At 40.9% G+C, this 69260-nt stretch overlaps 9 protein-coding genes and 1 pseudogene across 9 annotated transcripts in view; 9 read left to right on the top strand and 1 right to left on the bottom strand.

Moving 5' to 3' along the window:
• Positions 1-1481, top strand: part of LOC115663098 (rust resistance kinase Lr10-like) — a 2270-nt gene extending 789 nt beyond the window's left edge. The window contains exon 3 of the mRNA XM_056307039.1: positions 1-1481. This exon is cut by the window's left edge and continues 78 nt beyond it. Coding sequence (XP_056163014.1) covers positions 1-1097 — 1097 coding nt within the window. The 3' untranslated portion in view covers positions 1098-1481.
• A 1374-nt stretch (positions 1482-2855) lies between these two features.
• On the top strand, positions 2856-4774 carry LOC115661608 (GLABRA2 expression modulator-like). Its single transcript, XM_056306998.1, has 4 exons — positions 2856-3085; positions 3176-3277; positions 4058-4332; positions 4730-4774. The coding sequence occupies exons 1-4, from the start codon at positions 2857-2859 to the stop codon at positions 4772-4774; spliced, it is 651 nt and encodes a 216-aa protein (XP_056162973.1). The 5' UTR covers position 2856.
• Positions 4775-15566: 10792 nt separating this feature from the next.
• LOC115663329 (uncharacterized) lies at positions 15567-21471 on the top strand. Its single transcript, XM_056306997.1, has 3 exons — positions 15567-15656; positions 20338-20998; positions 21350-21471. The coding sequence occupies exons 1-3, from the start codon at positions 15567-15569 to the stop codon at positions 21469-21471; spliced, it is 873 nt and encodes a 290-aa protein (XP_056162972.1).
• A 400-nt stretch (positions 21472-21871) lies between these two features.
• On the top strand, positions 21872-23740 carry LOC115663330 (rust resistance kinase Lr10-like; annotated as a pseudogene).
• Positions 23741-24488: 748 nt separating this feature from the next.
• LOC115667905 (GEM-like protein 2) lies at positions 24489-27009 on the top strand. Its single transcript, XM_056307044.1, has 4 exons — positions 24489-24957; positions 25065-25166; positions 25955-26229; positions 26627-27009. The coding sequence occupies exons 1-4, from the start codon at positions 24687-24689 to the stop codon at positions 26834-26836; spliced, it is 858 nt and encodes a 285-aa protein (XP_056163019.1). The 5' UTR covers positions 24489-24686; the 3' UTR covers positions 26837-27009.
• A 12584-nt stretch (positions 27010-39593) lies between these two features.
• Positions 39594-40237, top strand: LOC115663328 (uncharacterized). The gene is made up of 2 exons (XM_056307050.1): positions 39594-39967; positions 40074-40237. Exons 1-2 carry the CDS (start codon positions 39754-39756, stop codon positions 40220-40222), a joined length of 363 nt encoding a protein of 120 aa, XP_056163025.1. The 5' UTR covers positions 39594-39753; the 3' UTR covers positions 40223-40237.
• Positions 40238-41028: 791 nt separating this feature from the next.
• On the top strand, positions 41029-41849 carry LOC115664767 (GEM-like protein 1). The gene is made up of 2 exons (XM_056306996.1): positions 41029-41271; positions 41631-41849. The coding sequence occupies exons 1-2, from the start codon at positions 41029-41031 to the stop codon at positions 41847-41849; spliced, it is 462 nt and encodes a 153-aa protein (XP_056162971.1).
• A 5067-nt stretch (positions 41850-46916) lies between these two features.
• LOC115689552 (uncharacterized) lies at positions 46917-58185 on the top strand. The gene is made up of 19 exons (XM_030615628.2): positions 46917-47324; positions 47928-48059; positions 48669-48740; positions 49124-49194; positions 49316-49415; positions 49505-49603; positions 50313-50439; positions 50972-51105; positions 51186-51245; positions 51399-51634; positions 52310-52739; positions 53264-53587; positions 53701-54303; positions 54408-54578; positions 55551-55778; positions 55862-56145; positions 56673-56954; positions 57235-57357; positions 57756-58185. Exons 1-19 carry the CDS (start codon positions 47175-47177, stop codon positions 57883-57885), a joined length of 3756 nt encoding a protein of 1251 aa, XP_030471488.2. The 5' UTR covers positions 46917-47174; the 3' UTR covers positions 57886-58185.
• A 770-nt stretch (positions 58186-58955) lies between these two features.
• LOC115689553 (glucose-1-phosphate adenylyltransferase large subunit 1-like) lies at positions 58956-63575 on the top strand. Its single transcript, XM_056306972.1, has 16 exons — positions 58956-59329; positions 59667-59980; positions 60368-60490; positions 60590-60763; positions 60935-61027; positions 61118-61201; positions 61291-61346; positions 61457-61550; positions 61657-61769; positions 62110-62182; positions 62333-62413; positions 62500-62586; positions 62665-62769; positions 62893-62999; positions 63070-63130; positions 63246-63575. Exons 2-16 carry the CDS (start codon positions 59756-59758, stop codon positions 63345-63347), a joined length of 1578 nt encoding a protein of 525 aa, XP_056162947.1. The 5' UTR covers positions 58956-59329; positions 59667-59755; the 3' UTR covers positions 63348-63575.
• Positions 63576-68058: 4483 nt separating this feature from the next.
• LOC115689521 (mannan endo-1,4-beta-mannosidase 4-like) overlaps positions 68059-69260 on the bottom strand; it is a 2759-nt gene continuing 1557 nt past the window's right edge. Inside the window, exons 4-5 of the mRNA XM_030615584.2 lie at positions 68659-68864; positions 68059-68538 (exon numbers count right to left, since the gene is read on the bottom strand). Of these exons, the coding sequence (XP_030471444.2) occupies positions 68184-68538; positions 68659-68864 (561 nt within the window). The 3' untranslated portion in view covers positions 68059-68183. The remainder of the gene's footprint in view (positions 68539-68658; positions 68865-69260) is intronic.

The raw sequence follows: 69260 nt of genomic DNA, 5'->3' as shown, positions 1-69260 counted from the left end.
GACACTTAGCAATGGATCAAAACGTTGAGGATTTTTTGCAATCTAATAACAACTTCTTGCCGATAAGGTATCGTTACTCAGACATCAAGAAGATCACGGGCGGCCATAAGGTCAAACTAGGCAAGGGAGGGTATGGTTCTATGTTTAAAGGAAAACTCCGGAGCGGCGGCGAGGTGGCAATCAAGATTCTGAAGAAGGGGAAAGCGAATGGGCAGGACTTCATTAGCGAAGTGGCCACCATCGGAAGAATTCATCATGTTAATGTGGTCGAACTCATCGGCTTTTGCTTCGAGGGCTCGAAACAAGCTCTTGTCTACGATTTCATGCACAATGGATCTTTGGATAAGCACATTTTCTCACGAGGAGAGGGGACTTCTCGTGATGGCAAGGAAGTGTACGAGATTGCTCTCGGAGTGGCTAGAGGGATCGAGTATCTTCATCGAGAATGCGACGTGCAAATTCTACACTTTGATATTAAGCCTCATAACATTCTTCTCGATAGGGATTTTACTCCAAAAGTTTCCGACTTTGGGCTCGCAAGATTGTATTCCCCGGACCACAACACCGTGTCTCTAACTACTGCAAGAGGAACCTTGGGATACATGGCTCCGGAGCTGGTCTACAAGAACATTGGGGGAATCTCTAACAAAGCCGATGTCTATAGTTTCGGCAAATTGTTGATGGAAATGGCTAGTGGGAGGAAGAATGCGGACGAGGTTACAGAGTGTTCCGGTTATACTTACTTTCCTTTATGGGTTCATGACCAACTAAGTGAAGGATTGGACGTTCCAGTGGAAGAAATAAGCGAGGAGGATAAGAGAATAGTAAAGAAGATGATGATAGTTGCTCTTTGGTGCATACAATTGAATCCTAGCGAACGGCCTTCGATGCACAAAGTCTTGCAAATGCTCGAAGGAGAAGTAGATGATCTACAAATACCTCCCAAGCCACTCTTTTATCCAACAGAAATATCAACAAGGGAAGATGGAACTTGGACTAACAATGACAAAGATACAATTTCCACTTCATCGACTAGTGAAATAACTTATGAAGATTATCATTTTGAGCATACTAGCACTAGTATTACACAGGTCTAGTCACATATCAAAACCAGTGATCCCGTCACATTTGTGGCAAATTGAAACGTGGTATTGGTGTTGTTTCATGGGTAGCTTCCCTTTCTTGTCTTGGCCATCATCATATTGTAGATATGTATGACTATATTTATGGATCTTAATTACGCCGGTATCATCCTTTAGCATCATCAATTAAAGATGTTCATTAGTTATAATGTGGACTTTCCAATCCAATAGAAAATCTAGTGACGACTTTCACCATAGTGTTATGAGGTGCGAGTTTGAGTTCCGAAGTCTTTGCTTAAAATTCCAGCTAGCACACAACCCGCTTTACGCGTGGCTTCACAGCGGTCCACCGATCGCTATGTATAAGTTGCTTCACGGTGCACCAATTGCCGTCGTGGTTTAAAGGAAAGGGAGAACAAGACAGCTACCTTCACAATAAATAGTGGAGACTTTTATTGATTACGTAAACATCGAATAGAAAATAGTGGAAGACATCGAAAGATGATCTCTCTCTAAAAAACAATAATACGTGAGATTAATTAAATTCTTATTCTAATTACTAGGTTGCTAAAGTTATTATAGTGGCAAAAGTGCACTTACAAAATGAAATCAGTTTCTCTTTTAAGATTCGTTGTGCAAGGCTATTACATCATAGGAGGAAATTTTATTCGAGGGGAGAGATATATGTCATCTTTATTAAAACTAGGTTTGAGTATTCTACTCGAGTTTAAATTTATTTCAAAGCAAATGAGTATCGTCATATTTAGATTTCAAGATCTTGTTAACTGGATGCTTCCTACTATCATTTTTAAGCAGTACATCACCCTTCATATCAAATCGAACGAACTAAAAATAGACGAGGGCAAGCAAAATCTCATTTTGAGAATGGATGCGAAATTTTGCAATTTCTGTGAATTTAATCTCGCCATTTTCAAGATTTGACTTTCATATAACTTCATTTGCATTTTTTTATTAAGAAGTGAGGAAAAGAGAATCAAACAGAGCATTGCATCATTTGTAATTTCACTGCTTTTTTTCTTCGCTGGATACAATATTTCTGTTTCTGGCCTCCAAAGTAGGGGTGTGCAACGGGAACCGCCTGGACTGGCCAGTTCTGGCGGTTCCACAAGTCACCCGGTTTGGATCCTGATTTCATAAAATTGGAACCGGTGATTTTCAATCCGGTTCTCAGTTCCACATGAAATCGGACTAGACCGGACCGGACCGAACGGATTATTTTTCAAAATTTTTATTTTTTTAAAACAATTTTAAAAATAATCATTTGAACTCTTAATTATTAGGGATTTTCTCAAAGTCCAAAGATTCCAAAGAAACACTTTTTCGATAACAGGTTCCTTAATTTGGGATACTGGGCGAAAATAAACAAAAAGTTCAGGGCACCAAATCCGCAATAACAGAAAGGTCGCGTCCTCGGATGCAAAGAATCATCGCCACGCTATTTTGCTTCCTTCTTGTAGTCTCTTTGCTTTAGCGAGGCAGGTCGCTTCTTCTAGGCTCAAAACGCATCGAACCGTTAAATTCAAAAATTAAGCAAAAAAAAAGAGAGAAAGAAAGCTCATTCGGATTCCGATTCTCGTGATCTTATCGAGATTTCTGCTCTTTTCTAGGTTCCATCTCCACTGTCTTTTCTTGTGCGATTGTTCCCTTCGAATCGCAGTCCCAATCCACACTTGCCTGACGGTGACGAAGACGGAGAAGAAGAAGAAGAAAGCGATGAGCGACGGCGACGCGGTGCGGCACTTGCCTGGTGGGGATGCCGGTGGAGCCCCGGGCACACCCCACGAGCCAGCATGCCGCCACGTGGGTCGCCAGCGAGGCCCGCCCCGCGAGCTTCCACTCCAGCTACATGATCGCCACCCCGAGCGGCTCGGCCTCTGGCTTTGCCAGCCTCAACCAGAGCGGCGGTGGCGGCCAGAACCCGTACATCCACGTAGCTCCACTGAATGCTTCTGTGCCACCTGGCAGGAGTGAGTACCATCAAGGCGTATTCTCGAGTCGGAAGTTATGGTTGATGATTAGGCTGTTGAGGATGGTGTTGATGAGGCTGACGCTTTCCTGGTGTTTGTTTGCAGGTCCGATGAACAAGATATGCGACACGTTGAACCGGTGTGGGAAGAAGTTCAAAGATGCTTCGCGAAAAGCAGAGGCGCTCGCGGACAATGTCTGGCATCACCGTGAGTATTCTCTACAATTTGGATTTATTCGTGGAGACGTATCTGATCGCTTGCTTGCATATGTTATTTCTCTGTTTCTGAAATATAAGCGAATGCTATGGAAGTAAATATTCAATGCAAAGAGTCTGGTACTTTGTTCATCATTGACGTCGTTTGTCCGGCATGGTGGTCTCGTACCATTGCGGTCCTGTGGTTTTAGGAATCAGTTCAAACGATCAGTCATCGGCTTCTTTTGGAATTACCACCAAGGAACTAGCATACATGCTTCATAATCTGTGTATTCAATCCGCCAATTAGATGTTGAGTGGATCAAGTCCATTGATTATTTATCTAAGAGGAGCTTCAACTTTGATGAGCGGTGCTATCTTCGGCGCTTATTCTTTTGGCAATCTATTTCGATTCCTACTTATAGCAAATTGCCAAATGCATAACAAGGCACTTCCGTCGAGGACATGGTTTGTTTTCCATAATTTTCTGAAGCCATCCGGACCCACTGGGCTCTTTGCTTGACTGAACGTTGGGCTAGATGAATGATCGTCTCTTGGCTCTCCATCTTTTTCCCTGTGAAGAAGAAGAATTAGCTTTGTCCTGTAAGAGCAAGCACTGCAGCTGGCTTGTTGTCCGTTCTTTAGTTTATTTGTGACTTGTAAGAGACAAAGCCCGTAATTTCTTTGATTCTTGTCTCCTCATGGTTTCTAATCGATTGAAGTGTGATGTTCAGAAATCGATTCTTGCCTGACCTTGACTAATTGGTAATTGTGCTATTCTTGTGTGAAACAGTTAGAACCAGCCCTAACATCACAGATGCAGCGATGGCTCGACTTGCTCAGGGGACAAAAGTGCTCACCGAGGGGGGACAGGATAAGGTATTTCAACATACGTTTGAGATTCAGCCAGGAGAGAAGCTCCTGAAGGCATATGCTTGCTATATATCCATTTCCACTGGGCCTGTCATTGGGACATTGTATTTGTCAAACAAGAGATTGGCCTTCTGTAGTGATAACCCTCTTTGCCAATACTCTCCCTCAGGGCAGCAACAGTGGATGCATTACAAGGTAACCTTTTCCATTCTTCCTGTAATTGCATTTACTCTAGGATTGCGGTTTCAAATTGGAAAGCGCTGACCTTTTGTCTGAATCATGATAAGTTTTTGATGCATGACAAATTCCTAGCCTGAGTTATTATTTTCGTTTCCCCTCTTGTGACTGGCCTGAGTTATCATTATCGTTTCCCCTCTTCGGAGAACCTTCACTGGAAAGGACCTTCATTTTACTCATTGTCTGTATTACTTCACTGTGCCTTGGATCATTTTTCCATCATTTTGTTCTTATCTAAGCATGAAGCATCTGAATATAGTGAAACATACCCTGGAAAAAGTTTGCTCCAGCTCTGCTGAGCTTCCCTCTCCAACCATCAGTTTTTAAAGTGCTTTCTTCCTGATTGACTGTCTAGGTGGTTCTGCTGCTCGATCAGTTGAGCACTGTTAGTCCTTCTTGAAGGAAACAAATTCCTAAATATAATACAAAAAAATTGCGGAAAAACGTGTCCATTTTCATACTTGAATCACCGATCGTTTGAAGTATATTACATGAACGAACATACCTCTTTTGCCACAGATTAAATGCACTTATCGCAGCCTCGAGAGAAAGAACAATCCTTAGATCGTTGAACAAAATCCATTCTCCTTTGTCCTTTTGTGAGAATAAGTTTCTGATAATGAAAAAAATGCAACACGCACCCACTCATACGTGTGTTCTCACTTTTTGTGTCTAGACAATAACTGCCAAGTGCAGTTATTTCCTTTCATGGGCTGGGTTAGCCCATCATGAGCGGCCCATCATTCACAAATAAAACCCATCATCTCCCACTCGCACATGGTGGGCTAAACATTAACTCTCTCTTCTGTGCAATATTCATACTAGCAAATAATCCGTGCGACCAATGTCACGCCCCGCACTCCTCGGCGCGCCACATCCCTCGCAAAGGTCGATTCGTGTGTGACGTCCCAGGACGCGTCGCCGACCCAACACCCAACACAGAGATTTAAAGCGCATGCGGAAGTAATTAAAACCACCCGTACATTAAAATACACATAATCAAGGATAGCCATACAACAACCAGCACGGATAAATATACACTTGTTTTGACATCGGGGAACATATACAATATTCATATACAGCCCACGCTCAAAAGTCAAAAGCGGGTACGTGGCTCGGCGATCAAACACTATATCTAGCCGGGGCTCCTCCCAAAACGTTTCAATACGCCCGCCATCCTCGAGTTGGGGTCCGAAAAATTGGGTTTCAACAACAGGAGAATAAATCTCGTGAGTAATTCCCTAAACCTAAATTAGGCTAAAGTGCACCTCCTGACGAGTACTAAATCAACACACCAAGCAAATCATAATTGACTTAGGCCGTCGGGCCCAAATCCAACACTCACCTTGCCCTGCAGGTTAGGCACTTACAGTTCAAGCATAAAACATAGAACCCAATCGCAGCACACGTACACATCATTTGGTCACAACGCATATCATGCTTATGCTCGTGCTCATACGCGTGCTCACGCCTCATCAATGCATTTTCGCACGCTTGCACTCAGCACACTTGCCATTTATCAATTTCTCCTCCGACCCGCGTTAAACGCATCAGGTCCGACCCGCGTAAAACGCATCAGGTCCATCACTTCGAGATCGATCTCTAGCTCGCGTAAAACGCATCAGGCTCATGGCACAACACCCGCGTAAAACGCATCAGGTTTGGCCATCTTCCGGTAGTCCGGGCATCGTCCCGCGTAACACGCCTCAGGACGGGTTCACTACCCCGCGTAAAACGCATCAGGGTTTATTGTGATCACACATTCACAAACACCCATTTTCATCTGAACCCCGCGTTAAACGCATCAGGGCATTTTAGGTGATCACAATGCACATGTCACTCGAGCACACTTGTAAATGCACATGCCGTGCCAATGCTCGTGATGCAAACTCATGGCCATAAACTTCACACTCGGGCATTCACGATTTCACAATGGACATTCAATAGCACAACGCCAATTAATTAGTTCACAGTGCACCATGTCCAATCAACATTTCAATATGCCCAACCCACATATTAGCACGACCATGAAATTCAATTCAAGCACTCATGCACGGTACACAATTCACGCGTATAAATCACACAATCAGTTCAGCATGAATCCACAGAAATTGAGGCCCATCACATTACTCCCTTCCTGATAGCATTAGGCACATGTCATGGCACTACAAAATCACTCGCATTTAGGGACAATTCAACCACTAGTTCGGTCAATCCATCATTTCCGGCACTTACACTCCAAACCTCAATTCAATCGCGCCTTGTCCGACTAATTTCCAAAGTGGACAGCCACTAAATCAATTGCGCCGGGCCATTTAATGACCTCAAAATGTTCCACTAGACTCCCCAAGACACCATTTTAATCAGCCACCATAATGCCAAATAAGGTGCGCACTAGAATCCACATTTTAAACCCGAAACTTCCCAAACTTGGGCTAATCCGATCCAAATCTGTCCAGCCAATACTTGGCGCTTCTCAGGCTACTAAACCTCCATTTATTTATCGAACTAAGCCCGTAGAACAGCCACCAAAACAGCCACCACCCGGTCTATCAATTTCATCCACTAAGTTTGCCATTTTGTCTAAATCTCGGCACCCATGCTTCGCCACATCACAGCACTATACGGGCCGCTAAACCTCGACTAAATAATCATCCTTGGTCACCAAAAACACCACCGAACCAGCCCATATCACCCTCCACCATTTAGCCCCTAATTACCCAAATTAACCCCTAAAACCCATCTAGAAATGCAAATTGTCCTAATTAGGGCTTAGGGTCAAACTCACCGGATGTCCTAAGCTTGAAACGAGCCGAACACACGACGAAAAGGGGCTGGGCAGCGGCAGTCCCTCGCCGGAACAGTAACGGCTGTGGCGGCTCCGGCGAACGACGCGAGCGGCGGCGACGGTCTAAGCTAATCCACGACCTAGAGAGGGAGAGAGAGGCACGGTCAGAGAGAGAGAGAGAGAAATGGAACGGCTGGTCGGCTGGGCGAGGCGACGGATCCGCGCCGGAACAGTGACGGTGGCAACGGAGCTCCTCCGGCTCAAGGCCTCTCACGATCAAACCGAGAGAGAGAGAGAGAGAGAGAGAGAGAGAGAGAGAGAGAGAGGGAGGAGAGGGGACTTGCCGGCTACTTGGGGTGAGAGGGATGGCGGCCCACGGCGACGGCACCGGCGAACAGCGGCGGCCGGGCGCGACGGGCAGCAGCGGCGGGAAGAAGTCCAGAACAGGGGAAGGCTTCGGGGGAGAGAAAAACAGGGGAAAGGGGGAACCGGGGGTCTCGCCGGAGCAGCAACAGCAACGGCGGCGACGGGCAAGATGGATAGGCAGACGACGCACGGCGGAAGGACGAGCTGCGGCGTCCGCTGGTTCGGGCGGAGACGGCACCTGCGCACAGCTCGGGCGAAGCTGCCGCGCGGCGCGGCGGCGCGGCGACGGTGCAAGGAGGACGGCGGCGTCGGCGGCTGGTAGGGTGGCGTCGGGCGGAGCTGGATGGGCGGTCGAGCAGCAGCCGGCGAGCAGAGCAGGAACGAAGCAGAACCAGGCGAGTTCGGGAAGGAAGAAGGAAGAAAAAGAAGAGAAAGAAAGAAGAAAAGAAAAAGAAAGAAAGAAAAGAAAAGAAGAGAGAGAGAGAGCAGGTGGGAGTTGGTGAGCTGAGGGGACGTCTGCCAAGGGGAAACGTGCGCGCAGAGGAGAGAGAGAGAGTAATAATAATAAAAAAACATTAACTTCATTCAAATATTAAATGCGATCCGATGGCCCAAATTCAAAATCGAAAGCGATCTACCAGTCCAAAATAAGCCTCGCATATAAAAAGGGACAAAGGCCGAATTAATTAAGTCAAACTATAGCGAGGGAGGTCTACTAGTCCAAATTTGCACCTGGTCAAAAACTCCCCTTTTTCCATCATTCCTGACAATCTCAACGTTGGCTACCATAATATTGACACCGTCCAATTTATTTCGCCCCGACACTCCCGAAAATCGATTGCCAAGTCCGGGGTCTAAATAACGGCCAAATTCGATCGAGTGCAATTCTAGCAAAATCTCTATTTTAAAAAAAAAAACAAGAACCCGAGAGTGATCAGTTCCCGGGCGAGATTCTATTATAAGTGCACTGACGAATTACACGTTTTATAAATCCCAAAAATGGGCCGAAATTCGGGATGTCACAACCAACATACTTCGAGAGCTCGTTGCGATGCATCTGTTAGGAATCCATAGCAGCTCAAAATTGGGCATTACGTTATCGAGTAGATATAGTATGCAATACCCTAGATCAATCAGTCACATTTATATCTCTCTTGATCTCTTTTAGTATCTCGTATATTGTATTCACAACTATGATTTACTTAAAATCATAATTGGTCGACCTGTGAATACAAAAATAGAATGTGACATCATAAATAAATTGATCTTCCTCTTTTCTTAAACCTCTCTATTTCAGTCCAGCACGCTTTTCTAGAAATGCCCCATTAGATCGAATCATTCATGACCATTGGCAACACCCTAAGATAGCGAACACTGAATAAAAACTTTGAGAATAAGTCAGAGTCGTGAGGGTACTAAATGAGGAACTCTGTATCCTCAAGAGTCTCACACGGCATAAAGTTGAGATCAAGAACTTTTGCCACTCTTATCGGTCGTCTCATGCATACGTAGTATGAAATACGTATTACAGTATTAACTCCTTTCCCATTGAGCGTATGTCTTTACATTCAATACCGTACAGATGATAGTTCAGACATACTCAATGTCTAAACTTGAGTTCACGTATCTACTCTTCTAAAGAATCCATTAGAACTCATATCTGGCATCAAAGACAGATAAAGTAAAATATGTGGACTATTTTACTTTCGGACATAGTAAATGTTATGTCCTCATCTTAGCATTTAGCTAAGGCGACATTTATATTTTAAGCTTGAGCTCTCGATTATCACCTAGATAATAATAAGCTTAAAAATTGTCTCATCTCTATTTATCACATAGTAAATAGAGGCGATTACTCGTGTGAGTAGGTTAATCTTATCTGTCCGACATACTTTCTTGACATAATACACTAAGTATTAAGATGCATAAATAAAAAAAAATCATAGGCATTAACAATGATATAACAATTTCATTTAAATGTGAACATTCAGGGAAATTACAATATTCAGTACATCAGCATCTACGCAGTCCTAGAGATTTTACATGACCATTGAAAACATCTCTAGGAATTGGCTTCGTCATAGGATCTGCTATCATTCTATGCGTAGATATGTACTGCAAGTTCACATCCTTTCGTGCTACCATATCTTTAACAAAATTGTACTTGATATCTATATGTTTGGTCTTGCCATGATATTTCAGATCCTTGGTGTATGCTATCGCTGCTTGACTATCACTATTGACTAACAATGAGTTTTCAGCATTCTTAGCAACACCTAAATGATCCAAAAATCTCTTAAGCCAAACACCTTCTTGTACTGCTCCTGACAACGCCACGAACTCAGCTTCCATCGTGGACAATGCTATACATGTTTGTTTCTTACTGCTCCAAGATATGGCGCCATTATTAAGTAAATAAACAAAACCAGAGGTAGATTTCCTTTCATCTAAATCTCCTCCCCAATCAGCATCTGAGTAGCCTTCAAGTCGCAGATCCTTGCCTTGATAACTCAGTGAATAATTAGCAGTACCATTTAGATACCTCATGATTCTTTTTACGGCTTTCCAATGTGCTTGACCTGGATTGGATTGATACCTACTTACCATCCCAACTGCAAAACATATGTCAGGTCTTGTACACATCATAGCGTACATTAAACTTCCAATAGCACTAGCATAAGGAACACGTTTCATTTGTTCCTTCTCTTGTGGAGTTTTAGGACACAACCTATAGCTCAATCCTTCACCTTTTGCAATAGGAGTATCCATGGGTTTACAGTCTTGCATACAAAATCGTTCAAGAACTTTATTTATATAAGTCTCTTGGGAAAGAGACAATAATCTCTTGGAACGATCTCTTGAAATCTTAACTCCAAGAATATATGCAGCCTCACCCATACCTTTCATCTCAAAATTGGACGATAACCAACTCTTAATAGTATTAACCAACTCCATATTGCTTCCGGTAATCAGTATATCATCAACATATAATGATAAAATCACAAATTGATCTTTGGATCTTTTGATATACACGCAATGATCTTCATCAATCATTGTAAAATCAAACGTCACTATGGCATTATGAAAACGTATATACCATTGTCTCGAAGACTACTTAAGGCCATATATCGATCTTAGAAGTCGACATACCTTTTGTTCTTGGCCTTTCACAACGAAGCCTACTGGCTGCTCCATGTAAATTTCTTCTTCTAATTCTCCATTTAGAAAAGCAATCTTTACATCCATTTGATGTAATTCAAGATCCATGCTTGTCACTATTGCCAGAATAAGGCGAATTGAGGTAAATCTCACTACAGGAGAGAAAGTTTCTTCATAATCAATTCCTTCCTGTTGATTATACTCTTTCGCCACTATGCGAGCCTTATATCTTTCTATTGAGCCATCGGATTTGCGTTTTATTTTGAGAACCCAATTATTCCCAATAGCTTTGCGTCCTTCTGGAAGATTAACCAATTCCCAAACATGGTTTGACTTTATTGACTCAATTTCTTCTTTCATTGCAATCATCCATTTTTCTTTGTTAGGGCAATTTAGAGCCTCATTTACATTCCTTGGCTCGTCTTCATCTTGTGGAGCGATCATGAAAGTTTCCCCTTCAATGTCAAAACGTCGTCGGGGAATACTTTTGCGACTTGTTCGCCGTATGGGAGATTGTACACGTGGTATATCATTCTCCATTATGCTCCCACTTGGATTAGATAATGACGGAATCGTCTCATCAAAAGGTTGCAATTGAGATTGAGTCGAATTCAATTCCTCACTTCTCACATTGCTTCCACTTGGATGAACTTTATCGATTTCACTATCAGGATCCAAGGTTTCAAATAGTGAGTAGTTATCACCTATTTCGCCCTTCTTAGGAAACTCATTCTTTAAGAATGTGACATCTCGTGATTCAAATTCAGTTATACTCCCACTTTCTTGCTCACCTATAAATACATATCCTTTTGAGGTTTCCGAATACCTTATGAAGATACTCTTCTTACCTCTAGGACCTAATTTCCCGTACTTATGAGAAGATTCATGTGTATAAGCGGCACAACCCCAAGGTTTCAGAAAACTCAAAACGGGTTTTCTACTTGTCCATAACTCATACGGAGTGGAAATAACTGATTTAGAAGGCACACGGTTAAGTATGTAGGCAGCAGTTAATAAAGCGTCACCCCAAAAGGTGATAGGTAAGTTAGCCTGCGCCATCATGGACCTAACCATTTCTAGTATGGTTCTGTTTCTCCTTTCCGCAACACCATTTTGTTGAGGAGTATAGGGAATAGACAACTGTCTTTCTATTCCTTTTTCATCACACAAATTTCTGAACTCATCGGATAGATATTCTCGACCTCGATCGGATCTCAATGCTTTTATTTTCTTATCTAATTGATTTTCCACCAAGTTCATAAATATCTTGAAGCAACTAAAAGTCTCAGATTTATGAGAAATCAAATAGACATCCGAATCGAGTATAATCATCAATAAATGTGATAAAATAAACAGCCCCATGTCTAGCCCTCACATTCATTGGACCACAAATGTCAGAATGGATTAACTGCAAAGGAAATTTAGCTCTTGTTCCTTTTCCAAATGGTTTCCTTGTTGTTTTCCCAGCTATGCAGTGTTCACAAGTGGGCAAATCGACTTTTTCAATATTGCCCATTAAGCCTTCTTTGGCTAATCTATTCATTCGTTGTTGGCCTATATGACCAAGCCTAGCATGCCAAACGTTCACATCATTATCACACGAAGTAGAAGACGTGAAGTGGGAATAACAAACATTGACATTTACAGAATCAACATCCAGTACAATAAAACCATCTAGAAAATAACCACAACCATAATAACTCGTACCTAAATACAAGTCTACACCATTGTTATGGAAGTTCAAATTAAAACCAAGTCGAATCAACACTAAAACAGACACTAAGTTCTGACGAATTTTCGGAGCATATAATACATCATGTAGGAACAAAGTGTGTCCACCACGCATAATTAACTGGCAGGTGCCAATTCCTTTAACCTCAGCTTTGGAGTTGTTCCCTACATAAATCCATTTAATTCCCGTTGGAACTCGTCGGAATTCTACGAAGGCTTCTCTATCCTTCGTTACATGGTCTGTTGCTCCCGAATCTACAGTCCACAAAGGATTTGATTCAGTTAGAAATATAGAACTTGATACATAAACAAAGTTCTCAATAATACAAGATGAGTTAACCTTCTTTGGCTCACGACAATCGCGAGCAAAGTGGCCTTTCTTGCTATAGTTGTAGCACTTCACTCTTGACATCTTTTTCTCATGAGGACGCTTTCCTCTTTGGTGTTGTTCATCTCTTGGTTTCTTCCCCGAAGAACTCGCTCTCTTACCTCTCCACCTTCTGAACGAATCAGGACGCTTGCCCTTAGAGCTCGAAGGCCCTTGTGAGTTAAAACCTGCATAGTAAATGTCAATTACCGGCTTATCCGCCAGGAGACGGTCCTCCTCTAGCTCTAAGTGGCGCACTGCATCCTCAAAGGTTTTGATGTTCCATTGTGAGTTAGATGCAACTTCATATGCTCCCAACTTTGAGGCAAAGAACGAATCACTGCTTGCACTTGCTGCTCATCAGTCAGAATATGGCCAGCATCCTTCAGCTCATTAATCATGTTTGACATTTTCCTTAAATGTTGTTTCATGGACTGACCATGTGGCTTCTTATATAAGTCAAATCTTATAGTGAGCTGTCTAAACTTGGTTACAGATGTATGACCAAACCTTGCTGCCAATGCTCCCCACATCTCCTTAGCATTTTCAAAATGCCTAAACTCTCGCATGACATCATTTTCCATGCTACTCAGCAACGTGATGCGAGCAAGGGAGTTCTTCCTTTTCCATACAGCAAATGCATCCTTATCTCTCTTATGTTGTGCAGTGTTTCCGTCTTCAGGCTCTACCATAACCAGGTTAAGAGCTTCAAGAGCCTCTTGCTCTTCCAGCACATATTGGATTTTCATATGTCAAATTTCATAATTATCACCGTTAAGCTTCTCTCTTTTGTTCAGTTCAGCAACTATATTCTTTGATGCTGAAGCCATGGTATCTGAACATTTCAGATATATACGCACGAATTATTAATGCCACTCATTTATGCATCAATTTTACACAAACTGATTATATTAATGAATAATTTCACATAGGCTTTAGATTCGAAAGTTCACTATGTTCCCAATCATCATAAAAAAAAACTAATGTGAAATTACCGTTAATGTAATCATTAAGGTAAAATTACGTTCTTTAAAGTTACTAAAACTTTTAGAACTCCCACTCAACTCCATATGATACTAATAAGATAAATATTAAAACAGAATAGTACTATAAACTATTCACAACATGAATATCCATCAACATTCATTTACCTAACACTATGTACATAAGAAATGAATCCATCAAAGGAAATAAACATAAACACCAACATAAAAAGAACTATCCACCCAAGATATTTAACACCAACCTATAGTGAACATATCCATAAAAGCTTACAAAAAATAGATAAACACAATCAGGTGGTGATCTTCTTTCTATAAACCGGAAATGACTCATGAAAATCCTCAGGAAATTCTATTTTCTTTGGCATCCAAATGGAGGCACCCGGAAAACCCCTAGATTCGAGCAACGTATTGCGCCGAGACCGATTCAATGCAAGGGTTGACGTCCATCTTGCCCCGACCCGTATGTACTCTATCATGAATTGCTCCACAATCATCTTATAGCTCGGACCTTCTAAGGTGTCCCAAACCCTATCAATCATTCTTCCCAACTCATCAGGAATGGTGCATTTGAGGGCTCCGACCATCACATACTCTGGCAATACGAAACCATTCCAAATGATATCTTGTATCATTTGGTTGACCTTGATGATGTGTGTCATCATGTCATCATCAGCATCCCACCGGTAAAGAGCCAGCTTGATTCTTAGTTTCTCAAGCTTCTTCTTTTGAGCCGCCGTTCTAGGGATACTAGGGGTTCTATATCTTCGTACCATTATTCCTGCAACAAATGCAGAAAAATAAAAGGATTACTCATAATCCAAGGTACAATTTTTTTTTGTTCGCCGGTCAACGCCGGTCAATGGTCAACGGGTCAAGTCTACGGGTCAGGTGGACTATCGGGTCAAGTCGGATCCGGGTCGGGTCGGGTCTGAAAAACCCGGTTGAGCAACCGCATGGCTGACGTCAACCACGCCGCACATGCCCTCATGGTGCGTGCGGTGCACGCGCGCTGGGAGGAACCGCCACGCACGTGCCACGCACGTGCCACGCACGTGCCGGCAAGACCGCCACTTGCGGCGGCGCGTGTGGGCACGTGCGGCTCCTCCCTGAGGCGTGCCACCCATCAAAATTCTCGTTTCGACGAGTACTACGACCCTACAGTTTTAAAAATTAATATTACCGCACGGAATTTCGAAAAACAATGCGGACCAGTACAGTCGGGTGTCGGTATTTCGTACCCGAGCGTTCGTCGACGCCGTTTCACGAATTCCGGCCAATATTCCGTGTTATGCACACTTGCAACGATCAGGAAACAAGAACACTTGCTCTGATACCAATGAAGGAAACAAATTCCTAAATATAATACAAAAAAATTGCGGAAAAACGTGCCCATTTTCATATTTGAATCACCGATCGTTTGAAGTATATTACATGAACGAACATACCTCTTTTGCCACAGATTAAATGCACTTATCGCAGCCTCGAGAGAGAGAACAATTCTTAGATCATTGAACAAAATCCCTTCTGCTTTGTCCTTTTGTGAGAATAAGTTTCTGATAATGAAAAAAATGCAACACGCACCCACTCATACGTGTGTTCTCACTTTTTGTGTCTAGACAATAACTGCCAAGTACAGTTATTTCCTTTCATGGGCTGGGTTAGCCCATCATGAGCAGCCCATCATTCACAAAGAAAACCCATCACTTCTTCAAACAGGTTGAATCCTTCTGAAAAGTACATCCTGGTTGTTACGAGAGATGTCTATGAATTCTGGTTCATGGGTTTCATATCGTACGACAAGGCTCTCAAGAACATAAATGAGGCTTTGCAGCACCACTGGGGCAATAACATGGCCGGGAGGATACGAGTACAATAACTCGCCTCATTGGGGGAGAGATATCCGACTGTACTTGAATAACTTGGATATGTGTCTAACTGCTGTGGATACTCGATGTCTAATGTTTTACTTCGTAATGTAAAATAAAAGAATATAAAGCTTTCATAGTCCCACAAAGGATCACCAGAGCTTTCTTCAATATTGCTCTGATTAGATATGCCTGAATGACTGTGGCCAGTCATTTCAGATACCCATATTTGCCAATGGGCTGAGATTTGTGGTGAGTGACCAATGCATGATGCATTGGAAGCTTCTTGTTCTAGTGTTATTTTCGCATTGATCTGTAGATAGTCACATGTATCACTGGCCACTGTATGCAATCTTTCTTGGCCTGTAGAAGTGGGACATCGACAGCAATATTTCCTTTTGCAGCAGGTAATTATGCTCTGTGAAGCAGCTGTTGGAAATTTTTTTCTTCTTCTTCCCTTTGATAATTGGGTTGTTCAGTTATGGAAGCTGGCTTATGATCGCACTATAGCTGATAACGACAATTATAATCTAAATCACGTTTTGCTCCAAATGCTTAACCCCACATGATCTAATTGTCGGAAGGGAAGTATTTTATTGCAGCAAACTTCTATATGCAAGATCGTCGAAACGACACGTCCCTTGATCACAAAGTCGCTCGGGAAACTATTTTCTATGCAGGAGACTAAGAATCCACAAACCTGTTCCAATCATTTTGCCAGCAAACCAAACTAGCAATCAAAATGTTGAAAGCTTTTGAGTCTTAAACCTATGATAGGACTGTCTATTCAGTTCTAGACTTTCTAATTTTTACAATATAGTCCTCAACCTTTTGACAATTTCTCAATGTAGATTTATGAATGCTAAAAGAGAATAGATAAACGGAGGAGAATGCTCGATGCTCATCCCATCAATGATTGTGTAACATGTGATATAATGTGCTAATAGTTTAGCCAAAAATTTTATAAAAAAGACAAAATAGAAAAGATGGCATGTGCTTATGGTTATCATTTTATATAAGAACCTACCTCTCTCTATGTCTATGTTTTTCTCTTGGCGTGTTCCACATGCTCTGAGCCCTGTTCAATGTAGAATTGTACCTACGTGCTCGTTAAATGTCGGGTCGGCTCATACGCTTTGTCATGAGACAGGGATTGATGTTCACGTTTCTTACTTTTTTTAATCTTGATAGGATTAGGATGTGTAGGGTCATGGTGCAGATGCATTCGAACTGCATAAAAAGAATATTAGTTTCGTATACCCCATTTGCCTTTCATATAATGGTGCGTCATATAATATAGTTTTTTTGCCTGACAATTCGTGTTAGTAGGGCAGAATCATGTTCTCAATATACGCCGTGTCATTTAAATAATCGTGGCTCACCCTTTCTTCACGTGCCAAAGAATTTGATTTTTACCCCGGCGAATGTGTTGATCCATGACGACCTGACCCGTCCTGTCGTGTCCGCGCCTTCGCTCTGTATTTCCACTGTTCCTTCCCGTGCCTCATCCGTTGTTGCCGGTCACATCAATCGCCCCTCATAGGAAATAGAACTTTTGCATTCCTTTTTTGACTTTTCACGCGCCGAAATCACGACCCATGTGTAGTCATCTCATGAAGTCTACCGATGAAGAAAACGAGAGTCGCTTCAGTTTTCCTTTCGGGCCAACGAATCTCTCCCCTAGTAAGTGACCCTTTTGGAAAAGTGATCAGGGTCAATCCATTGGACGCTCAACCCCTCTTTTCATACCCTTTCTATGGAAAGACCTGGCGACGCAAAAGATGCACTAATCAGAACCCCCACCATCATCTCTTAAAGTAAGCGTGGACGTAGATTGATTTGGGGGGTGGCGCTTGTGATGTCAACTCGAGAGACCCACCAAAGAGATAGAAGCCGAGGCCAACTCAGTCAAGGACTAAGATGTCATCACCAATTATGGCTAAAGGAATCATGCAGCGGCATCAATTGCAAATCCCAGCCTTTTTGACTCGTTTAGGTCAATAAATGTAATAACATCTCGCCCGATTCACGTGAATCGGTCAAGGCTCCGTCTACAAAGTAAGAACGCCGGGCTCTAAAGTCGCTTTGACTATTGCTTTTCACCACACGGTGGCTCATGTGCGAGGAAAACGTGAGTTATTTTTCTAATGGGAATTATGTGGTTTTCTTTTCTTTCTTCTTTTTTTTTTGTTGGGAATTGGAATCATTTGAATCGATGAGGGAAAACAGAAAAAAAATAATTAATATCACGAAGAACTCTAAATTAGTACGCACATGACAAATTTACCTTCAGTTAGTTTCCGTTAAATTTAATCGTCAAATTGCTGAATTGAATGATACGTGGCAATTGACGGGTGTACCAGTTTTGGATTTTACCATCCGTTTTGTCACAGGTGTACTAATTTGTGATTTTTCATTATATGAATATAATTTAATGAAAAATAATATAGGGTAAATTTATCACAAATGTACCAATTTAAGGTTTTTGGTGGTTAGGAGTGAGTGGTTTCAGGTTCTGTACAGGTTCTACCTAAAACCTACCTATGGGAATTTTTTGGAACATGGAACGTATCATACATGCCTTGGAACCTTGAACCTTCCATGTCACAAATTTTAGAGTCAATTCCAAGATCCACCCAATTCCACTTGTATTATTAATTACCTTTAATAACCACCACCTGCTACGATATACTGACAACAACTTATATTTAGATACACGGAAAATATGAAAGATTAACAAGTCATAAAATGAAAATTTAGACTAGTGGTTCCAAATTATACACTCATCATCTAACGCTAAGAATCACCACAGGATCACACGAAGACATAGACCAAGAAAAAACACAAAATACTTGTTTAAGGTTCCAAGTTATAGGCGAACCTAGAACCTGGAACGTACCCATCGAAACAAGTTCCCTAATTTTTGTAACATGGACCTTGCATACCTTGGAACCTGGAACTTACAGGTTTCTACCGGTTTCAGGTTGCTCAACCCTAGTGGCTATAGAATTTTTCGCGGTATTAACCCAGGAAAAAATGGTCGGAATTGAAAGTTTTTTTTTATCTGGACAAGCACGTTTCTGGCGTGGGGGTATTTGGTAAAAAAAATGGAAATTTGGATATTACCTCTGAAATGAGAGAGTGTGTGTGCGTGCACGCGGGGGGGAGCGAAGTTATCCGACTCCGAGGGCGGAGGGGGGTAGGTGGTGGCTTGTGATGGGCGGTTGGGTATATCATCCCATCCAGGCTTCCTGCAGAGAATATCCGCCGCTCTCCCCCTCCCCCTCCTTTCTTCTTCTAAAATTATAAAAATAAAAACAAAAATTAGAAAAAAAAAAGAAGAATAAGAAGAAAAAACGAATATTCTTTCCTCTCACCCTTTTTATTTTTTATAAATAAAATATTAAGTATGCCAGTTGTGTTAGACAAATATATATAGCTCGAGCCATATCTCTTTCTCTACTATATACACATATGTGATGTAAAATCGGAGAAAGATTTCAACCTCAAACCCAATTTTTTATGTGGATTTTTTTTTTTTATCAAAGGTAATAGTTTTTGTCCCTAAATAAAGGACGGCATCATAATGACAATGATCAAGGAAAATGTCTCGCATTTTCTGAAATTCTATCCCTCTAGATGTATGAGATCCAACTTATGCTTTTTCCTTCAAAGAGCTCGGTTGTTCGAGAGCCGTTTCTTTCTTTTACTTATTTAAGATTTTTTGCTTTCACCTGCTTACATTAAGGACAACAACAAGTACAGTCTCATGCTAGTTAAGGAAACAAGGGAAAAGAGGTCGAGGCGGATTTTATTTACTAGGCACGCCCGGTTTGAAAAGACCGTGGGACTCTTAAAATTTGTACGGCAAAACAAAAAAAAACAAAAAAAGAGAGAGTAAAGAAAGACTCGGTACCGTCTCGTTACTTATTCTTCAAGTTTTTGAATCTCCCTAGCGAAAAAGAAAAGAAAAGGGCAACACGATCCATCTTTGAAGAAGTCACCAGGATGGAAACTCGCACAATGTCTACTCGTGTAAACGGGCCTCCTTAAAATGTGTACACATGAATACCGATAAAATCGTTCCGTGCACATTTTATACAATCTCGAACATTTTTAATCGCTCCTAAGAGATTATCGCAATAACTCTCCGGAGGCACTCGTGAACATTCCCGATCATACATGTATATAATATATAATATATAATATAGATGTATGTAAATATATATGTATGTAAAAATGATTAGAATGTGAGTATTTCATCTTTTTCCATATGTCCGTTTCTTTAGTCATTTCCACACGCAATTCACGTTCTCACGCTTTCACTCTCAGCACTGATGGAACTCCAGCCATGCGCGAATCATAAAAGCAAACCAAAACCCCACCCCCAAAAAAAAAACAAAAAACAAATCACTCACCTCCACACAAGTAGCTGTCGTCGGAGATTTTATTTTTCCCTATCTCCGTTGATAAATCCACTCCTCATTATTTCCAAGAAAGAAGCAGAGCACCTCAAAATATTCCTCTCATCTTTTATCCATCTTTCTCTTCCATCTCCACACTAAACACTCGGATTTTGCCTTGTTGATTCGTGCTCTCTCCTATTGCATGAGCTATGCACAAAGATCCACTCCTCGTTGTTGTTGCTGTTCTTCTTCTTCCTCTCCATCTGTCTTTTAGCAGTGCACCACCTCTTGCGGCGAGGTCAACATAGGCTCCCCGTTTCGGCTGAGGGGAGACTCGACGATCTGCGGCGACCTTAACTTTGAGCTAGCCTGCATCGATAACCGCACCGTTCTCGATCCGTACTCGGGCAATTACTCCGTACGGTACATCAACTATACCAACTACACGATCGGGGTTGCTGATATGGGGCTGCAAAAGGGTAATTGCTCGTCTCTTCCTCACCGCTCTTCGCCGTGCCGCAACTTCTTCATATCAGATTCGTATACTTGTTGGGATGCCAGGTACTCTGTTCCAGATTTATCCAAGACCGTTTCGATCGTGGGCTGCAGGAAGGTTGTCGATTCTCACCTTTACATTGACACTTCCTCGTGCCTCGATGGGGCCAAATTTTCGAATTCTTTTGGTACAAGAAGGCGATTGTATGCCATGGTGGATGCGAATGTCTCGAATGTGGAAACCGGATGCACTATAGAGCATATGGCAATGATACCATGGTGGGTTGATGGCAATCATCTTCGTTCCTATGCGCAAATTCATGAACAGATGGTTTATGGGTTTGAGCTTTCATGGCTTCAAAAAGCCTGTAAGTTGTACTTCAAAGGTTGTGCTTGGTGCGGCATCGACGCTGAGCACCAGATTTATTGCGGGGCCAACACAGGTAAGGACCTTTGACTTGTTTAGTTTTCTCAACATAAAGAAAATTGTGAGGATATCTTTCGATATTTCATCTAAACGTGAAATCGAGCTCGGTCATTTGTATATCTTTTCATAGCTCACGTGATTTCAAAACGGCCATTAAGACCTAGTAGCTAGTTAAATGCTGTCGAGGTATTTTACAAGTATAATAATGAATACAGTTTTATTTATTTGTTTATTAATTTTATGCGAATTCCGCCTACAGATCTTAGTGGATTGAACTAGTATACTCATTGCTTGATTACGGTGTAAATCAGTGTCCTTTAAATTTTCTTCTGCTTTCATTTGTCACATATTGTTTTCTTTTTTGCAGATGTCCTCGATTACCTCTCCGATATTCGCAGGACTATTAAATTGATCTCGCTCCATGGCATCGGTAACATTAAATCTTCTCGTTGTGGAATTAATTTTGTGTTTCTAAATGCAAACATTTAGTACACCCGCAAATTAGTTATACGTATAAGAATAAATAAATAATTTATTCATTTTTTTATACTGAATGCTTGATTGTGGTCTAAATAAGTATCTTTCAAATTTTCTTCAGCTTTCACTTGTCACATAGTCTATCTTTTCCGCAGATGAAAATATCACCGTTCACCTCTTTAATATCATCTCCGATAATATCAGGATTATTAAAATGATCTCGCTCCACGGCATTGGTAATGTTTATACAATCTTCTCATTGTGGAATTAATTTAATGTCTCTAAATGCAAACTTTCAACACACCCACAAATTAGTTATAGGTATAAGAATAAATACATCATTTTATTCATTTTTTATACTCAGTGCTTGATTATGGTCTAAATAAGTGTCTTTTAAATTTCTTCAGATTTCACTTGTGACAAATTCAATCTCTTTTGAGGAATAGGGACCAAACGTTACCAAGATGCGATGCCCTTGCTCTTTGGCATCGGTAACATTACTACCGCCTTCTCATTGTGAAATTGATTTAATATTTCTAAATGCAAACGTTTAACACACCCACAAATCAGTTATTGGAAATACAGCATTTGCGTTCATGGTTGGGAAATTCATCTTGGGAGCCCCATCCGTGATGATGTTGCTATTACGCAAATGGAGGAAAAGACACTTAGCAATGGATTAAAACGTTGAAGATTTTTTACAATCTAATAACAACTTCTTGCCGATAAGGTACTCTTACTCAGACATCAAGAAGATCACAGGTGGCCATAAGGTCAAACTAGGAGAGGGAGGGTATGGTTCTGTGTTTAAAGGAAAACTCCAGAGCGGCCGCGAGGTGGCAGTCAAGATTTTGAATAAGGGGAAAGCGAACGGGCAGGACTTCATTAGCGAAGTGGCCACCATCAGAAGAATTCATCATGTTAATGTGGTCGGACTCATTGGTTTTTGCTTCAAGCGCTCGAAACAAGCTCTTGTCTACGATTTTATGCACAATGGATCTTTGGATAAGCACATTTTCTCACGAGGAGAGGGGACTTCTCATAATGGCAAGGAAGTGTACGAGACTGCTCTTGGAGTGGCTAGAGGGATTGAGTATCTTCATCGAGGGTGCGACATGCAAATTTTACACTTTGATATTAAGCCTCATAACATTATTCTCGATAGGGATTTTACTCCAAAAGTTTCCGACTTTGGGCTCGCTAAATTGTATCCGACGGACTACAACATCGTGTCTCTGACTGCCGCAAGAAGAACCTTGGGATACATGGCTCCGGAGCTTGTCTTTAAGAACCTTGGGAGCGTATCTTACAAAGCCGAAGTCTCTAGTTTCGGAAAATTGTTGATGGAAATGGCCAATGGGAGGAAGAATGCGGACATGATTGCAGAGTGTTCCAGTCAGATTTACTTTCCTTTATGGGTTCATGACCAACTTAGTGAAGGATTGGACGTTCCGGTGGAAAAAGCAAGTGAGGAGGATCGGAAAGTAATAAAGAAGATGATAATAGTTGCTCTTTGGTGTATACAATTGAATCCTAGCGAACGGCCTTCGATGCACAAAGTCTTGCAAATGCTCGAAGGAAAAGTAGATGATCTACAAATACCTCTCAAGCCACTCTTTTATCCAACAGAAATGTCAACAAGGGATGATGGAACTTGGACTGACAATGGCACAGATACTATATCCACTTCATCAACTAGTGAAATAACTTATGAAGATTATCATTTTGAGCATACTAGCACTAGTATCACACAAGTATAGTCACATATCAAAACCATTGATCCCGTCACATATGTGGCAAATTGAAATGTGGTATTGATGATGTTTCCTGTGTAGCTCCCCATTCTTGGCCATCATCATATTGTAGATATTTATGACTATACTTATGGACTTTGGGGTCAATAGAAAATCTAGTGACGATTTTCAACATAGTGCTATGACGAGGGAGTTTGGGTTTCGAAGCATTTTAAAGGATATTGAGTCAAAGAATAGTGGGAGATATCAAAAGATGATCTCTCCCTTAATAACAATAATACATGACATTATCTATTTACTAGGTTTGTTAAAGTTATTTAGTGGTAATTGTGCACTTTAAAAAATGATATTAGTTTTCCTTTCAAGATTCATCGTCTAATGCTATTACTTCAGGAGGAAACTCTACTCGAGATTCTTTATTAAATTATGTTTGAGTATTCTACTCGAGTTTAAATTCATTTCAAATGCTAATGAGTATTGTCATGTTCAGATTTCAAGATCGTGTTAACTATTCCAAATGCTTCCTACTATCATTTTTCAGCACTACATCACCCTTCATATCAAATCGAACGAACTAGAAATAGGTGAGGGCAAACAAAATCCCGCTTTGAGAATGGCTGTAAAATTTTGCAATTTTTGTAAATTTCATTTCGCCATTTTCAAGATTGAATTTCATATAATTTCATTTGCATTTTTTGATTAAGAAATGAGGAAAAGAGAATCGAACGTAGCGTGGCATCATTTTTTTTTCTTGGCCGGATACAATATTTCTATTTTTGGCCTCCAAAGTAGGGGTGTGCGACAGGAATCACCTAGACCGGACCAGTCAGTTCTGGATGGCTCAAAAGGGCACCCGGCCCAGTTCTTGGTTCCATGAAATCGGAACCGGTGATTTTCAATCCGGTTCTCAGTTCCACAAGAAACCGGATTGGACCAATTATTTTTAAAAATCTAATTTTTTTAAAACAATTTGAAAAACAATCATTTGAACTAGGGTGCATTCGTTTCGTGGAAAATAAACGATTTGGAATTTCCAAAAAATAATCACTTATATCACTTACAAAAATTTTCGAAAAAATTTTCATTACCTACGAAAATAGTTCGATATAGGTTGTTATCCATGATGAAAATATTTTTCATTAATTAATTTTTCTAAACGGCATAAGTAATTATTTTTTGTAAAATATTTCCCAAGTCACTATTGCTTCCTTCCGGTAGTCTCTTTGCTTTAGCGATGCAGGTCGCTTCTTCTAGACTCAAAACGCATCGAACCATTAAATTCAAAAATTAAGCAAAAAAGAGAGAGAGAGAGAAAGAAAGCTCATTCGGGTTCTGATTCTCGTGATCTTATCGAGATTTCTGCTCTTTTCTAGGTTCCATCTCCACTGTCTTTTCTTGTGCGATTGTTCCCTTCGGATCGCAGTCCCAATCCACACTTGCGTGACGGTGACGAGGACGAAGAAGACGAAGGCGATGAGCGGCGGAGGTGAACCGGTGGTGACGCGTTGCAGCACGTACGTGGTGGGGACGCCGGTGGAGCCCCAGGCGCACCCTGCGAGCCAGCATGCTGCCACGTGGATCGCCGGTGAGGCTCGCCCTGCGAGCTTCCGCTCCAGCTACATGAACGCCACCCCGAGCGGCTCGGCCTCCGGCTTCGCCAACCCGAACCAGAGCAGCGGCGGCGGCGGTGAGAACCCGTACGTCCACGTCGCTCCGCTGAATGCTTCTGCGCCGCCTGGCAGGAGTGAGTTGCCGTCGAGGCGTGCTCTCTGCGTCGGAATTTATGGTTGATGATTAGGCTTTTGAGGATGGTGTTGATGAGGCCGACGCTTTGCTGGTGTTTGTTTGCAGGTCCGATGAACAAGATATGCGACGCGTTGAACCGGTGTGGGAAGAGGTTCGAAGATGCTTCGCGAAAAGCAGAGGTGCTCGCAGACAATGTCTGGCATCACCGTGAGTATTCTCTACATTTTGGATTTATTCGTGGAGACGTATCTGATCGCTTGCTTGCATATGTTATTTCTCTGTTTCTGAAATATAAGCGAATGCTATGGAAGTAAATATTCAATAGAAAGAGTTTGGCACTTTGTTCATCATTGACGTCGTTTGTCCGGCATGGTGGTCTCGTACCATTGCGGTCCTGTGGTTTTAGGAATCAGTTCAAACGATCAGTCATCGGCTCAACGGCTTCTTTTGGAATCACCACCAAGGAACTAGCATACATGCCTTCATAATCTGTGTATTCAATCCGCCAATTAGCTGTTGAGTGGATCAAGTCCCTTGATTATTTATCTAAGAGGAGCTTCTACTTTGATGAGCGGTGCTATCTTCGGCGCTTATTCTTTTGGCAATCTATTTCGATTCCTACTTATAGCAAATTGCCAAATGCATAACATGGCACTTCCGTCGAGGACATGGTTTGTTTCCATAATTTTCTGAAGCCATGCGGACCCATTGGGCTCTTTGCGTGACTGAACGTTGGACCAGATGAATGATCGTCTCTTGGTTCTTCATCTTTTTCCCTGTGAGGAAGAAGAATTAGCTTTGTCCTGTAAGAGCAAGCACTGCAGCTGGCCCGTTGTCCGTTCTTTAGTTTATTTGTGACTTGTAAGAGACAAAGCCCGTAATTTCTTTGATTCTTGTCTCCTCATGGTTTCTAATCGATTGAAGTGTGATGTTCAGAACTCGATTCTTGCCTGACCTTGACTAATTGGTAATTGTGCTATTCTTGTGTGAAACAGTTAGAACCAGCCCTAACATCACAGACGCAGCAATGGCTCGACTTGCTCAGGGGACAAAAGTGCTCACCGAGGGGGGACAGGATAAGGTATTTCAACATAAGTTTGAGATTCTGCCAGGGGAGAAGCTCCTGAAGGCATATGCTTGCTATCTATCCACTTCCACTGGGCCTGTAATTGGGACACTGTATTTGTCAAACAAGAGATTGGCCTTCTGTAGTGATAACCCTCTTTGCCAATACTCTCCCACAGGGCAGCAACAGTGGATGTATTACAAGGTAACCTTTTCCAATCTTCCTGTAATTGCATTTACTCTAGGATTGCGGTTTCAAATTGGTAAGCGCTGACCTTTTGTCTGAATCATGCTAAGTTTTTGATGCATGACAAATTCCTAGCCTGAGTTATTATTTTCGTTTCCTCTCTTGTGACTAGCCTGAGTTATCATTATCGTTTCCCCTCTTGGGAGATCCTTCACTGGAAAGGACCTTCATTTTACTCATTGTCTGTATTACTTCAGTGTGCCTTGGATCATTTTTCCATCATTTGATTCTTATCTAAGCATGAAGCATCTGAATGTAGTAAAACACACCCTGGAAAAAGTTTGTTCAAGCTTTGCTGAGCTTCCCTCTCCAACCATCAGTTTTTAAAGTGCTTCCATCCTGATTGATTGTCTAGGTGGTTCTGCTGCTCGATCAGTTGAGCACTGTTAGTCCTTCTTCAAACAGGTTGAATCCTTCTGAAAAGTACATCCTGGTTGTTACGAGAGATGGTTATGAATTCTGGTTCATGGGTTTCATATCGTACAATAAGGCTCTCAAGAACATAAACGAGGCTTTGCAGCACCATTGGGACAATCACATGGCCGGGAGGATACAAGTACAATAACTCGCCAGATTGGGGAAGAGATATCCGACTGTATTTGAATAACTTGGATGTGTGTCTGACTGCTATGGATACTCAATGTCTAATGTTTTACTTTGTAATGTAAAATACAAGAAGATAAAGCTTTCACAGTCCCACAAAGGATCACCAGAGCTTTCTTCAATATTTCTCTTTAACGACTATGGCCAGTCATTTCAGAATTTCAGATGCCCATAATTGCCAATGGACTGAGATATGTGGTGAGTGACCAACGCATGATGCATTGGAAACTTCTTGTTCGAGTGTTATTTTCGCTATGATCCGTAGATAGTCACATGTTGTATCACTGGCTACTGTATGCAATCTTTCTTGGCCTGTAGAAGTGGGACTTCGACGGCAACATTTCCTTTTGCAGCGGGTAATTATATTCTTTGAAGCGGCTGTCGGAGCTTGTTTCTTCTTTTTCCCTTTGATAATTGAGTTGTTCAGTTATCGAAGCTGGCTTCTGATAGCACTATAGCTGATGACGACCATTATAATCTGAATCACGTTTTGCTACAAATGCTTAACCCCACGTAATCTAAATTGTCGAAAGGGAAGAAGTATTTTATTGCAGCAAACTTCTATATGCAAGATCGCCGGAACGACAAGTCCCTTGATCACAAAGTCGCCCGGGAAACTATTTTATATGCAGGAGACGAGAATCCACAGACGCACTCCAATCATTTTGCCAGCAAACTAAGATGGGAATGTGTACTCAGTTTGTGCTTTTCCTATGTTCATAGCTTTCCAAGGAATAACTACCCAAAAAGTCCTAAATCAATTTTGAGGCAGTCAATTTAGTCTTAAACATTTTAATTTGGCCAATCTAGTTCTAACTCTCTCGATAATTTGTCAATTTAGTCATAGATCTTTTGACGATATCTCAATGTAGGCTCGTGAACGCTAAAAGAGAATAGATCAATGGAGGAGAATGCGCAATGCTCGTCCCGTCAACGATTGTGTAACATGTGATATCATGTGCTAATGGTTTAGCCAAAAAATTTATAAAACAAACAGAATAGAAAAGATGTCATGTGCTTGTGGTTATCATTTTATATAAGAACCTACCTCGCTCTATGTCTATGCTTTTCTTTTGGCGCGTTCCACATGCTCTGGGCTCTGTTCAATTGGAGGCTTGTACCTACGTGCTCGTTAAGCGTCGGGTCGGCTCATACGCTTTGTCATGAGACAGGGATTGATGTTCACGTTTCTTACATATTTTAATTTTGCTAGGATTAGGACATGTAGGGTCATGGTACAGATGCATTGGAATTGCACAAAAGAATATTACTTTTATGTAGCCTGTCTGCTTTCCATATAATGGTGCGCCATATAATTTAGTTTTCTCGCTTGGCAGTTCGTGTTAGCAAAGCAGAATCGTGTTCTCAATGTACGCCGTGTCATTTAAATAATAATCACCATTTTTTCATGTCACGACCTACCCTCGGGTGCGTCACCTAGGGGTTCGACTGATAGATTGTTAAGTCTAGACCTAACTCAGGCTTTCCCAAACCCTTACCAATTCATGACTTAATGTTTAAGTTCTTAACATGCAAATCGTTTCAATCAGGAGTTGTCACTAATCTATTTTTTGGTGAGTCGATTATAAACCCAAGTAAAGTATCTGGAGAATTACTTTACTGGATTCGGGGACTTGATTACGATAAATTACTCTAACGCCCTTCTGGTACCTTTCTCTTTTATTTCAAAAAAAAATTTGCATACAGCTTGGATTGATTTTAAACATATCCACTAACATGCGAGGTGATCATGCGGGTGCGCAACCAATAATAAAACACTCAATAATGCAAAGCAATAAATAAATTGCAAGATAGGAACTTACCTCAAAGTAATGAAAGCATCTGCAATGTTAGTTAGAAAATCACATCAACACCCTAATATGATTTCTAATTAACACGCAATTCACACGATATTTTTTTTTGGAGTTTTCGCTTATTTAATGAAAAAAATAAACTATATGCAATGCATGATGCTAGTCTAACATGACACACGACTAGTCATGGCCACGGGCCGGTTTTGGCCCGGAACCGGCCCGGTCAAACCGGGCCCACGGTTGGAACCGGAACCGGCCCGTGGCCTACGGGCCCGGTTCCGGTTCCAAATTTTTTTAAATAATAATAAATTTAAAAAAAAAGTCATTATTTAATTTTTTTATAAAACAAATTGAACTCTAATTGCCATGCATTGTAAATACATTGATTTTCAATTACAATGCTTGGCTTTGTGTATTGAACTCTAATTACAAGACTTATTTGGGTTTTATAAACAACTCCTTTGATGGTCTCTTTATTCCCATTCGATGTGGGACTCTCAGCTTACCTTGAACACCTTCAATGTGAGACTCTTGACTTGTCTTGCAAATGCCAAGAGTCCCACATCGAATGAAGAATGAATACGAAGTGATTATCAAGGGTTGTATTATAAAACAAGCCACCATGATTTTGTGAAGTTGTATGCCTTTTGTGGCTATGATCTTTTCTAGTTAAGAGCAAAAGGTTCCATTGGAGTCTTGGACCACTTAGAACTAGACTGGACCAATGGTCCGGTTCCCGGTTCTAAGGTTTGTCGGTTCGATTCCTAGTTCTAAAATTAAAGAACCGGTCTTATCGGTTCGGTTCCCGATTCCGATCGAGAACCAATCATCCCTACAATTTTCATTTTGATTATAATTTATATTGAATTTTCATATTTTTATAATTTATTATTTTTTATTTCATAATTTGTATTTTTAATTTTTAAATTACGAACCGGAACCGAACCGGCCAGTTCCGGTTCATGCATGGCCATGAACCGGAACCGCCGGTTCAACCGTGGCCATGACTACACACGACATACAATTACCTAAATGTCTTAATTCTAACAACAATTAAATGGACTATTCTAATATGGCACACAAATGAACCTAGACGTGCAATTTCTAATGACACGTAAGCAATGACACATGGCAAGGTATGAATGACGTGGCAAGATGACACAAGATGACATGCAAGCAAGATGCAATTAATGTATATGACATGCATATGATATTTTTGTATTTTTCATGAAATTCGAAATTAATTAAATACTTTAATTTAAACCTACAATCTTTCCTAGCAATGAAAATCTGATTTATTCTAAGAATATATTTTTGGTATTTTATTAAATTCGGAATGAGAAAATTACTCTAAATATGCAATATTATATAAAAAATAGATTTCGAATTATTAACTAATCTTTTTATTTTTTTTTTTAAAAACACAATCAATTCAATTCAAACAACAACAAAAACGGAAAGAAATAGCAATAAAATTAACACGACACCAAATCAATAGTATCCATATCCATTTAAATTTAGAAACAATAGATTGACGAATCATATCCCGGGCATGAGGATCGGATTGGCCAATTTTTCACGTAATCGCGAATCATATCTCGGGCGGAAGATCGGATTGACGATTTTCCGTGCGATCGCGAGTCATATTTCGGGCATGAAGTCGGACTATCGATCATATGCACGTTGTGAAATTAGAAAACAATTCCTAATTTAAAGGCTATTCGGGAATTTAATAGATACGATGATATCATTCAAAGATTCACACAAGATTATAATATTTTAAATATGGAAAAAATATACTCGAAAAGCAAATTAGATGAGATTTTACCTAATTCGAATATTTGCTTTCCAAGTTTGGACCGGCGAACGGCGGCGGGTCGGACTGGCGATGGATCACGAGCAGCTCGTCTCGATGGTGGTTCACGGCCAAGGCTGGTTGGCAATGTGGACGCTCACGGTGAGGGATGCTCACGGAGATCTTGGCGGAGTTAGGCGCCGAGCTGCTACTTCATGGCTTCGTCATCAGAGGGAATCACAATAACCGGCAAGGAGATTTATCGGACTTCCCAACAAGACCAAACAAAAACCTGCAGATAATTCATGTTGGATCCAACGAATTCTGTCGACTTCGTTGGACCCACTGAACAAGAAAGCAAGACCAAGTGTGTAAATTCAACGGCAGGGAATCTACTGGACTTGACTGGGACTCGGCTGAGGAGCTTTGGATGTGGGGTGTCCACGGTGGGAGAGTGCTTGATTCGATGGTCTCGGTCACGGTAGCTGCGACGTCAACATTAGGGAGTGTGGCGGTGTCGGAGCCTGGCGATGCAGCGACTGGAAGCAGCAGCGCGAGACGACGGTTTTGGGCTCGTCGGAGCGGGGGTAGCAGCGGCGGTAGGTGGAGATGGGCATGGGAGCAATTGCGGCAGCAAGCTACTCACAGCCACAGGTCTGACCGTGAGCAGGCGGCGCGGGCGCGACGGTGAGGCGACACGGGCCCAAGGCGGCGCAGCGATGAGACGGCACTTTCTCACTCTTGTTCTTTAGTCTTACTATTTCCTCACATGTATCTCGTGCTCTTTGAAATTGTCTTTTGGGAATTATCAGAGCTCCCCTTTACGCATTGTGCTATCATCCATTTTATATGCAAAGAAAAGGAGCCCACCAAGGAAAGAGAATATACAATTTTTTCCTCTTTCCAACCACATATTGCACTATCTAGATATGCAATTTCTTTCCTTCTCATACGCATGTCCATTTATATTTGTTTTTTCCTTCTTCCCTCGCCAAATCAGAATATTGTCCATATTTCAGCCAAGATTCCACGCCTAAACCAACAAGATTACTCCTTTCAAGACTTGGAAAAGAATCTCTTTCTTTCTAGTCTCTTTGTTTTCTTGATTCTTGATCGAGAATTATGCACCAAATATATGGCAAACATATAATATGCACACAATCAAGAACATAACCTTTTGCATGATGCATCTCCCTAGATTGTGAACTTATGACAATTCTTTCCGAGTGTAGACCCCTCGCGCAAAAATGAATGGGCTAGGCCAAAATTTTTTATCCATGCGGGCATAGTCCATTTCATTAAGTTCAGAACTATTCATTTAAATCCATCCACAACTAGTTCAATATAAAGGCAATTATATAATAAATGTTCTTAAAACTAAATGCTATGCAATTTAACTTTAATATTTTTTCTAAAGATTAAAATTTAATTCATAATTTTCTGTATAAGTAATCACTAAATTGTTAGTCAAAATTTAGGTGTTAATATTTCACTTGCCAAAGAATTTGATTTTTCCCGGCGAACGTGTTAATCCATGACGACCCATCCTGTCATGTCCGTGCCTTCACTCCGTGTTTCACCGTTCCTTCCCGTGCCCCATCCGATGTCGCCGGTCACATCAATTGCCCCCTCAGAGGAAATACAAGTTTTACATTCCTTTTTTGACTTCTCACCCTCCGAAATCACTACCCACGAGCAGTCATACCTCATAAAGTCTACCGATAAAAGAAAACGAGAGTCTTGTAAGTTTTCTTTTGGACCAACAAATCTCTCCCCTGGTAAGTGACCCTTTTGGGAATCTGATCAGGGTCAATCCATTGGACGCAAAACCCTCCTTTTTCAAAGCCTTTTAAAAAGACCCGATGACGCAAAAGGTACACTAATCAGAACCCCCCCATCTCTTAAAATAGTGCGGACATAGATTGATTTGGTGGGTGGTGCTTGTGATGTCAAGTGGAGAGACCCATGAAAGAGGAAGAAGCCGAAGCCAACTCTGTGCAAGACAAGATGTCATCCCCAATTATGGCCTAAGGGAATCATCTGGCACAGCATCAATTGCAAATCCATCATCATCGTCTCTTTGGGATAATAATGGCTTTGACCCCCATTAAGGTAACCAAACTCCTTGACTCATTTATGCTATAAGGGAATCATCTGGCAGCGTCAATTGCAAATCCATCATCATCATCATCTCTTCGGGATAATAATGGCTTTGACCCCATTAAGGAAACCAAACTCCTTGACTTATTTATGCTACGGGAATCATTGGCGGCATCAATTGCAAATCCATCTCTTTGGGATAATTGCTTCGACCCCGTTTTGACTCGTTCATGTTATTGTCGAACCATCCGAGGGGTTTCTGTGAGTCCTCGAAAGACTTTTTGAGTTTATAAGCAATCATTTCCGTCTCTACCTATTTCTTCCTCCTGTCTATACTATCCCCTCAAATGTTCCTTCAATCTTGTACCAAACAGACAGGGTGGGTGCCTTGATGTGGGCGTAAAATCCCGCCCGATTCACATGCATTGGTCGAGGCTCCGTCTACAAAAAGCACGAAGGCCCGCCTCTAAAGTCACTTTGATTATTGCCTTTGCCACCCGGTCATTCATGCGCACACAAAACGCGAGGGAGCTTTCTAATGGGAAATAGGCGATTCTCTTATTATTATTTTTTTTTTGTTTTTTGTGGGTGAATCCGAGTCATTCGAATTGAAGAGGGAAGAGAAAAAAAATGGTTGGAATTGAAAGTTTTTTGGATTAATACCATGAAAAATCTCAAATCGATACACTTACGATAAATTTATCCCAAACCAATTTTTTGACCATCAAAAACCCCAAACTGATACACATGTGATAAATTTACCCCAAACTAATATTCTGACTATCAAAAACCCCAAACCGATACATTGGTGACAAATATACTCTCCGTTAGTTTCTATTAAATTAGATTAATATCAGGAAAAATTACAAACTGATACACCTGTGACAAATAGAGGGTAAAACCCAAAATCGATACATCCGTCAACTGCCACGTGTCATCCAACTCAGCAATTTGGCGGTCAAATTTAACGGAAACTAACGAAGGGTAAATTTGTCACGGGTGTACCAGTTTGAGGTTAGTTTGAGATAAATTTGTCATAAATATATCAGTTTGAGATCTTTCGTAATATTAACCCGAGTTTTTTTAATCTGGAAAAGCACGTTTCTGGCGCGGGGGTATTTGGTCAACATAATAGAAATTTCGATATTAGCTCAAAAACGAGATAGGGTAAATTTGTCACGGGTGTACCAGTTTGAGGTTAGTTTGGGATAAATTTGTCATAAATATATCAGTTTGAGATCTTTCGTAATATTAACCCGAGTTTTTTTAATCTGGAAAAGCACGTTTCTGGCGCGGGGGTATTTGGTCAACATAATAGAAATTTCGATATTAGCTCAAAAACGAGAGAGAGAGAGAGAGAGAGAGAGAGAGAGAGAGAGAGAGAGAGAGAGAGAGAGAGAGAGAGAGAGAGAGGAGTGTGGGTGGCGAAGTTATCCGACTTCGAGGGCGGTGGCGGCTTGTGATGGGCAGTTACGTATCATCCAGGCTTTCTGCACAGAATATCCGCTGCTTTTCTTCTTCAAAATATAAAAAAATAAAAAATAGAAAAATAGAAAAAAAAAAAAGAATAAGAAGAAAAAATGAACATTCTTTCCTCTCCTGCCAGTTGTGTTACACAAATATATACATGTAAGGTAAAATCAGAGATAGATTTCAACCTCAAAACCCATTTTTTGCGCGGATTTTTTTATCACGGGTAATAGTTTTTTGTCCCTCAATAAAGGATGACATCATAATGACAATGATCAGGAAAATTTCTCGCATTTTCTGAAATTCTATCCCTCGAGATAGATGAGATCCGACTTATGTTTTTCCCTCAAAAGAGCTCGGATCTTCGAGAGCCGTTTTCTTTCTTTTACTCATTTAAGACTTTCTTTCGCCCGCTTACTTTACGGGCAGCAACACGTACGATCTCATGCTAGTTAAGGAAACAAGGGAAAAGAGGCCGAGGCGGATTTCATTTACTAGGCACATCCAGCTTGAAAAGACTATGGAATCTCAAAATTTGTAAGGAAAAAAAATGGAGAGAAAAGAAAGACTCGGTAGGATCCCGTTACTTATTCTTTAAGTTTTCGAATCTCCCTGGCAAAAAAGAAAAGAAAAGGGTAACGCAACCGATCTCTAAAGAAGTCACGACAAGGAAACTCACACAATGTCTACCCATGTAAGGGGCCTCCTTAAAATGCGCAGGTATGAATACTGATATAATTGCTTTGCACACAATTCATATAATCTCAAACATTTTTCATCACTCATAAGAGCTTATCTCAATAACTCTCCGGAGGCACTCATGAACATACCCGATCATACATACATATATATGTATATTATATGTAATAGTAAAGAAGATTATAATAGTTGCTCTTTGGTGTATACAATGGAGTCCTAGCGATCGCCCTTCGATGCGCAAAGTCTTGGAAATGCTGAAAAGAGAAGCAGATGATCTACAAATACCTCCCAAGCCACTCTTTTATCCAACAGAAATGTCAACAAGGGATGATGGAACTTGTACTGATGAAGGCATTGATACCGTATCCACTTTATCAACTAGCGAAATAACTTATGAAGATTCTCATCTTGACTATATTAGTACTAGTATTACACAGGCATAGTGTAATATCCCCACCTCGGGGTTATTAGTGTGACATCCCGTTTGTTATTATCTTTGACTAAGCACAAGCGAAAACAATTAATTCGGGACAATCACAATCAGAACAAACAACGGGGTTATGCAAGTATCATGAGCAAACCTTGTATTAATATGTAACATCCTTATCTTACCCTCGAGGTTATTAATTTGACATTACAGGCTTGCCGCCATCCCGTTTCTTTCATCTGATTATTAAATACATGCGGAAACGTGTAAACAAATTCCCAAACATCATAATAGCTAGAAATCAGAAAAAGCATAACAGGAAAGACACATTATTGCCATTTTACATAAACATAATTTACAAGCCCTTTTTTCACGGGCCGCTCCTACGTACAAATCATATCACAAGCAAAGGCCGAGGTTAATCCAAGCTCCTCTATGTCATCCTCCGTCTTACGGACCTAAAAAGGAAAACAACGGGGAATGAGTTGGGGAGACTCAATGAGTAAATTCACTAATACTCTTGCAGGATGATGCCTCGCCGTCGTACTAACGCATACAAATACTTTCCCCGCCTTATGTCGATGGCAAATCAATAGCAAATACTCTGACATTGCCCTTGTTATGTTCACATGGAAACTCACCTTTATCCGGTCACATAAATTCGGCTTATCAATAAGCACATATACCAGCACACATATAGACTTAATTTATCACATACTGGCACACATATAAGATTCATGTATCGTCATCCTGGCTCAACCAGGGCATCCCGGCTCAACAAAGGCATCCCGGCTCAACCGAGACATCTCGGGGGTAGCTCACCCGAAGCATCCGAGCTCAACCCAGGCATCCTAGCTCAACTAGGGCATCCAGGTGCTAGTTTACCAAGGCATCGCCGCCAATGCTATGTGATGGCAGTCTTCTTCTTTTATTTAGTGATCACACATCATGGGTCACACAAGCCGGTTTAGTATTTTGATTTTATTAGTCCATGCAATCAAGCCCAAAGGCGTGCCGTGCTTGTGTAATCATGATCTCTAGAACATTTGCCTGACATGCGGGTCGCGGTCAAGGGTATGTGGTTCGGTCCGCCATGCCAAGCGCCGGCTCGGAGCCGAACTTGGCCTGGATCTACACATCCCAATGTAAACCCCTACCAAGCCGAACTCGTCCCGTGACGCCACAACATGAGTACGAGACCATACGACACCCCGTTTCGTGACTCGTACGTGCCTTGACTTACGATTACGAAGCAAAACAAGAAGTATTCATGCAAACATCGAGCATCACAGACACGATCACTACTCGAGTCAAACTCGTAACACCACGTTCTATCCTCTTATAAATCAATAAGCATGGATGAAAACGTCAAGCATTGTAACAAGCGATGCGTGCAACATCGAGACAAACAAAAACACGCAAGTCTCAACAAAGGCTCGGGTGAGAACTCAAGCCAACAACGCATCATAACTTCCTATCCTGAGATTAGGGAATCCACTTATATTGTGCGTTCCAACCATGTAACACATTGCCCTATCCAAGTGTTATGGAATTCACTTACCAATAATCACCTATAATCATAAGAAAACGTCTACGGCGATCGGCGGCAACAATGGCGAGAGAGAGAGAGAGAGAGAAGTGTTTGGCGTGAGGGTGAGAGATGAGAGAGAGGCGTGAGAATGAGAAATAAGAGAGGAAGATGAGGTGGTGTGTGTGTTATGAGGAAAAGAGAAGGGTGCCTCTATTTATAGGCTCCTCTTCAACTTGTTCACCAAAATTTGACCAACTTGCTCACCAAGCTTTGATCAACTTGCTCACCAAGTTCTTGCTTTCTAGAACCCTCCTTCTTGTCTCTTGGTTCCCTCTCAGTTTCCCCCTTCGTGTGACCTCCAATCAAAACTTAGCATAGCTCATTTGAAAGCTCAGAATGAGCACATTAAATCACCAGAAGACATCATGTTGAGATTCCAACGTTCTCATATAGAAAATGATGAATTTGTGAAATCTGACAAAACTGGCAGTTTTGCACTGTTCGCGAAATCGGACTTGAAAACATAGTAAATGGACTCCAAAAATTCTCAAATTTGGGTATGTTATAAACAAGGCCTTAGCAAATATTTTTCATGAAGAACACAAAATCTGAATCTTTCTATAAACATAACTTCTAATAGCTCGAAGATAGACTAAAAACAGTTCGCTGGAACAGAATCTTTGCTTTTCAAAGTAAGCTCTTTCCAGAATCCAAATCATCTCCAAAAATTCCAAGATTTATATATGTTATAGAGAAAGATTTCTCAAAAACTTTTGTGATGAAGTTTGTTCAAATTCGGCCCAGAAAAATTTGTAGAAAATCAAGAAAGTGTGAACATCACAGAAATACCCATTCTGGGCAGTTTTATACGGTCAGAAATTAGGCTATCGTACTACTCATATCAAGTCCAAAAATTTTGAAATTAAAGTATGTAAAACTTCAAGATGTTTGGAGAAACTTTTAAGAAGGAAATGTTTGAAAATTCTGATCACAAAAGTCTTCACAAAAATGACAAAACGAAGGGGTACAGAGGATCCGAATCTGGATTTTCCAGAATAAGAGTAAAATTTGCTCCGATTGGAAAATCACCAAACTTAAACCATAGCCATTTCTCAGAAACTGAAATTGAGGATGTTACACATAGACCCATTTCGATACCAATTCATCCAGTGACATGGGGCAAATTGAAACGTGGTATCGATGATGTATTATGTGTAGCTCCCCTTCCATGGCTATCATGAGATTGTATATGTCTATGACTATGTTTATGGATCTTAATTACGCTTGTATCATCCTTTAGCATTATCATATTAAGGATGACATTAACCCAAACTCGGTACTCGTAGCACTGTGCTGAAAGTTGTGACAAGATTTTCTATTGGAAGTCCTTGCTTAAAAATCTAGCTAGCACGGAACCTGCTCTACGCATGGCTTCATGGCACTCCAGCGGTTGCTATGTACGCGTTGCTTCATGGTGCATCAATCGTCACTCCAAATAATGTTGAAAAATGACAAATGGAGAGAGACAATAAAGAACTTTGATTTAAAGGAGGGGGAGTACGAGATAGTTACCTATACAATAAATAGTGGAATCAAAGAATAGTGGGAGATACCAAAAGATGATCTCTCCCTTAATAACAATAATACATGAGATTAATTAAATTCTTATTCTATTTACTATGTTGCTAAAGTTATTTAGTGTTAAATGTGCACTAAAAAAATGATATTAATTTTCCTTTAAAGATTCATTATCTAAAGCTATTACGTCAGGAGGAAATTTTATAATAGGAGGAGATATATGTCATCTTTATTAAAACTAGGTTTGAGTATTCTACTTGACTTTATTTCATTTCGAATGCAAATGAGTATTTTCGTGTTCAGTTTTCAAGATCGTGTTTACTGCTCCAAACGCTTTCTACTGTCATTTTTCAGCACTACATCACTCTCCATATCAAATCGAACGAACTGGAAATAGGCGAGGGCAAACAAAATACCGCTTTGAGAATGGATGTGAAAATTTACAATTTTTGTGAATATAATTTCGCCATTTTCAAGATTTGACTTTCATATAACTTCATTTGCATTTTTCGATTAAGAAGTAAGGAAAAGAGAATCGAACGGAGCGTTGCCACCCAAATTAGGAACCGCCTAGACAGAACCGGCTAGTTTTGGGCGGTTCCAAAGGGCGCCCGGTCTGGTTCCCGGTTCCATAAAATTGGAAAGTGATTTTCAGTCCGCTTCTCAGTTCCACGGGAAACCGAACCGGACCAGACTGATTATTTTTTAAAATTTTAATTTTTTTAAAAACAATTTTAGAAATAATCATTTGAACTAGGGTGCATTCGTTTCGCGGAAAATGAGCAATTTGGAAAATATTTTCCGAAAAATAATCACTTGTATTCCTTACAAAAATAAATGAATGAAAATTTTTTTCATTGCCCACAGAAATAATTAGGCATAGATTGTAATCGATGATGAAAACATTTTCCATTGGCTAATTTTCTAAACGACATAAGCAATTACTTTTCAAAAAATATTTTTCAAATCACTTATTTTCAATGAAATGGATGCACCCTTAATTATTAGGGATTTTCTCAAAGTCCAAAGATTCCTAAGAAACACTTTATCGATAACAGGTTCCTTAATTTGGGATACGGGGCGGAAATAAACAAAAAGTTCAGGGGCCCAAATCCGTAATAACAGAAAGGTCGCGTCCTCGGATGCAAAGAATCATCGCCACGCTACTAGTTTGCTTCCTTTTAGTAATAGTCTCTTTGCTTTAGCGAGGCAGGTCGCTTCTAGACTCAAACGCATCGAACCGTTAAATTCGAAAATTCAGACCCAAAAAAAAAAAGGGAAAAAAGAAAAGTTGATCACCATTCTCATTCGGATTCTGATTCTCGTTTATCGTTCGCAGCTCTTTTCTAGATTCTATCTCTGCTCTCTTTTCTTGTGCGGAAGTTTCTTGCGCGACGGAGACGGAGACGAAGACGAAGAAGAAGAAGAACCGGCGGCGACGCGTTGCGGCACGTGCGTGGTGGGGATGCCGGTGGAGCCCTGGGCGCACCCCGCGAACCAGCACGCTGCCACCTGGGTTGCTGGCAAGGCCAGCCCCGCGAGCTTCCACTCCAGCTACATGCACGCCGCCCCGAGCGGCTCGGCCTCCGGCTTCGCCAACAACCTCAACCAGAGCGGCGGTGGCGAGAACCTCTACGTCCACGTCGCTCCGCTGAATGCTTCCGCGCCGCCTGGCAAGAGTGAGTACTGTCGAGGTGTGTTCTCGCGTCGGAAGTTATGGTTGATGATTAGGCTTTTGAGGATGGCGTTGATGAGGGCCGACGCTTTGCTGGTGTTTGTTTGCAGGTTCGATGAACAAGATACGCCACACGTTGAACTGGTGTGGCAAGAGGTTCGAAGATGCTTTGCGAAAAGCAGAGGCACTCGCGGACAATTTCGGCATCACCGTGAGTTTTCTCTACATTCTCGCAAAATATGTCTGTATAATCAGATAGAAACATTTTGGATTATTCGTGGAAACGTATCTGATAGCTTGCTTGCATATATTTTTTCTCTGTTTCTGCAATATAAGTGAATGCTATGGAAGTAAATATTGAATCCAAAAGAGTTTGGCACCTCGTTCTTCATTGTCGTCGTTTGTCCGCATGTTGGCCTCATACCATTGCGGTCCTGTGGTTTTAGGAATCAGTGCAAATGATCATTCATCGTCTTCTTCTGCAGTTACCACCTAGGAACTAAGATACATGCTTCATAATCTGTGTATTTAATCCGCCAATTAGCTGTTGAGTGTTGAGTGGATCAAGTCCCTTGATTATTCATCTAGAGGAGCTTCAACTTTGATGTGCGATGCTATCTTCGGCGCTTATTCTTTTGGCAATCTATGTCGATTCCTACTTATAACAAATTGCCAAATGCATAACATGGCACTTCCGTCGAGGACATGGTTTGTTTTCCATAATTTTCTAAAGCCATCCGGACCCAGTGGGCTCTTTGCGTGACTGAACGTTGGACTAGATGAATGATCGTCTCTTGGCTCTTCACCTTTTTCCCCGTGAAGAAGGAGAATTAGCTTTGTCCTGTAAGAGCAATCACTGCAGCTGGCTTGTTGTCCGTTCTTTAGTTTATTTGTGACTTGTAAGAGACAAAGCCCGTTCTTTAGTTTATTTGTCTCCTCATGGTTTCCAATCGATTGGAGTGTGTTGTTAAGAACTCTCTACACTTGCCTGACCTCAACTAATTGGTAATTGTGCTATGTTTGTGTGAAACAGTTAGAACCGGCCCTAGCATCAGAGACGCAGCGATGGCTCCACTTGCTCAGGGGACAAAAGTGCTCACCGAGGGGGGACAGGATAAGGTATTTCAAAATACGTTTGAGATTCCTCCGGGAGAGAAGCTCCTGAAGGCATATGCTTGCTATCTATCCTCTTCCACTGGGCCTGTCATTGGGACACTGTATTTGTCAAACAAGAGATTGGCCTTCTGTAGTGATAACCCTCTTTGCCAATACTCTCCCTCAGGGCAGCAACAGTGGATGTATCACAAGGTAACCTTTTCCAATCTTCCTGTAATTGCATTTGCTCTAGGATTGCGGTTTCAAATTGATAAGCACTGACCTTTGGTCTGAATCATGATAAGTTTTTGATGCATGACAAATTCATAGCCTGAGTTATTATCTTCGTTTCCCCTCTTCGGAGAACCTTCACTGGACAGGACCTTCATTTTACTCATTGTCTGTATTACTTCACTGTGCCTTGGATCATTTTTCCATCATTTTGATCTTATCTAAGCAAGAAGCATCTGAATGTAGTGAAACACACCCTGGAAAAAGTTTGTCAAGCTCCGCTGAGCTTCACTCTCCAACCATCAGTTTTTAAAGTGCTTTCATCCTGATTGATTGTCTAGGTGGTTCTGCTGCTCGATCAGTTGAGCACTGTTAGTCCTTATTCAAACATGTTGAATCCTTCTGAAAAGTACATCCTGGTTGTTACGAGAGATGGTTGTGAATTCTCGTTCATGGGTTTTATATCGTACGATAAGGCTCTCAAGAACAAAAATGAGGCTTTGCAGCACTTGCAGCCCCATTGGGACAATGACATGGTTAGGAATATACCAGTACAATAACTCGTGAGATTGGGGAAGAGATATTCGACTGTACTTGAATAATTTGGATGTGTGTCTGACTTGTATGGATACTTGACATCTAATGTTTTACTTCGTAATGTAAAATAAAAGAAGATAAAGCTTTCACAGTCCCACAGAGGAGGATCACTAGAGCTTTCTTCAATATTGCTCTTGTTAGATACGCCTGAATGGCTATGGCCAGTCGTTTCAGAATTTCAGATACCCATAATTGCCAATGGACTGAGATATGTCGTGAGTGACCAATGCATGATGCATTGAAAGCTTCTTGTTCTAGTGTTATTTTCGCATTGATCCGTAGATAGTCACATGTTGTATCACTGGCCACTGTATGCAATCTTTCTTGGCCTGTAGAAGTGGGACTTCGACAGCAACATTTCCTCTTGCAGCAGGTAATTATATTCTTTGAAGCAGCTGTCGGAGCTTTGTTTCTTCTTCTTCCCTTTGATAATTGGGTTGTTCAGTTATGGAAGCTGGCTTATGATCGCACTACAGCTGATAACGACAATTATAATCTGAATCACCTTTTGCTCCAAATGCTTAACCCCATATGATCTAATTGTCGAAAGGGAAGAAGTATTTTATTGCAGCAAACTTCTATTTGCAAGATCGCCGGAACGACACGTCCCTTGATCACAAAGTCGCCCGGGAAACTATTTTCTATGCGGGAGACTGAGAATCCACAGACCTGTTCCAATCATTTCTCCAGCAAACCAAACCAGCAAACAAAATGTTGAAAGCTTTCGAGTCCTAAACCTATTGTAGGACTGTCTATTCAGTCCTAAACTTTTTAATTTTTATAATATAGTCCTCAATCTTTTGACGATCTCTCAATGTAGATTTGTGAATGCTAAAAGAGAATAGATAAATGGAGGAGAATGCTCAATGCTCATCCTGTCAATGATTGTGTAACGTGTGATATCATGTGCTAATAGTTTAGCCAAAAAATTTATAAAGAAGACAGAATAGAAAAGATGGCATGTGCTTATGGTTATCATTTTATATAAGAACCTACCTCTCTCTATGTCTATGTTTTTCTCTTGGCGTGTTCCACATGATCTGAGCCCTGTTCAATGTAGACTTGTACCTACGTGCTCGTTAAGCGTCGGGTCGGCTCATATGCTTTGTCGTGAGACAGGGACTGATGTTCACGTTTCTTACTTTGTTTAATCTTGATAGGATTAGGACCTGTAGGGTCATGGTACAGATGCCTTCGAACTGCATAAAAAGAATACTAGTTTCGCGTACCCCGTTCGCTTTCCATATAATGGTGTGCCATATAATATAGTTTTCTCGCCTGGCAATACGTGTCAGAAGGGACAGAATCGTGTTCTCAATGTACGCCGTGTCATTTAAATAATCGTGGCTCACCCTTTTTTCACGTGCCAAAGAATTTGATTTTTACCCCGGCGAACGTGTTGATCCACGACGGCCCGACCCGTCCTATCGTGTCCGCGCCTTTCGCTCTGCATTTGCACCGTTCCTTCCCGTGCCTCATCCGTTGCCGCCGGTCACATCAATCGCCCCTCAGAGGCAACACAAAGTTTTACGTTCCTTTTTTGACTTTACACGCGCTAAAATCACTACCCGTGCGTAGTCATCTCATGGAGCCTGCCAATGAAAGTTTTCCTTTCGGGCCAACCAATCTCTCCCCTAGCAAGTGACCCTTTTGGAAAAGTGATCAGGGGGTCTAACATTGGACGCTCAAACCCCACTTGTCAAACCCTCTGTATGGGAAGACCTGGCGACGCAAAAGGTGAACCAATCAGAACCACCCCATCATCTCTTAAAGTAAGCGTGGGACGTAGATTGATTTGGCGGGTGGCGCCTTGTGATGTCAACTTGAGAGACCCCGCGAAAGAGATAGAAGCCGAGAGGCCAACTCAAGTCAAGGACTATGATGTCGTCACCAGTTGGGGCTAAGGGGAATCATATGTAGCGGCATCAATTGCAAATCCCAGCCTTTTTGACTCGTTTAGGTCAATAAATGTAATAAGGTCTCGCCCGATTCATGGTGCATCGGTCAAGGCTCCATCGAACACAGCAAGAACGGACCCCACCTCCGAAGTCGCTTGGGTTATCGCTCTTTACCACGTGGTGGATCGTGCGCGAGCCAAAACGTGAGCAGTTTTTCTAATGGGAATTATATGGTTTTCTTTTCTCTTTCTATTCGTTGGGTGAATCGGAATCATTTGAATTGAAAAAGGGAAAAGGAAAAGGGTAAAAGCCACACAAAAAAAATCTTAAACTATGCCCATTGTGTGATATATTTATCCCGAAATTTTATTTTTCGTGATATCCAAAATCCTAAACTTGTAGAGCGTGACATATTTACTCCAATCGTCTTCAAGGAGTTTGGGATAAATGCGTCGTGCAAGTATAAGTTTGGGATCAATGTGTTGTATGGGTACTACTTTGGAGTTTTTGGTGCCACATAAAAATAATTTAAGGCAAATGTATCACTATCGGTAAAGTTTGAGATTTCTTTTGTGGCTTTTTTCTCGAGACAAAAATTGGTGGGGACTGAAGTGGGTCGGAAAAGCACGTTTCTGGCGTGGGGGGCAATTGGTAAAATAATTCATTTATTTTTTTTTTGGTCGGATTTGGTGAAAATAATAGAAATTTCGATATTAGCTCGAAAGAGAGAGAGGGACTGTGGTGTGGGTGGCGGAAGTGTTATCCGACTCCGAGGGGGTAGGTGGCGGCTTGTGATGGGCGGTTGGGTATATCATCCCATCCAAGCTTCCTGCAGAGAATATCCGCTACGCTCTTCTTCTTCTTCTAAAAATAAAAATAAAATTAGAAAAAAAAAAAGAAGAAGTAGAAGAAGAAGAAGAAGAAAAAACGAATATTCTTTCCTCTCCCCCCCTTTTTTTTTAATAAATAAAAAACAAAGTATGCCAGTTGTGACAGACAAATATATATATATATATATATATATATATATGTAATGTAAAATCGGAGAAAGATATCAACCTCTAAACCCATTTTTCGTGCGGATTTTTTTTTAATCAAATGGTAATAGTTTTCGTCCCTAAATAAAGGACGGCATCATAATGACGAAGATCAAGGAAAATGTCTCGCATTTTCTGAAATTCTATCCCTCGACATGTATGAGATCCGACTTATGTTTTTCCCTTAAAAGAGCTTGGTTGTTCGAGAGCCGTTTCTTTCTCTTGCTTATTTAAGACTTTTTTCTTTCACCCGCTTACATTAAGGACAACAACACGTACAGTCTCGTGCTAGGCACGCCCGGTTTGAAAAGACCATGGACTCTTAAAATTTGTACGGCAAAAAAGAAAAAACGAAAAAAGCGAGAGAAAAGAAAGACTTGGTACCCTCTTGTTACTTATTCTTCAAGTTTTCGAATCTCCCTAGCGAAAAAGAAAAGAAAAGGGCAACACTATCCATCTCTGAAGAAGTCACCGAGATGGGAACTCGCACAATGTCTGCTCGTGCAAAAAGGGCCTCCTTAAAATGTGCACACAGGAATACCGATAAGATCGTGCCACGCACATTTTGTACAATCTCAAATATTTTTCATCGCTCCTAACAAATTATCTCAATAACTCTCTGGAGGCACTCTTGAACATTCCCAATCATACATACATATAATACATAGGGAAAATTCCAATTTGGGGTCCAAAGTGATGCCATTTTCTCAATTTGGGGTCCCAAGTGGACTTAGTGCCAAATTGATACCCAAAGTCCCCAAAAAGTGTCAAATAAGGGTGCGGGTCGCCTAGCCAAAATACCGCCGGGCGGCGATCTCCATTGTTCCGTGAACGGAAACAAGTGTTTTTATTTATTTATTTTTTCTTTTCCTTTTCCTCTTTTTTTTCTCCTTTCCCTCCGCCGGCCATTACCGAGGCCGGCGAAGGTCGTCGGCCTCAGGCGGAGGCGGCCCTCGCCGGCGAGGGTGACCCAGGTCGGGAGGGCCGCGCCTCGCCCGGGTCAAGGCGAGGGCGACCGCCTGCTAGATCCTGGCGAGCTCGCCGGACCCGGTGAGGGCGCCCGCTCGCCCGGCAAACGCCCCGTGCGAGGGCGGCCCTCGCCCGGCCCTGGCTCGACTCCAGGGCCGGCGAGGTCGCCCGGCCCACGGCGAGGGCGAGGGCCGCCCTCAGTCCGCGGGCGGACGAGGCTGGCGAGGTCGCCGCCTCGCCGGACTCGAGGGCGAGGGTCGCCCGCCTACGGGCACGGGAGGTGGGCGACCTCGCCTCGCCGGCCCCCGGGTCCCCCTCGCCGGCGAGGGCCGCCTCCGCCCGAGGCCTATGGCAACTTCACTTGGCCCAGGCAATGGCCTGGAGGGAAATGAGAAAAAAAAAGAGGAAAAGGAAAAGAATAAAACAGAAAAAAGAAAAAATATATATAAAAACACTGTTTCCGTTCGCCGGAACAGTCGCGGGATCGTCGGTCGGCGAGTATTTTGGCCGGCCGGCGACCCAGACCCTTATTTGACACTTTTTTGGGACTTTGGGTACCAATTTGGTACTAAGTCCACTTGGGACCCTAAATTGAGAAAATGGCCCCACTTTGGATCATAAATTGGAATTTTCCCTAATACATATATAAATCATATATATGTATGTATGTAAAAATGCTTAGAATGTGAGTATTTCATCGTTTTCCATATGTCCGTATCTTAGTCATTTCCGCACGCAATTCACGTTCTCACGCATTTACTCTCAGCACTGATAGGAACTCCAGCCATGCGCCAATCATAAAGCCAAACAAAAACCCCACCCCTCCCCAAAACAAAAAAAAACAAAAAAAAATAAAAATAAGAAGAATAAAAGGAGAGGTACCGGGGAGAGATGAAAACCCAGAGGCTCTTGCTCCATCGCGTACACACAATCACAATCGCAATCAATCCCCTCCCTTCCGTCATCTCCTTCTTCTTCTTCTTCATCTTCTTCTTCTCCCTCCTCTCGTCTCTCGCCGCCGCCGCTCTCCGCCCTCCTCCTCGCCACTCCATTCCTCCTCCTCCTCCTCCTCCTCCTCCTCCCTCCGCCACCTCCGCCGCCTCCCGCTCTCCCCGCGCTCTCCCTCTCCGTCTCGTCGATCGGCATTTGGACTGCGGCGAGCCGGCGGGAGCCGCCTCCTCGAGCGAGCTTGCTTGCATGAGCCTATCCGGCTGACGGCGGCTCGGACAAGCGCGGCGGAGTGCGGATTCTCTTCTTTCCTTCTTGTGAGCTGCGTGCCTCTCTCTGTGTAGGTAGCGAGCGAGCGGGAAATCGGTAGCTGCCTTCTGTTTTTTTTTTTTTTTGTTTTTTTTGTTTTTGTGGTTGTTTGAAGTGTAAATGAGCCATGTCGATGCCGAAGGAGCCGGAGCTGGTGATGAAGTTGCGGGGAGGTTCGGTGCTGGGGAAGAAGACGATCCTCAAGAGCGATCACTTCCCCGGGTGCCAGAACAAGCGCCTGTCTCCCCAGATCGACGGCGCTCCTAACTATCGTCAGGTTCCCAGCGCCCTTTCTCCTCACCGTTTTGATTCGCATTTTCCGAGCATTTCCCTTCGTTGTCGCGATGAATGTCGATGACACCGCGCTCCATGCATGTGTTGTGTGGATTACCGATTGCTCCTTTGTCCGCTGAGTTGATAAGCCTTCGGTGTAGGCGGCGATCGTGTTGCTTTCTGTTAGTTTGTGTCGCGGAGGATTTGTTTCTCGTAGCTAATTGGAATGTTTTGTGAGGTGATTAGTTCTCTGGTGTCGTGTACTAGCTAGTCATAGGAGAGGAATGTGGTTTTTCTAATGCATTTATAAGTTGATTAACGGCGAGCACCTTTAATTACGTAAGGTTTTCTGAAGTTATGGACCGATTGATTCTCTTTTTGGTCGCCAATTCGGTGTGTCTATCTTGTCATCAGTTTTCTGATGTTGCGAGGTGGCTTTCTTACAGGAGATGAACGTTTTCTGTAACGTAGGTCAAGGTTGACTTGATTGTATAATAGGTGGAGCGCTACATTTAACCTGTCCGGTGGTGGTTTTGGCAATTTTCTGTGTACTGTGATTAATGTGACTAGTAGTGCCTAATTTCTATCTGCTGGGGACTTTCCACAGGCCGATTCGTTGCATGTCCATGGTGTTGCTATTCCGACCATTGATGGAATAAGGAATGTTCTTAAACATATCGGTGCCCAAATTGATGGGAAGGGAGTAAAAGTTCTCTGGATTAGTCTTCGCGAGGAACCGGTAAATGCATCTAATGAGACCAAAGCATTCCAATTCATGTATTGTTTTGAGCCTACTAGTTCTGTTTTCTTTGAGTTGTGTCAACTCCGATTTGTCGGGTATGTCTTTTTTTGATGAGTTGTATCTATCTAGAAATGAACCTTTAGTTTCTTTACCTGTCTTTTTCCCCTAAGTGGCACCAGCTTCTCTCCTAAATAAATAAGAGCAATCTAAAGGGTGAGCAAAATTTTAATTGATGATGTCATGTAATTGCTACGCCTTGCGTGTGGCTCGTTGTTCCCGCCATTTTGACTTTTAGAGATAGGATCTGAAAATATCGGAGTGACAAACAAACATCTTTTTTGTCCGTGGAGTTAGTATCCTCCTTAATTGAGTCACGTCGTGGCAGGATGTTTCTCAATTATGGCTTCTGTTGTTCTTGTCCTTTTTTGTCCAAAAACTAGCGGAAAGAATGGATTCATGAACCGTTGGATGATAATGGCTTGGTTAATGCTTCTTAAATCTTTATTAGTTGGACCCCACAAGGAGACAGTTGTCCGTTGCATGTTGTTGCCCGAAGCAGAATCCTGTATTTGTGAAGCTTATCTGTTTTCTTTACCTTTTGAACAGGTTATATACATTAACGGACGACCCTTTGTTTTGCGTGATGAGGAAAAGCCCCTTTCCAACCTTGAATTGACGGTATGTTACGCTGCCAAGATTACACCATTCTCAATTAGGTCCATTATCTTTACTGCATGATCAATTGATTGCCGTGCATGCTTGTTTTTCTATTGTTCTGTTGGCTGTCATTGTTGTCATTGCTTCATATGGCAAGAGATTTCCTTATTTATGTGGAAAGATGAGGAAGCCGTGAGTCCCAATTACTCTAGAGCTCATATTTAGGCAATCAAGTTGTTGAATTGATTGGATATTGTGTCTTCTAATCTGATTTATCTTAGCTTATGTCCGTAAATATTCTACATCTTTGTTTATCTTTTAAGAATGTATTGATGTCACAGCTCTCGTAGCAACATTCTGATTCATGTTTTGCTTTTTTCACCTGTCCATCTGAATCTTATTAGGGAATCAACAGGGATAGGGTTGAACAAATGGAGGAAAGATTGAAAGAAGATATCATGATGGAAGCGGCAAGGTACGTACTCTCTTGTCATAGCACCATGCGATGATTTTAGTATTCAGGGGTTTCCTCAACAGTAGTATCAGTTGCTAATTTCCGTAATGGCATATTTTTATTGCGAATTTTGACATTGCAGATATGGAAATAAGATCCTTGTCACTGATGAACTGCCAGACTATCAGATGGTAGACCAATGGGAACCCGTGTCTCGTGATTCTGTGAAGACCCCCCTCGAGGTATCATACACACATCAGAGTTATTTCTAGAGGACAATAAGTACTTCCATTTTCTTATATATTGTCTCACTGTTATTTCTTCGATACAGGTGTACCAGGAATTGCAAGTTGAAGGGTACCTTGTGGACTATGAACGAGTTCCCTTAACCGATGAAAAGGCACCAGAGGAACAAGATATCGATGATTTGGTAAGTAAAGATGTTTTAAATTTTGTTTGCTTCCTTGGATGAACTACTTACTTTTAATGAGTGCAAGTGTTACTACATTATATCCGCTGGATTCATGGAAGTTTTTTCTCTGTTATCTAACTTCAAGTGAGGGGAAGGGAGGACATCTTTCAAAATATACCAGAATAATTGCATGTGGCCCACATGGCTGAGCCTTGCCTAGATTAGCGAGACAGCTTATGTTTTAGTTGATGGAATATTGAGACTTCACAGAGCCTCCTCAAATTGTTTGCTTCCATACTATCTCCGAGTTATATATTCAGTGCATGCATATGTTTGGGATCTCGTTATATTTACCAGTTCTTGTCTCTAGGTCTTTCAAAGTTATATAGGGCTAGAAAGCGAGAGCGAGATAATATAATACCTTCCTGCTAGATGGATAATTGTTTGGGATTCACTCGGTGAAGCGTAGTATAGGACTGTGGAAACACTATTATGTGGTACCTGTGCATGTTTTCAGTGAATATGCGGAATCAAACCTAGTTTAGACAGGGCGAACTATCCGTACAGAGTATGTTTCAAACAGCTGTGAAATATTGACCGATAGTTCTATTGCTTGTATTTAACCGTGTGCCATGGTAACGGTGATACAAATATGATCTCTATAAATGCTTTTTCTGCACTTGGATTGCTGATACTGACTTCTATCCCATTTCCTTCACAATTTTAGGTTGACAAAATTTCTCAAGTTAATGTAAACACGGAGATAATATTCAACTGCCAAATGGGCCGTGGAAGGACAACCACTGGGATGGTGATTGCGACTTTGATCTACCTCAATCGGATTGGAGATTCTGGTAGTCCTTGTTAGTTTATTGCATGATACTTTGTCTTAATGGCATAAGGAAAACTGAATAGTTACTGATCTTGATTCAGTATTTAGTATTTGTCTAGATTCTTGATTATCGAGTGAATAATGTTTTTGGCTAAATATTGTTACATTAAATGCTTGCAAAAAGAAAAGTTACACGAAATGAGTTCCTATATCTTTTGTTCTTCAATTAAGCTTCCCACTTAAACTTACATCGGTGTCTCTCCGATTAATTCTGTACAACCATGGTTTCATTTTGTGTCCCAATTGCTGGACGGATGGTGAGGACAATGTGGTCTTCCATGATAAGACGAAGAGGAACTTAAAGTCCATCATTATCCTTGGCTCTAAAATGAATAGTTTAAGTTAACTTTTTAAGGTCATGTCATGGGTTATACATCTCCAAACATACAAGGATCCCTCTGTATAGATGCCTCCTCTGCTCTCTCTCTCTCTCTCTGTCTCTCTCTTACATACACCTTCTTTAAAGTGATTTTTCCTTTTTTTTTGGCATGAAGGTATACCTAGGATCAACTCAATTGGAAGGGTTTTAGATTCTGGTTCTAATGTCACGGTCAATTTGCCAAATTCAGAGGAGGCAATTCGAAGAGGAGAATATGCAGTCATAAGAAGCTTGATTCGGGTTTTAGAGGTAATTGATGTTACGTCTTTTCTCACCCTGTGGTCGATTTGTAGATTGGGTTACTATGTCAACTGACATTATATGTTTAGGGTGGTGTTGAAGGGAAACGACAGGTCGACAAAGTCATCGACAAATGTGCATCCATGCAGGTATGGCATCACAAAGTCACCTAATGCATTTCATGGAGCCTGTATATTTCCATTAGATTCCTTATTGGACTGATGAATACTTTGCATAAGATCTCCATGAGTTCCGTTCGTCTTTCATTTTTCTCTAAAATTTTGCGTGAAATTTGTTTGCAGAACTTACGCGAGGCCATCGCCACCAATCGCAATAATATTTTACGTCAACCTGATGAGATGAAAAGGGAGGCATCACTTTCAACTTTTGTGGAATACTTGGAGAGATACTACTATCTTATATGTTTTGCCGTATATGTCCATTCAGAAAGACAGGCGTTGCGCTCTAGTTCTTTGGGTCGTTGTACTTTTGCTGATTGGATGAAAGCGAGACCAGAACTTTATAGCATCATTCGCAGGTAAAATATTGATCTTATTTCACATTTGGACTTTCAGATTGAAGGTTTTGCTGGAGACAAATATAACGATTTGAATAGTCTTTAAACCTTTTGGTCAGATGCATGCATGCCAGTAGATTGAATTGCTGGAGAAAAGTTAAGTTTCGCTGTGCATTTTTTAACCTTTTCTTAAGGTCAGGATAGTGTCAGTGTGATTTGGATCTCTCTTTTCGGATAGGAAAGTTTATTACATACCTTTCAGGTTCCAAGTTTCTACCTTCTTGCATTGAGCAGAAGCTTATCTCCATCAGTCATTTTACGGGGTCAGCTTTTAGTTTGACCTCAGGTGAAATATGTTTGGTTCACTCACTCATCCCAGCTTCTGGGTAGGCTTTTTGATTGCAAAACTGATATTACAACAGTTTTTCTCATCATGCTCAGTATTCCTTGGTATGGTTTAAGGAATTTCATTTATTACTAGGCTGTTGAAGGTGAAACTATGCCAAGCAAATGAGGCATTAACTGCCCAAATTGTGTTTCTATCTGGAACAAATATTATCATGGCATCTTCCTTAAATAACTAATAGCTCTCATTCCAATTGTGATTATACAAGCATTATGGGCTTTTTTGCGGGCAGTGTTTATAATATCAACAATTCTGACAGCCTCATCTTTTTATAACAATTGTTTTCGTAGATTGCTCAGAAGGGACCCAATGGGTGCACTTGGATATGCAAGTTTGGAGCCGTCTCTTATGAAGATGGCCGAATCAGCTGATGGCCGACCTTATGAGATGGGTGTGGTTGCTGCCAGGAGAAATGGGGAGGTTCTTGGCAGTCAAACTGTTTTGAAAAGTGATCACTGTCCCGGTTGTCAAAATCAAAGTTTACCAGAGCGAGTGGAGGGTGCCCCTAATTTCAGAGAAGTTCCTGGGTTTCCTGTTTATGGAGTTGCAAATCCAACTATTGATGGCATAAGATCAGTCATACGGAGGATTGGTAGCGGCATATATGGTCGCCCTGTCTTTTGGCATAATATGAGAGAAGAACCTGTGATTTACATTAATGGAAAGCCATTTGTTCTTCGTGAAGTAGAGAGACCATACAAGAATATGCTGGAATACTCGGTATGAGTGACTTATTGCAAATCATATTGCACGCTGCATGACAACCAGTGAATAATGACAATCTTTCAATTAACATCTTTATCTGATGGATGCTATCATTGTAATGGGTTGCATAGCAATGAAATGCCTCTTGTAATGAATTGCGTAACAACAAAGACCCTTCCAGGATTAGTGCAATGCACAGTTCAGCCACATGTACACATCTGCACACGTGCAAGCAACAAACCTGCGTCATTACTGGAAAAAAAGTCTATAACAAATATATTGGTTTCTTACGAAAAAACTTGGTAGCTATAGGTTGGAGTTTTCTACTCAGTTGCGACAGGTGACTACGACTGTTTCTCTTACTTTTACTATCTACAAGATACTTGTTAGTTCTCTAATATTCATCTCTATGGGAATTGTTGTTGTGCGTATGTATTGTCGAAAAATGTTACTTCACAAGGTTCTAGTCAAGCCCATATTTTCTTTGGTGTTGAGTGCTCCTTCACTTTCTTGATTGTACTAAACTGACGTGCATTCAGGGAATCGATCGAGAGAGAGTGGAGAAAATGGAAGCTCGGTTAAAAGAAGACATTCTTAGAGAAGCTGAAACATATGGGGGTGCTATCATGGTTATTCATGAAACAGAAGATGGGCAGATTTTTCATGCATGGGAACATGTAGATTCTTCTTCTGTGCAGACACCTCTTGAAGTGTTCGAAAACTTGGAATCTGATGGCTTCCCTGTTAAGTATGCACGGGTGCCCATAACTGATGGTAAAGCTCCGAAAAGTTCCGACTTTGACACATTGGCGATGAACATTTCTTCTGCTTCCAAGGACACAGCATTTGTTTTCAATTGCCAGGTTAGACTTCAAGCTGATTCTTTGAGTTTTTGTGACTAGGAATTTAATCAAATGTAACAAGCTATTTTGCTGAATTTTCCTCATATATCTTATTTTCTATGTGGCCTTCATAGATGGGCAGAGGAAGGACGACAACAGGAACTGTGATTGCTTGCCTTCTAAAACTCAGAATTGATTATGGTAGACCAATTAAAATCCTGTTTGATGATGGGAAGCAGGAAGAGGTGGATGACGGCACCTCAAGTGGTGAGGAAAATGGTGGTAATGGTGCTGCCTCTACTTCTCCAGTATCTAAAGAGAAATTTAGCGAGGAACAAGGTCGTGCTTTTGGAATAAATGATATTGTACTACTATGGAAGATAACGAGACTGTTTGACAATGGTTTGGAGTGCCGTGAAGCCTTAGATGCTATCATTGATAGATGTTCTGCTCTGCAAAACATACGTCAAGCTGTTTTACAGTACAGAAAGGTATTCAACCAACAACATGTTGAGCCTAGGGTAAGGCGAGTGGCACTGAATCGTGGTGCTGAGTATTTGGACAGATACTTCCGCCTGATTGCGTTTGCGGCATATCTTGGGAGTGAAGCATTTGATGGTTTTTGTGGACAAGGAGAAATGAGGATGACATTTAAGACTTGGCTACATCAGAGACCAGAAGTTCAAGCAATGAAATGGAGTATCAGATTAAGGCCTGGACGATTTTTTTCTGTTCCTGTATGTTGTGACCTTCTTTCATTTAATGAATGAATTGCAGATTAAAATTTTGGTCATCCTATTGCATTCTCATGGTGATCCAATTCTTTTGATATAATACTCAGGAATTGAGAGCATCACAAGAGTCCCAGCATGGAGATGCAGTAATGGAGGCCATTGTCAAATCCCGTAATGGTTCTGTCTTGGGCAAAGGCTCCATCGTCAAAATGGACTTCTTCCCTGGTCAGAAAACTTCTAGCCACATACAAATTCATGGCGCACCACATGTTTATAAGGTATGTTTTGGAACCAGATACTCAAAAGCGAACTTTTATATCCATTATCATGGATGAGGTCAGCATTACCGACAGTACCATATGCTCGTGGAATTATGCTGTCTGTAGACTTTTCTTTAGTTGTGTCTCACATATGAAAGCATGAACCCCTAAAGCATTTAATCCAAACGTTGATAATTTGACTCTCTTTGTATCCCTGAAAAAAAAAAAAAACTCTCTTTGTATATGTTGAATGTGCTTGAACTCTAAGGCTCTGTTAATCAATTCAAGTTATTTCTTTTCTTGAAATTTTGCTTAAAGCATAACGGAATTGTTTGAGCTTGATGTGAGATTTGGTATTACACTATGATTGTTTGAAGATGGAAAAATTACATAGAGATGTAATATGCTAGAGTTTGACTTTGACCTGAAGTAGTCTAGACTCTAGTCTATTGTCTGCCACTGAACATCTTTGTCTTGATACTAGTCTGCATTCAGAGTACCTTCACTATTTTTTCAAACATTGAGGTCATCGACAAGTTTAAACTTGAAAAGCAGTCGTTACGTGTTATGGAGGTTTGGTTGTGGTCATTATCTTCTCTTTGACATGGACATATACGATTCAATGCAACATGGAGCGCTTATTATGGGCTTCAACTAACCTTTCTTGGCCTCGAGAGAAGCAACTTTAATATCACTGGCACTCACTGTATTTCCCCTTCGTTTGTTAAACTCAGCATTTCTCTTGTCTCAGTGATTTATTCATGGTGCGACCAACATGGTCAACCGTGGGTCTCTGGACTGATTCATGAAAGATGGGCTAAAGGCTGGCTAAGCTCTAGTTCCTTTCCAAGTTGAAAAGCCTAATCCTTTCTCTATGGGTATACTTAAGCAGACTTGCATGAATGCTATTATGATTAGCTCAGTTGTTTCAACATATCCTGAAATATAACTTGGTCATTATTTTCAAGCTAACATCTGTTTTTGCTTTAGGTGGATGGGTATCCTGTGTTTAGCATGGCAACTCCAACAATTGCTGGCGCGAAGGAGATGTTAGCATATCTTGGTGCCAAGCCCACTGCAGGAGTAACATCTCAGAAAGTGATAATAATAGATCTTAGGGAAGAGGCGGTTGTTTACGTCAATGGTGTGCCATTTGTCCTCAGGGAATTGAATAAACCTGTCGATACACTTAAGCATGTCGGGATTACTGGCCCAGTGGTGTGTTATCATGGTCAAATGTCCTTTGTTCTATAAATTAGACATAAGCAAAGGGACTCTAAATTTAGCCGATTTCTGTGCAGGTGGAACACATGGAAGCACGGCTCAAAGAAGATATTTTGTTTGAGGTCAGGCAGTCCAGTGGGCAAATGCTTTTACATCGTGAAGAATATAACACCACATCACATCAGTCGAGTGTCATAGGATACTGGGACAACATCCTAACTGATGATATTAAGACACCAGCTGAAGTGTATGCTTCTCTGAAGGATGAAGGTTATAATATTACATACAGGAGGATACCATTGACCAGAGAAAGAGAAGCTTTAGCTTCTGACGTCGATGCTGTCCAATACTGTAAAGATGAGTAAGTGCCAATACTTGGCTTACATCCTTTTTGAATCTGTTTCCAGGTCAGGAGTTTACTGCCTGATAGTGATGCACATTCTGTTGTTGGATTTGCTTAAAATTGCGAAGTGTTAAAGGATGCCTAAAGGCACTGGGTAAGCTGCAATAAATGTTCCTCATAAATGGCAACAATAAAAAAATAAGGTACCTTCGTATGCTTGATTTTGTGATAAATGCATCGGAAGTAGAACTTTTTGTAAATTCAGTTCAAGTACTGGGGACACTTAAGTTTTCTTCTCTTTGATTAAATGTTGACTTAAGGTTTCATAATGTGGGATCAATGGTTGTGGCAAATTGCCTTACATTACGAACTTTGTCGTGATTAGCTAGTGATTGCAACGACACGGTACTAAATTTCTCTTTTAGTCCGTTCTACTTTCTGTGGATCATGGAAAGGCTTCCTTAATTTTGTTCCTGATATTTTTCCTTTTCGTTTTCTTAATATAGAACAGAACTTGTGAAACTGAGACAATTTTTATCGTGCAGCTCTGCAGGCTGTTATCTTTATGTTTCTCACACAGGCTTTGGAGGAGTTGCATATGCAATGGCAATTACTTGTATTAAACTTGAGGCAGAGACCAACTGTGATCCAAAGGCGCCACAACCGCTGCCTGATATGAAGTTATATCCTGCGGCTGGAGAGAACTTATCTAGGACTTCTGATGATAAGTCACTCAAGATGTATGATTACGGAGACATACTGAACCTTACAAGAGTTCTCGAATATGGTCCAAAGAGTAAAGCAGATGTCGACTGTATAATCAATAGGTATATTCTCTTCTAGGAGACAGATCTCTTGTTTCTACCGATACTGATTCTATATTTATGCATGAGCCTGGGTGAATGCTGCGAGGTTGTTTGCATGTTAACACATTTCCCTAAAGGAATGTGTTCCGTCCATTTTCTCAGGAATAACTGATAACAATTGGCCGTGTCTGAGGGAAACATACTTCTATAGTATTTAAGTTCATTTTGACTGTTATCTTTTTCGTCTTTTTCTTGCTTCATTGTTAGTTCCTCAAGATGCTAAGTATTTTGTTTTATACAGATGTGCAGGTGCTGGGCATTTACAAGATGATATCCTTTACTATAGGAAGGAATTGGAAAAGTTGTCCGACTGTGACGATGAAAAGCGATCGTATCTCATGGACATGGGTGTAAAGGCTTTAAGGTATCATTTCAGAGTGCGTTAGGCATGTGTGGTTTTGTTTGATTGTTTTTGGTTTGCAAGCCATGGCCATGTTCATTACTGCTTTATTTGGTGTTCCTGTTCTTGAATCATGTCAAACTTATCTAGCGTCTCTTTTGTGAACCTGCCTAGAGAATTTGCCTCATGAATTATCACCTAACACGATGGCCTCTTGGATCGTTGCTCCAAGGGCCTGTAAAATCAAGAAGAGGAGGGGGGAAACATTTTTTCCACAGGAGTGAAAAGAGTGTTTGATGCTTTTGTGATCCATATTACTGTCCTCTTGCTGCTGTCCGCTGTTTGGGAGTAGTATTATGATTCTCTTGTGGCTAGTTGTGTGCACGAAGAATTGACGATGTGGTGATGTTTTGATTTTACAGGAGATACTTCTACCTCATCACATTCCGGTCGTACCTATATTGCGCATCGGCAGCTGCAACGACATTTACGTCCTGGATGGATGCAAGACCCGAACTCGGACATCTCTGTAATAACCTGAGAATAGATTGATAAGAATTTGAAGGCCGAGCGGCCTCGCTAGAGGATATGTTGTATAGTCCATTAGTTTCCATATAGATCTGTGTATCATTCGCTCTCCTCATTGTGGACCTGTAGGGATAAGAAAAAAGGTCTAGGAAAAATGCAGTTTGCAAGAACGTTCTTGCTCAGTATATCTTTCCCCCTGGTAGATGTACATGATATGTTGGTGCGGATGCTTAATCATATATATGTCGTCGTCGTCGTCGAACATTGACCTGTTATATTATGGGATATAATTAGGAAAAAAGAATGTTGACACCATTACTCAAAGCATTTCACTGTCGGTCGTACTAAATCGTCTTTGTTCTTTGAACTTTTTGTGCGAATATTTAAGGATGTAACCATAAGATCTCTTTCTTCTGCTGTTAACCCTTAATCTTGTGTAAACCTGTTGAACCTTATTTCTTTTCAGTGTAAATCCACTGTCCGACTCCTATGATTTATTCTTGTCGGGGCTTTGGACCAAAGCTAATGTCGAACGTTCAAATTGTCTCTGGATTCGTCATCGCGGAGGAGATGAGTCTCGACTCTGGAGGTGCAGTGTCTCGATGAGCTAGGATAAGACCTTGGTCTTTGCTTATTATGGTCTTTGCTGCAAGAATATGAGCCGATGCGTCGACATCATGTGCCGCTAGAATGTGTCATGAGCACGGTGGCGGACCTTAACAGGTCCCTCCTTATATTCGCAAACTCGATGGCCTGTCCTTGCTCACGCATACCTTCAACCCGAGGACTTTGCCGGTATGGCGGGTAAATCGGGAACATCATCATAATAAAACAGACTGCGTGACCTCGGTCACCTGTGTGAAATTCGATTCATCTGCATTTGGAGATTGATTTTACTCCGAATACAGGGAACGCGATATTCAGCACGTGATCAAAAGAAGGAATGAAGTAACTGTTCGCAGATATAGCTCGAAAATCTATACTTCTTCTTTCTTCTTCTTCTTCTTCTTCCATTTTTGGGGGGCGGTGAAATGAGAGCACATGCAAAATGTAGAAGGCAGATGAAGTTGTTGATGAAAACAGAAACCCCGAGAAGAGGGAAACGCCGTGGGACTCGGATTACTAATTTTTACTACCATCACCATTGCGTAAACCCAAAAAAGAGAATATCCGAGCACACACCCAACAAACGTTGGCTTTCCCCAAAAGCCGCTTCGGAATCTCGAAAACTTGACGTGGTTTCATGCATTCCTTTGCAAGAGAGACAGAGAGACAGAGACAGAGACAGAGATTATTCTTTTAAAATACTGAAAAAGTTGGTGGTTTTGTCGCCAGAGCCATTCCTTGCTCCATCCAGAGGCAACTCTGCTTCTGTTCTGTTGTTCTCTCTCTCTCTCTCTGTTCCATTTGTTAAATTAGAGCACAACCACAAACTCCCGTTGATGTTCTTGTTCACTTCTTAGTACAGGTAGGACTATCATCATCATCATCATCATCAAGAGTATGATGTGTCCTTGATGCCATTAGTCGTCTGAACGTTTCTTGCACTTAGGGACGTTCTGTTTCTTTCTTTTCTGCTGTTCTTGTTTCTTTTGGGGTTACCAATGTTTAGTGACACAACAGACAGTTAATGATGGGGGTGATTTTTTTTTTTTTATATCTTTTTCGCTTTTATTCATGGAAGAAATGGTAATCTCCATTCCCAATTGGTGATGCGGATATAGCAGAAGATATTTGTACTTGATTTGGAAACAAAGCTTCCTTTTGACTTTGATTTGTTTTTGGGTAGTCCATTTGAGGAGCAGAGGAGCACATCCGTCTGCGGAGTACGAGACAGCCTTCTTCTTTAAACCATTCAAAGCTGCCTTGATATCTTCTCGTCGAGGGGAAGATTATGGAAATGCTGGGCTCCTGCTGCAGTCAACGCTCGAAGTTGCCATTAGGCCACAGCAAGTTATTATGTCCGTCGTTCTTTGGCATGGCTTTGGATGATGTTACTCCGGGCAAGAGAGCGACCGGTGTTCGGTTAGGAAACTACAGTCACGTGACGAAATTTTGCGCTGTATCTGATAGACCACTGATAAACTCTACTCTGGCAGATGTAGCCAAAGAACTCAAGGTAAATTAATACATAGTTCATCCCTTTTCATGTCACTGGGGGGACTATTCAATCTTTACGTATGTCACGCTAATTTTCATAATCAGACGAGTCTAGTCTGTATCATCATGATCTTAATTCTTGGGGGTTCAAGTTTTCAACAAGTATCATGAATAGGCATGATTCTTTAATAGCGTGCAGTTCTTTCAGATGATTGCCTCTATCTCTCTCAGAAAAAATGATCATTTCACTTTCTTGATGCGATAACCCACGAGATGATAACTATTTGGGATCTCTAATCCCATTTAAATAGGATGAGATGGGTTTCTCGTCTCATCTTATAGGTACTTTGCTACTGTCCCTGTACCATCTTAGTGGTTTCTTCTTTGACTGCGAAATCTGATGCAGACAGTTCAGGCCCCGATATTTCCAGTGCCAGAGGCGAACCCAAAGACTGTTGCCTCTATAATATTAGGCGGTGGAGCCGGGACTCGACTGTTTCCTTTGACTAAAACAAGAGCTAAGCCTGCTGTAAGCAAACTTCAGATTGCCTGAGATTGCGTTTGCTACTCAAAGTGTAATCTATCTCATTCGCATTAACGATGTCACAACTCTTTTTCCTTGCTTCAGGTACCGATTGGCGGATGTTACAGGCTAATAGATGTCCCAATGAGTAACTGCATCAACAGTGGGCTTAACAAGATCTATATTCTTACTCAATTCAATTCTCAGTCCCTCAATCGCCATATAGCTCGTACTTATAATTTGGGAAGTGGAATGAACTTTGGTGATGGGTTTGTGGAAGTACGTCGTGATTTACCTAAAATATATACTCCTAGTTTTTGCTTACTTTTTATATCCTTGGTATGATCGGAGTACAACTTGCAATCAATTGGAATGATTAGTTAACTGGAGTGGGATCTTGAGGAAAACTAACCTTCAAATGTCTTGAGTTTTTTCCGATTATGGTGGTAGGTATTAGCAGCCACTCAAACACCAGGTGAATCTGGAAAGAAGTGGTTTCAAGGCACAGCAGATGCCGTGAGACAATTCGCCTGGCTGTTTGAGGTAGATGATTGTACTTCGCTACTGCATTTAGGGTTAAATTTGATTCCCCATCATTTCAACATCGAGTGATTTCTTTGTTAATTTTGGAAGGATGCCAAGCATAGACACATAGAGAACATTCTGATATTATGCGGGGATCATCTCTACCGAATGGACTACATGGATTTTGTGCAGGTCATCCTGTATCCACCGTAAATTTTCAACATCTGTGATATCTATCGGCTTTTACTGAGATTATTGCAAATAATGGTTCTTCCATGCAGAAGCATATAAGTTCTGGTGCTGACATATCTGTTTCGTCTCTGCCCGTGGATGACAGGCAAGTTTAAAAGAAGCATCTTCCTAGGCCTCACACGTGATGTTTATTAAACCAAAGTAACTGAGAGATTAACTCTTATCAGGGTATTTTACTCTTCAACTTTCGTGCAGTCGAGCTTCTGACTTTGGCTTGATAAAGATCGACGAATCAGGACGGATAAAGCACTTTCTTGAAAAACCTAAGGGTGCAGACCTGAGATCAATGGTTGCCTTATTTTCTTTAGTTTCAATTTTATCCCCTGCTATCTGGTGCTCTAATATCCATCCACTTCATTCTGTTGTTGTTTCATTCTGATTTTTCCTTGTCACAGAGAGTAGATACAGCAATTCCGGGATTATCAGCTCAAGATGTGAAAAGATTCCCCTACATTGCATCAATGGGTATATACTTGTTCAAAACAGACGTCTTGCTAAAGCTTCTCAGGTGACTAAAACTTAATGGATCTAATATGCTTTCTCATGTCCGTTTACCATATGTCAACATTTCCGGTTGTTTTGGTAGACGGAGACGGAATTGTTCGAGCCAACGTTCTGGACTTTTACTTGCCGCCTAACATTCATGAAAGAGAAGCATTCAAACTTCAAAGATGACTTATTTGATTTGAGATGAGATACATCACTAAGTGCTTGTCCAACATAAAGAGTCAATTTAATTTCTCTTTCTGCTATATCTGACACTGAGACTCAACATGATTGACTCATATGCACGCATCGCATGGTTAAATAGGTAATGTGTATGGTTGTTCAATTTTTGTCTTCTTCAGACAGGACTATCCGATAGCCAATGATTTTGGATCTGAAGTCATTCCGATGGCTGCAAGAGACTATCATGTCCAGGTACACTCAGTGACACAAATGCTTCCACAAACTTCTTTTCGACTATACACAAAAAAAATTGTGCCGATCATCATGCTAACTTAAGAGGCGTGATGGTGAACTTGTGCGATTAGACATCCTTCAGAATTTTCATTGTTCATTTGGAAGTAGGCTTATCTGTTCGACGGATACTGGGAAGACATTGGAACAATTAAGTCCTTCTTCGATGCAAACTTGGCGCTCACAGATCAGGTACTTTATATTCCAAATATGCCACTCACAGATTTCCCCAACTAAACAGTGCAATAATTTGCGGTCAACATTTGCTGACTCTGAAGCCCCCCAAGTTTCACTTCTATGATCCGCAAAAACCGATCTTCACCTCTCCTCGATTTCTACCGCCAACAAAAATGGAGAAGTGCCAGGTACAGCTTTAGAGTGAACAGATAAAAGTAGATGATGAAGACTTAGTTGTTGAATCATATTCTGTCTTTGTCATGCAGGTCATTGATTCTATAATATCGCACGGCTGCTTTTTGAGGGAATGCAGCATTCAACATTCTATCGTGGGAGTTCGTTCAAGATTGGAATACGGGGTCGAGATGAAGGCGAGTTTTCTTCCTACTTCTTTTAGGAATACTAGGGAAATTACAAGGAAAGCATTTATTCTCCGTTTGTGATGTTGAATCAAGTAAACGTAAGTTGAAACAGACTTAAATCTCATTTTGCAGGACACAATGATGATGGGTGTTGATTATTACCAAACTGAGGCTGAGAGAGCAGCCTTCCTGGCCGAGGGAAAAGTTCCAAATGGCGTCGGCAGGAACACAAAGATTAGGTGATTAAATGCTTTGGCACAACTGGAGTTTCTTTGAATTTCAGTTTTGATCCTTCTTGTTGTCCTGCAGAAACTGCATAATTGACAAGAACGCAAGAATTGGAAAGAATGTAGTGATAGCGAACAAGGGTGTAAGTGACTATCTCATGCAGAATTGTCCTCTTTAAACATGAAGCACTCCAAAAATGTGAATCATCAGATTAAGCAATGACCCTCCTCTTTGTCCCAAATATTGTATATCTGCAGAATGTAACGGAGGCTGATCGACCATCTGACGGGTTCTACATTCGATCCGGAATCACTGTCATCCTTAAGAATTCCATTATTCCTGATGGGACAACCATTTAGAAATGTTCTTTAACAAGTGAGGCCAATAAGGAGCATCAAAGTGCATGAAGGTGCATGCAACCTGTTTCATGGCGCGGCGCGAAAGAAATATACAGCTATCTAACCGGATTCTGTACATTCCAATCAATTTTGGAATCGGATACTCGTGTAATTGGACGTTTGAGAATTTTTTGGTCATGATTCGAGCAGATGATGGAATAAAACTTGTAGATACATGTTCATGAGGAATCCATCTCTCTTCTTTCTGCGTAACTATGTAGTATACTGGCCAGATGCCTAACCAAGACCATATTATTATATTATACTAAATATTGGAGTCGGCCTAAATTCTCGTAAGAATAATTTAATAATAGACGGATAATTATAACAAAATGAATATCCAGAAAAAAAAAGAACTTCTCGAGTTTACGTGGAATTTTATTTAAAGAAGATCCAAAACCCTTCATGTAGGTTTATCCCCTTATTAATTGCAATATTTGCTAGATAGGATAGTATAAGTACATGCAATATTTCGAATATGTAAAACAATATGAATCAGTAAGAAACATGGAAGCATAAAGTACAAATATAAATTCCAGTCTCTTGATATCTTTCCTCATTTTGGTTAAAAAATCTTCCCTCTTGTGCCATCATTATTGTGTTAAAAAGGCAACCAAGCCATTTGTGTAAAATTTTCTTGATAGTAAGATGATTTCATTTCTCTCCTTCATTTGCTTATCTCTATTTATAAATAATTAGAAGTAATTTCGTCTAGATTATCTTCCTATTTCATATATTTCAATTTCCTTTTTCACGGATTCTCTCTTTTCTTTTCGGTAACCATTTAATGTATCTTTTGTTTTGACGAGAGTTGATGGATATTTCATCATCCACAATATTGTATCACAAAGAAAATTGTTGGATATCTTGTGAAAATATGCAGCATTTAATTTGTACGTTTTAAGGAATTCATAATATTTATTTCCCCAAGCAAATGATTCCTCAATTTATTTTCATAATAAATAAGTTACTAATAGTTGATTGTTACTAGAGGTGGCAAAATGGGTCTAAAACCAATATTTAATGGTGCGTGTCATAAATAGGTTGTCTTAAGTTTTAAAAATAAGGATTTTTTTTTGGTCTATCCTACTTTAGCTCTCTCCTAATTCTCAAACTTTTGCCCTGTCTCTTGCAGGGCATGAGAATCGAAATTCACATCTGAAACTACATGTCCCCACTCCTAGCCCTCTTGAGAATGTGGGAAATCGAACTTCCCACCTCTCCCTTCCCATGTAGAAAGGGTGGCCACTGAGGCAAACTGCAGTGGTTAAAAAACAAGCTTAAGTGGATCCAAATAATAAATGCCTCTTAAATGAGTTGAGGTTTAACCCATTTCAAACCCATATGAAAGATAGAGAACTTTTTCACTAGTCTTCTAGTAGTAAATAGAGTGCCCAATTTGTCAAGGGAGTTGGAGATGTCAAGACAATTTTTATAATTTTTTTTCATTAATTTTTTTTCTATGTTCTTTCTTTGCTTTCCTTTTTTTTTTTCTAGAAAGTCCGGTGAGGATCGCAGGTCAACCTTTGCCGACACTAGGCGAGGGCCGCAAAGCACTCGTCGGCCGTAGGTGAGGGTCACGGTCCTCGCCAAATCTAGGTGAGGGTTGTCGGCCATCACCTGCGATTGGCAAGGATCGACCGACCCTTGCTTGTGATCGATGATCCTCGCTGGACCTAGAAGGAAAAAAAGAAAAGAAAGAAATAAAATAAAATAAAAAGAGAAGAAAAAATAAAAAAATATTAATAAATCATAATTTTTTTAAATTATAAAAATTATTCATGTCAGCGCTAGCCATTCTATGACGACCATGCCCACATCATTGATTTCCAATCAAAGTTGGTCGGAAGGACTAAATTGGTAAATCGTAAAAATGTTTATAATTAAATTAGCAAAATTGAAATATTTAGGATTGAATTGGCACTACTGCAATAGGTTTATGACTTTTTGATAATTTCCCCGTATACTTTGTCACAACACATGCATACTTTTCTAGTTCTTTATGACCATTTCAATCTTTAGGTTCTTTTTATGTTTTTTCATTTATTTACTAACAAATTTTTTTGATAAAAAAAATATCCAAGTAATATATTCTTATGAAGAGCTTAAAGTAGGTTAAATGTTTTGGTATGCATATGGGTGTGTTCTAGTAATATAGGTTAGGTATGGGTCGGGTTAGGTTTGGATCTCTAAAATTGTGTTACACAAAAATGCGTCAATACTAAGGATGAGCGGTTTCAGGTTCCCTACACGTTTTACTTGGAACTTGAAACCTATCCATTGGAACACGTCACTCATTTTTGGAACCTGAAACCTATCTTGCATATCCTAGAATCTATAACTTACCTTGTCACAGGTTATAAGATCGGTCTTAGGTCTACTTAAGTTCCACCTATATTATTAATTGAAAGATTACAGTGAATCATCACTTTTTATGACCACCAATTCTTGCTACAATCCACTTGCAACAATTTTTATTTAGACACACGAAAATATAAAATATTAACAAAGTAAAAGTCTCAATCATAAAATAGAAACTCAAACTAATGGTTCCAAATTATACATTCATCATCGAACGCCATGAAATACTGTAAGATCGCATGTAGACATAGGCCAAAAAAAACACAGGAACACGGGTTCTAGATTCTAGGTTCCACCAATGTAGAACCTAGAACCTACCAGTTTTTGGAATATAGAACCTACCTTACATACCTTGAAATCTGAAACTGGACAGGTTCCTATCGGTCCGATTCTTGTCCGGTTCTCAGGTTCCAGATTCTACCCTAAAACCATGCTCACCCCTAATCAATCCAGGTTAAATGAGTTAATTTGGGTCGAATCATTTTCAACTTGACTCGATCCACCCATTTGATGGGCCTAATTAGTAGTATGTTTTATGCTTCAAGTTAATTGTTTTAAATGAATAACTATTTTGCATTTGTTTAGTTTAATTTGATTGTATCACGATAGTTCGTTGATATTTTTTATTTGTGCTATTATATTTAATACGTTAAATACCCATAATAAAATATTGGCGGCCCCATACTTTAATGTCTGTATGAGAATTAATTAATACTCAATTAAAAGGGGCGTGATATAATCTTTAAAAATTACAATAAAATGTCAAATATATATATATGTTAAAGTGCGATGTAGACTGTACTTAAACTTTTTGCTACCGTGAAAAATATATTTTAGAATGTTAATATTGGTTAGACAAAAAAACAATAAGAAAATATAAACAAAATACCAGAACGCCGATAGTAAAAAAAAATTTAGGCTGCATTTGGTCGTCCGGATTTGGATTGGAATAAGATAAGGTCGAATTAAAAATCCTCCAAATATCCTCCGAATTGTAGAAAATCCCATCACATATTTGGTGCAATCCAAGATAGTATAAAAATCTTTGAAAATCTCACTTACCCATTTCGCCAGATCCATCGCCATCTCCACCTCAAATAGTCCTCGCTTAGCTTCATCGTATTAGAGGTGATTTGGACATCGGTGAAGACGAGCCTCAGGTCGCTGAGATCGGGGAGTGGCAATTTGGTAGACGAGGCAGTAGCGGCCAATGGAGAGGTGAAAGGTAGCGAAGGGGTGGTGGACGCCGCACCTAAAGCTCAGGTGCCACTTGATATCGAAGCTGACGATTTGAGGTAGTGAGAGGCAGAGAGGAGGTGGACGGAGATCCACCAATGGATGGCACTGGGCCAACAAGTAACGAGGGCGGACATACCTCTATTGTGGACGACAAGATTCTTCAAGTGCATTCATGAAATGATTCGAGTTCTTTGATAGTAATGGCCATGTGATGTATAATTTCTCCTTTTCACCCTAAGTGGTCGGAGTACGATTGACTGGACGGTGATGACGATCGGTAGTGGTTGGAGGCAAGGACAATTGCACGGTGGTCGGAAGTGACGATGATCAGCTGTGGTGGAGGTGATCCTTGTGCGTCGGCCAGGAAAGCCGGATGGTCACTCCATCACTCCATTCTTGGAAGAAAATTATTAACTTGGATTTTTTGTATCCAACCTAGGTTTATCCAACCCTTGGTTTGGATTTTTCTTCTGGCATTTTATCCAAAGGATATCGCCAAACACTAAATAGTGTTTTGACTTAACTCTATTTAATACGCCAAATGTTGATCAATATTGTCCTGATCATTTTGCAAAGGCCATTGAAATTGCATTCCTTTTCCTTCAAAAAGTCTGAACACATGAACATTTAATATCATTTAGTCTTCAGTCGACGTGTAATTTGTTGTCTTGATCGACGTATTTGTAAAATGACATGTAATATTATAATAATCCTCTAGTATCATCAATTTAAGAAAGCATTTTGTTATATTATGTATCTATATAGTTTACAGCTCTTTTACAATTAGAAGGTATCATGTTGTAAAACTTTTTCAATTATCCTCTACCATAATATAACTGTGGAATATACATTATCATGTTATACAACTCTTTTTAATTGTTTTCTTCAATAAATTGTATGCATTAATGGATAATTCATCATTAATTTGTTAATTTTAATTTTCACGTAAGATACGCGTTGTCATCTTATTTAGATCATGTTAAACTTTCGCTTGTAATATTGACTATCATGTGATCTAATATTGAATCAATATTATCTTTTGTGCATTGATTTGAGATTTATTGCTAAAATATGCATAAAATTAGATCACAATTATCACTGCTTCTAAGCAGCAAATCAATGTAAATTTCACTCATTTAAATCACAAAATAGAGGAATTCATTCATTCTTATTTCCTCTGTCTTGGTCGTCTTCTCATCATGGGAGAGACGACATCTTGCGAGACTGTCCAGCGATGATGCTGGCCGTAGAAGGGTTCTGCTCCAATATGACTTCGTACCCGTCGCTGAAGGTATCCATGCCTTGAGCGAACAGCTGCCAAAAGATGCCGCCGGCGCATGACCCTCCGTTGCTTGCACTCGTGTAGATCGCATCGTACAGCCTCCCGAAATAGCTGTCCCTCTTTTCTAAGTTGTAACCCGATGAGTTCGATGACTTGCCGAATTCGCTGAGTATTATCGGTTTCTTGAGGATGGTGTTAGAGTCTTGAATGTGGACTTGAACCCACTTGTCCACAAATGCAGCTTGCTCTCCCTCACTTGCACTAGGCAACCTGTAAAGAAAAACCATAATTAGCCAAGAAAAGTAAAAACAACATAAGAGGTGCAAGTTTGATCGAAGCGCCAGGATGTAGCACGATTTGAGGGATCAGAGGGCTTGTTCTGAGTTTTACCATGATTCGGGGTATATGTGTATCGTGGCGAAGTCGACCTGGGGGACTTGGTTATTGGAGATGAAATCAGTCCCGACAAGCAAACCGCCGGGATTGTTCTGCTGCTTCCCTTGAACCGATTGCCCATAGAACCCTTCGAGTCCAACTTCCAGCATATGATTACTATCGATCGACTTCACGTACGCTGCCATTTCCCTCACCCAGTCCTGGACAGGCTAAATGAACTGATTAATGGCAGGACTAACAAATCATTACGAAATGACGTCACTTGATTCAATTTGATTCTCTGCATGAATTTGATACTGTAAATAGAACACAATTAGAGAATCACTTGCTTGGATACAGCCTATAGTTCCTGTCACTAATAAAGCCATGAATGTAATGTTTGTATTCAGGAAAACTATTCCGGGTTGGTTTGAAGTTGTGATCATGTGTGATTTGAAAATGACATGGACTTATATCACAAGGACAAAAAAGCAAAAAGGCATTGTTACTAGCAATCGCCAACTGTAAAAAATGACTGAAGCAGATCATTCTGTTTTTCTTCTTCTGCATCACGCCAACAAGATATTCCAAATCTCTCTCCTTTTAGGCAAAGAAAT

The sequence above is a fragment of the Syzygium oleosum genome, unplaced genomic scaffold (assembly GCF_021117445.2).
Source record: "Syzygium oleosum isolate NSW1041296 unplaced genomic scaffold, Sole_v2.1 Sole_v2.49, whole genome shotgun sequence".
In the NCBI taxonomy this organism is placed as follows: Eukaryota; Viridiplantae; Streptophyta; class Magnoliopsida; order Myrtales; family Myrtaceae; genus Syzygium; species Syzygium oleosum.
The sequence above is the reverse complement of the archived record's forward strand: the minus strand, read 5'-3'. Positions and strand labels throughout refer to the sequence as shown.

Excerpts from the sequence above, each read along its gene's own strand:
- LOC115661608 (XM_056306998.1), top strand. The coding sequence starts at position 2,857 with ATGCCGGTGGAGCCCCGGGCACACCCCACGAGCCAGCATGCCGCCACG. Across the intron at positions 3,086-3,175 it reads CAGGAGTGAGTACCATCAAG|GTCCGATGAACAAGATATGC; the intron begins GCGTATTCTCGA and ends GTTTGTTTGCAG. Across the intron at positions 4,333-4,729 it reads AACAGTGGATGCATTACAAG|GTGGTTCTGCTGCTCGATCA; the intron begins GTAACCTTTTCC and ends TTGACTGTCTAG.
- LOC115663329 (XM_056306997.1), top strand. The coding sequence starts at position 15,567 with ATGGGTTTCATATCGTACGACAAGGCTCTCAAGAACATAAATGAGGCT. Across the intron at positions 15,657-20,337 it reads ACATGGCCGGGAGGATACGA|TGCACCACCTCTTGCGGCGA; the intron begins GTACAATAACTC and ends GTCTTTTAGCAG. Across the intron at positions 20,999-21,349 it reads TTATTGCGGGGCCAACACAG|ATGTCCTCGATTACCTCTCC; the intron begins GTAAGGACCTTT and ends TCTTTTTTGCAG.
- LOC115667905 (XM_056307044.1), top strand. The coding sequence starts at position 24,687 with ATGAGCGGCGGAGGTGAACCGGTGGTGACGCGTTGCAGCACGTACGTG. Across the intron at positions 25,167-25,954 it reads AGACAATGTCTGGCATCACC|TTAGAACCAGCCCTAACATC; the intron begins GTGAGTATTCTC and ends TGTGTGAAACAG. Across the intron at positions 26,230-26,626 it reads AACAGTGGATGTATTACAAG|GTGGTTCTGCTGCTCGATCA; the intron begins GTAACCTTTTCC and ends TTGATTGTCTAG.
- LOC115663328 (XM_056307050.1), top strand. The coding sequence starts at position 39,754 with ATGCCGGTGGAGCCCTGGGCGCACCCCGCGAACCAGCACGCTGCCACC. Across the intron at positions 39,968-40,073 it reads TTCCGCGCCGCCTGGCAAGA|GTTCGATGAACAAGATACGC; the intron begins GTGAGTACTGTC and ends GTTTGTTTGCAG.
- LOC115664767 (XM_056306996.1), top strand. The coding sequence starts at position 41,029 with ATGGCTCCACTTGCTCAGGGGACAAAAGTGCTCACCGAGGGGGGACAG. Across the intron at positions 41,272-41,630 it reads AACAGTGGATGTATCACAAG|GTGGTTCTGCTGCTCGATCA; the intron begins GTAACCTTTTCC and ends TTGATTGTCTAG.
- LOC115689552 (XM_030615628.2), top strand. The coding sequence starts at position 47,175 with ATGTCGATGCCGAAGGAGCCGGAGCTGGTGATGAAGTTGCGGGGAGGT. Across the intron at positions 49,604-50,312 it reads AACAAGATATCGATGATTTG|GTTGACAAAATTTCTCAAGT; the intron begins GTAAGTAAAGAT and ends TCACAATTTTAG. Across the intron at positions 57,358-57,755 it reads ATGGGTGTAAAGGCTTTAAG|GAGATACTTCTACCTCATCA; the intron begins GTATCATTTCAG and ends TTGATTTTACAG.
- LOC115689553 (XM_056306972.1), top strand. The coding sequence starts at position 59,756 with ATGGAAATGCTGGGCTCCTGCTGCAGTCAACGCTCGAAGTTGCCATTA. Across the intron at positions 59,981-60,367 it reads ATGTAGCCAAAGAACTCAAG|ACAGTTCAGGCCCCGATATT; the intron begins GTAAATTAATAC and ends AATCTGATGCAG. Across the intron at positions 61,551-61,656 it reads GTGCAGACCTGAGATCAATG|AGAGTAGATACAGCAATTCC; the intron begins GTTGCCTTATTT and ends TCCTTGTCACAG.